We start from the raw sequence: 72,089 nt of genomic DNA, 5'->3' as shown, positions 1-72,089 counted from the left end.
TTAATTGATAAATAAATGCATTGATTTAGTGTAATTAGATGATCTTATTTTAATTAATTCACTTAAAGAAGTTAAATCCCCAAAAAAATTTTCATTTGTTTAAGGAAATATGAGTGTGGCCAAATAAGAATATGTTACATAAAATTTTATAAAATTATTTTTATTATAATATAATTATATTTAACTTATAGAAATAAATAGGAAGGCGATGTTTTCTTATGTTTGTGCTTGAATTTTTAGCTCATTACTTGGAAGAAATAAAATCAAACGTGTTTCAACACCCCCTTCTATGAAAACTATTGCATCAGGACTCCTGATACAGTTTTGTATTAGGAGTCCAATAAATGCTTGTCACGTGTACGACAGACCCACACATGTTGCAGATTCAATTTTTTTTTCTTACATGTGTGGGTCGATCTATACACGTGGCAGACCCTTATTGGACTCATGATGCAAAACAACATCAAGAGTCATGATGTAATATTTTCTCTCAACGAAAAAATATTATATATTGCACAACAAATAAATTATTTTTTTTTATCTACAATATAGAGATTAATATTCAAACTAAATAGGGGAACTTACATACAAGCCACCCAATTCTTATGTATTTACATATCAACATTGAAATTTTACTTTTTTACATTAACACTCTAAAATTGTCATATCACTTAAAAAAATATCATCATTTTAACTTTTTAATAATTTTCAATAACTAAAATGGTATGTATGTAAAACATTTGAAATCTAAGGGTTAATTATGTAAATACATAAGAATATAACACTATGCATGTAAATCTTTCAGAATAAATAACCCAAAACATCTGCACGTTTATTGATGAAGATTGCGGGCGGCCATCCATCAGTCGCTTTATGAAGCGCGGGCCAGATTGCACCACTCGTACCAAACAGGATCGCCGCCGGCATGTTTTTCTGCCATCGAAAGCACCTACACGCCACGTGCCCCCAAATCCACGTGGCAAGTCCACTTCATCGAAACCGATGCCCACGTCTTCCTGCCGCAAACCAACCATTTAACGTCGATGCAATGCTCCGCTCTGCTCCGTTACTGGTTCCGCTGTCCCACAACACAATTTAACTAATCGTGAACCCAATATCTAGGCTCGTAGTAAAATCATAAAGCTTTGATTTTGATTTCGGTTTTATCGAAAGTTTTAATTTTTATGGGTTTGATAGCTTTAATAGTTTCTATGCTTAGTTTCTGATTGCTTTTTATTTTTATTTTTATTTTTTTTGGGTTAATTACATGTAATAACACCAGAAACATTCCAATTTACAAAGCAAGCACCTTTTTTTCATCCATTTTTCAAATTCTTAATCACATATGAAAATTCATCACAAAATCTCAACCCTTATTTTTTTATTTTTATCAAATTATAATTGATTGGATCAACTAAATGAGAAAAAAAATATTACATTAGGACTCTGCACGTAGAGCTACGTGCGGGTCCAATGAAATTACTTCGTGGAGGTGATAAGCCCGGTAACACGAGGGAATATTCCCCTCGTGTTATTCAGGTGTTATTGTGTGTTATTCAAATATTTTTGATGTGTTATTGTGTTATTGTTATTATAACACCGGGGTTATTATAACACCGGGAATATTCCCAGAATACAATAACACTTGAATAACATACAATAACACCTGAATAACACACAATAACACCTGAATATCATAAGGGGAATATTCGCTCGTGTTACCGGGCCGATCACCTCCATGACGTAATTTCATTGAACTCCGCACGTAGCTTTACGTGCGGAGTCCTGATGTAATATTTTTTCGGTTGTTTAAAAAATCACATAGATGTTAAATTTGTAAATAACAATGTTTAGGATGTTATGTATGTAATTATCTAAAAAAAGGATTATTTACATAAATAACATCTGAAACATTACAAATTTAGCATCCTCTTTCATTTATATTTCAAATTCTCACTCAAATAGCAAAATTTACGACAAAACCCCTTTATTGTATTTAACTCTTATGAAATTCTCAATGATCTGATCATTGCACAAATACATCAGTTCAATAGTTTAATATTTCGAGTGGTATGTATGTAATAATCTTTTTTTTTTATTTATTATTACCATTCAGCCATTTCATGTGGGGGCTCGCTTTCTTCTTTCAGCTGTGCAAGAGCACAATGCAGAAAGGCTTGGAACCTGATGATTTGACTAGTTTCCTCTTTCAAACATTATTACTCAATTACTTCATTTTTGTTGTTTTGCTGCAAATTTTGTTTTTTTTCCCCCTAATAATCTGTTGTGATTCTCACATCATCATGAATTAGTTTTTTAATCAGCCATTTATATTTACCCTCCGAGGTTTAGCCTTTAGGTATACACAGTATTATCTTATTTCATTTGTGTTCAGACACACTAAAATAGTAGTAATAAAACAAATTAATTAGATAGACTGTAGCTGCTTAAAGCAAGACCCAAATTTTGAGGGAACATCATTCCTTAAAAGAGCTGACAACTCCATTAAAATAAGAGTTTAAACCTCAACTTACAACAAAGTCTGTCAAATTCAAATATTTAATTTTGCCAAGAAAAAGAAAATTGAAAAATTGATTCATGTGAAGCATGAGCCAATGGCATATATAATGGACTCAGTCTTAAACTTTAAACAAACACTATCTAGCTCTCTTCTTTCTTCCTAACACCTACTTCTCCTATACTCTCTTCATCAAACATCTTCCTTTTCAGCTAGAAAATCTTTACAGAAAGCAGAGATCAAGGTTTATAAGCAAATGAGGCCTGCCATGTCAGTAGTCAGCCTCCTTTTACTTTTCCTCTTAGTCAACACAACTAAAGGTTACCATTCCATCACAAAAAGCTGCAACACTTTCTTTAATTGTAAATCTTCATAGAAGTAATGAAGCAGAGCTGATAATTTCTATTGTTTTTTTCCTTCTTCTTTCAGGCATTCGCTTGATGCAGCACTCTTCAGAATCCATCCAGAGGGTTAGAACTCATGAAATTTTATATGGGAAAGCTTTTGTTTGATTTTATGATTCATAAGGTTTATTTGTTTGGTTGGTTATGTGCATCAGGAGGCTGATGTCAGAGGAAGTTTAGAAGAAGAGGCAGAAGTTTGCAGAGAGGGAGAAGCTTGCCCAGGTACTTTAAATGAGATGAGGAGGTCTTTTAGTGAACTGAAGGCACTGCAGCACAGGCTGCCTGGGTTTCATGAAGATTATGTTGGGCCTAAGAAACACAATGCTAAGCACCATTGAAAGTTTCAAAAATCTATTTTTCTTTAGTTAGAATTTTTTTTAAAAAAATTACTTCAAGAACAAACTACTGTTTCTAGATGTTGAGCTTTACAGTTTGTTGAAGCAATTTTGCTTTTTGTACTCAAAGTGGAAAATTTAGTCATATGAGCCCTGCTAATTAAGGACTAATAAGAATCTCTGTCTCTTTGTGTGGGTGTGTGTGTGTGGGTGTCATAGCTTTATTTATTTCACAATAGATTGATATATTTTGGGGTGTATAAAAGTTAAGTTTGGAGAAGCAGTCGTTTTCAATTAATGGAGAAAATATTATTTCTAGAATGTTGGTCCAGATGGCATCGTGAATTGCATCTCACCATTGTGCACAGTAATATGATGTAATTCATGCTCTCATCTGAACATTCAGATGACACAAGTAATATTTCATCCAGATCATGAGCAGTTAGATTGCAGGGACATGACTACTAAAACACTAAACTGACAGGACTTAGCTTCTGGCACTAGTTTATACAACTTTTAATGTTAATATAATAACAATACTTTATGACAGAATTATACAAATTTATACACTAAAAAATCACGAGCTATATATGAATTCTCAATCTTCTAGTCAAAGGTAATATTTAACATTTTGCATTGTAAATCTCTAAACGAGCTCTGCTTTTTGCTATTAATGCAGGGTGGAATAATAGAAAAGTGCTGATGATAAAGGGAAGAGAGGCCATGGCCTCAACACAAGAGGTTTGTGTAAATAATTGATTTGCTAACTAATTACTCAAGTAATAAGCTGAAATTAAGAAAGTACTTAATGGCAATCCACAGATCACAAGCATGAAGGTAATCAAGGACAGCGCTGCTCAGACTTCGCCGGAATCCTACCCCGACATATACGACATCGCCGGAATGGATTATTCTCCGGCTAAGAAAAAATCTCCAATCCACAACTAAAGGAAGTATGAATAAAACAAAGATTTTTACTGATGAGTAGTGCAGATTAATATATAGAGTAGTAGGACTTTGGGCAGCAGCAGGATACTGAAAATGCTGCAGTTTTTTAGGGCTCATAACCCCATTTTGTGAAGAAACTGTAACTTTAGAGCTTAAAATATGTTATATCATTTATTATTTTTATATGATTTGTTTGGGGGTTGATGATTGAGTACTTGATGGCATGTTTTGCATGCACCTTGTAAGGTAGGACCCTTATGTTATGTTGGTTCTGAGACTGTTTTCTCGAGCCTGTAGTAGTGCTGCGTCAATTAAGTACCGTAGTTGGCATTAAAAGTTGCACAGGGAAGGAGAGAGGTTCTCTTGTGACTGTTTTTTTAACAAATTGATGTAGTTAGCAGTATGGTGCTGGAAAAATCCTGTTTAACAATCTGGTATGACTAAAAATTATAAATGCTACGAAACTACAGTTTGTCTTTTTGAAAAAAAAAAAAAAATGAATAACTATAGCAGCTTCTTAAAAAGTAGTAGTTTCTTCTACAATAACTTTAAATTTGCTTCTTCAAATAGCTGCAGTTACCCCAAACAAACACTTAATCAAAAGAATAGTGGGTGAGTTCTCTCGATGAGTCTTGATGATGAAAATATATAATCGGTTGAGTTGGATGAGATAAGGAGCTCTTGAGTGTGGTATTGATTAGTGGGGAATTTGTGAGTCTCTTTAAGTGAGTTTAATAGTTAAGTACTAAAAGCCAGGTTAGAAGTAAATCTTAGGAAATTTAGGTTCTTAGTGACTGAGAAGGCTATGAAATATTGCTTAATTAGTTGTGACTGGTTATTATTATGATTAAATTAATTTTACTTGAATGAATATGGATTTGCACAACGAGGACAAAAAACAGAAATAAGCCAAAATTATTCAAGGGACAAAGACATCAAAACTGAAAAACAAAACAAAAACAATTTGCGTGGGGACAATAGGTTGCTCAGCAGCCACGCACCACTTTCATTTTGTTAAAACTGGCTCTAACTCGGATCTTTGTAAGGGGTCCATGACAAAATTTTATGTCAGGGAAAAACGAAAAAAAAAAAGCTTAGTGTCATTTTTTATTACCAAATAATATTGTGTAAAAGTTATGTAAATGTCGCATGTTACTAAATAACATTATAATCCATCATTTGTATATATTCAATGAGAAAAAAATGCATCAAAATCATTCAATTCTTGTACAAATATTCTATATTGATTATCAAATATCATTCTCTTTTGATCATTTAAAAAAAATATATCATTGGGAGTGTACATCAGAAATGCGTGAACAGGAATCTCGAGGAGATCAACAAAGAAATACAACTTGGAAGGTTCACAAAGACCCAATGACCTACCTGCGGAAGACTAAAAGCCCCAATGGTAGAAGACCAAAGGGCTTATTAGCGGAAGATCAAGGGATCTAGTTGACTAAACTAAAATGGGGCTATAGGGTGATTGAATGCAAATTTTTTGAACTATGGGCCGAAGCAAGTCGAGTTAGGCAGAAGTATTGACATGCCTCTCCCCGCAACCTAATTCAAGAGAAAAATTCAACATTACCAACCACCTCATATAAGCCCTACAGAATTCTTCAAGGAGGGCCAAGGATTGTTAATGACATGATCCAAGAGCATCCCGATAGACCCTCTCGTCGAGATATGAGCTACATATAGACTTATGGTGATTCATCCTATACCTGATAGCCTAGTCTCACCCGTCGGCTGGAGATCCTCATCTAGGGATCAGAATTCAACAGTCGGGGTGGGATAGTCGGTTGGCGAAATCGAGCCAACTGAACCAAGTCCTACAAACCAGAAGTCAGTTAAAGGTCGACCGACAATATCAACTCAACATAACCAACCAAGGATTCCTTATTGCATCGAAGCCTGCCTAGCTCAACCCACTAAGCTAGAAGGTAGAAAAAGTGTAGGATTATACTTGTAAAATATCAAATACTTTCATTAAAGCAGTGACAAGTATATGGGTCTGTTTGGGGCAGCTGCAGCTTATTGAATAATCTGCTGATAAGCTAAGTGCGGCAGCTATTACAAATTTTTATTTTTTTTGAAAAAGCTAGAATACAGCCAGAAAGCTGTCACCGCACCTAAACAGGTGTGGTGTAAAATCGTTGTTTTTAGCGTTTTGAAAATGCATAAGCTACCAAAACGCAGTTTACCCAAACACCCAAACAAGTCAGATGCACAAGTCAGATGCGTTTTCAAAATGTCACCACACCAAATAAACTGCCCCAAACGGACCCTATAATTACACATATTATACCACCTTCTAAATAAAGGAATTATCTTTTGAGAAATGGCTAATCAATATTTCGTATTATTGTTCAATTCATGTGCATTCACCTCTCTCTCTCTCTCTCTCTCTCTCTCTCTCTCTCTCTCTCTCTCTCTCTCTCTCTCTCTCTCTCTCTCTCTCTCTCTCTCTCTCTCTCTCTCTCTCTCTCTCTCTCTCTCTCTCTCTTCTGTCTTATGCTCTAATCTATAGATGTAATTCACGGACAATTTTGAATTCAACTGGGAGAATTCCTCTAGCTTGTAATTTATATTTCTTATCGATGTGTCTCAAGACGTACAACAAAACTAAAATAATTTGCAAGGACAATAGAAGCCACCTCATAATACGAACAAACGTCTAATATTTCTGTAGCGTAGTTCCGAATGTCTTACTTTGGCATATTCATAGTTTTTTTTTCCACGCAATCATAATTTTGATAATTGTCTCAAAAATAAAAAAAATGGGTTCACATACCTAACAACTAAATTTTATTTATTACATGTCTATCACCCAAATAGTTCATATCAAATAAAAAAATTATTTCATTTTAACTCTTATAAAAAATAAAATACACATTTTTATGCATGGGTGGATTGGTTTGCATGTGATGTTTAAGCGTCCTATATGAAAAAAATAAAAACAGAGGGATGGAGTGACATGCTAGTAAAAAAAAAAAATCATATTTTGATAAAATCATTGAAATAGTTATCTTTATAAAATATTAAAAAGCAGTAGACATATATTCCGAGTCAACAATAAATGCTTTGTCGGGGGATCCCATGCATGTGGCATGTGGGTGTGGCCGAACGGTGGGCTTGGACCGTGCCCGCGTCGCCATCGGCCAGTGCTGCTTTCAATGTATACGGGGAAGCAAAGGATATGGACCGAAATCCTTTTGTCTATGGTGGAATTTGGGAGATGGAGATAGTTTACCGATGTGCCCGGTGTGCCGCGGGACATAGACACTTGGTGCATCAGCCTGTCTAATTCCACCCAAATGATTTGTCGGCCAAATGGCTGGAACATTGCAGTCTCAACGAGCTCAAAATCACTGTGTTTTCATTCTCTTAATGGTTGAAGGGTGTTTTCATACATGCAACATAATTTTTATATATTTATATTTCTTTAAGACTAAATATTCATATTTATATGCATAAAACTCAAGTCTTTATCATGGTATACAAAATGTTGCGATCACAATTTTTTTTTTAAGTGCAATATCGTTTTTAAGTGCATAGATCTATGGCACCAAGTGTAAATATTAAAATTTGGGTGTTGGATGGGTGCATACATGAGAATTGAGAGGCATGTAGGCAAATTTCCTTTTTTTTTGTTTGTTGTATTTATTTTTTGGAAGATTTACATGCGCAGCACAATTTCTATGTATTTACATATCTTGCACCTAGTTTTTTTTTTTTTCATATTTATTGCTATGAAAAGTATAAAATATAATGCTTGTATGATGGAAAGATTGATGTTAGATAACCTGATTAAAGGAGATCTAATTAGATGATATTTTTTGATACTAGATAACCTAAATAGAGGATATCTAAGTATATGATTTTTTTTTAATATTTGAAATATTCTTAATTTATATGTCATAATCTGCTCTTATTTATATAAGGGATTAGAGCTGATTTTTGTGTGTAGGGTTGTAACCATATTTTAGTCATTTTTCTCTTTCTTCTCACATGTTGATAGTCGAATAACCTCTTCATGTGGACATAGGAGGATTTGCGTCGAACCACATAAATCACACTATGTTTGATTGTTTGTTTATCGTGTGATCTTGTTTTATTTATTGTTTAGCACAAACAACTTTGTATCAGGGTCTGGTGTGATTCCAGCAACAAGTAACTGGGATTTCGATGAAGTTGCGGACATAAGGGATACAAATCTGGTGGATTCGTGGATTATAGTATGTTTTCATGTACTTCAACATCTACTATGATGGCGAAAAAGATGTTGATTCAGCAGCTGGTCATGCATTCTGTCAAGATCGATGTGATGAGATTTGATTACAATGAAAACTTTGGTCTGTGGTGATGTGAGGTGATAGATGTATTGTGCTTTTTGAATATGAAGGAAATTCACGATAGTGATGAACGCCTTGAAGAGACATCAGAAAGAGATTGATTAAAGATAAATCAGTGTGCTTATGACTTGATAAAAAATTACTTATCTTATGAGATCAAATATATAATGATGTTCGAGGTTTCTACAAAAAAATTCTGGAGAATGTTGGACAAATAACTCACGAAGAGCGTAGAGAATAATCTCCATATTAAACAATGACTCTACTTGTTTTAGATGAGACGTGGGGTTATTATTGATGAACCCTTGAATGATTTTACAAAGTTTTTTGTAAATCTGTTAAATCTTGATGAGAAGATTGGAGATGAAGACAGGACACCTCCTTTATTGAATTTGGTTCTAAATGAATGCGAAAACTCATGATATCACTTATTCATGGGAATGAGATCTTGAATTATGGAGAGGTGAGTATGACATTATTAACCTTGAGTTTCATTAAAGGTATAAGAAGTCTACAAAAATGGAGTTGGCTGATGTACTTACATTCTAACATGATAGATCTGAGAAGAAGAAAAATTGACAAAGAAGAGTAGCTGCAACTTTACTTCTTATTAGTGGGACAAGCTAGGGAAAAATCATTTTGCTTTCTGTTTAGAGACTGGTTGCTGGAAAAAAAAAAGAATTACATGAAGTTTAAGGAGAAGCAAAAGAAAGTTTCCTCTGAGGAGAAAGTTAATATTATTGTGAAGTGTGACGAAGTAAATTTAGATGTATCATTATACATAGTTTTTCATAGTTTATATATAGATGATTTGTGTGAATTAGACACAGATGCCACTTGTCTTATTTTTTTCTCATCGAAAGTGGTTATATACTTATAAGAAGCTTGATAGTGATGCAATGACTATAAGTAACGGTCAAGCTTGTCATACTATTAGTGTAAAATATATCTTTATCAGGATGCATCATGGCACTGTAAGGGAGCTACTTGATGTTAGACATGATTCGAATACCGTGAAGAATTTGTTGTCATTTGGAGCCTTAGAAGCCAAGAGCTACAAGTTAGTTATTAAAGCAAGTGTTCTGAGAGTATATTGTTGATTACCAATTTTTATGAAGGGACTTTGTCATCACTATATTTACTATATTTAGGGTAGTATAATGATTGAAATTGATACTATTTTTGATGATTCTTCTGATGCCACTACATTGTGGCATATGCGGTTAGCTTATGCTGGAGAGGCATCAATTCAAACTTTGGTGAACCAATGATTAATCAAAAGAGTGAGCACTTGCAAGCTTGATTTAGGTGAATATTGTGTGTTTTGCAAGAGAACACATATTTTTTTGGTACTGTCACTCATAGTACAAATGATACTTTATAGTATTTCACTTTGATGTTTGGGGCCCGATAAAAAAGCATCATTCAACAAGTATAGATACTTTATCTTTTATCAATGATTACTCCATATATATTTGGGTGTACACCATAAAGTGCACAATCGAGGTGTTGGAGATTTTCATAACTTCAAAGAAGTGAATTGAAACTCTGATTGGTAAAAAAAACCTAGTGTATCAAACCAAACAAATGAGGTAAATACGTATTAGAAGCTGCAAGAGTGCTAAAGAGCTAGGATAGAGCACCACTTTATTGTTCGAGAGATACTATAACAAAATGAGATGGTAAAGAGGATGAATTGGTCTTGGGTGGAGAAACTTTGGTGTATCTTGTCTAGTGCAAGATTATATAGAGTCAATTGGGCTGAGTTCATAGACTATGATTGTCACTTGTTGAACAATTTACCTTCTGCAACTATTGGAAAGTAGATCCTAATGAAGATGTGGTTGAGACATTCTACTAGAGGTTATAAGTACATGAGGGTGTTCGGGCGTTCAACCTACTATCAAGTGCAGAATGATAAACTGGAACGCGGAGCAAAGAATGTGGTATCCATTGGCTTCTATCATGGAGTCAAGGGCTTCAAACTTTATGAATCAGGCAGAAGAAAATTGTCATTAGAAGGGATGCTATATTTGATGAGCCAAACATGTTGAAACATTAGAACTCAGATAATGTGGACAGTTTTATTGGAACCACATATATGTAATAGAAATTGGAGTTTGATGCAACTACATTTGTTTCATAGAATTCAGCCACTTGTACTCGGGTACTTGATTAAGTTGTAACTCAAGAGATACCTATTGATAAGGCTTAGAAGGTGATTGAAAAAGATGTTGAGGATGAGCTATCTGTCTAGAAATCTTTTGTTATGAGCAAGACAATGCGCTAGAATAACCCACAACTAATTTGGATGAGGGATCACATTGTATTTGCACTTTCAGCTACAAAAGGCTAAAATTTCTTATCAATATAAGAAAGCAATGAAAAGCCCAAATAGTGATCTTTAGGGTGGGGCAATGGATGAAAAGATGAACTCTCTTAATACAACTCGTTTTTTTTTTCGATGCAACAGGCGGTCTTCGGGATGAGTCGGGAAAAAAAAAAAAAAAAAAAAAAAAACAGCTTTTTCACATTTTCTTAATTCATGAAACTAGGTCCTACCACTTTACAAATGACGCCATATTATTGGAGTCTAAATACAAACTACATCCAGACTCCAGACACATATTTTTCTCCATTTAATGACATTTACGCTTTCATTTGAACAAAAAAATTATTATTGTGTTTATTTGAAGGAATTAAAATCACACAATTCCAATATATTTACGTGTCTAACAGCTAATTAAACCTTTTTTTTTTTTTTATATTTATACCATGCTTCAAAAAAATGTATTTCATTTTTTTAAAAGTTAATAATAGGAGTAATTTTATATGATATGAAGAAATTGGGTGTTATAAATGTAAAAATCAAAATTTATACGTATTTGAATTTTGTGGCATGTATGTAAATGCCATTTTTCTTTCATATCTTTTGTTTTTAGAGATGATTTAATATATTCGTTGTTTTCTTGTTTTTTGTCTGGAAATAATAGAGAGTTTTTGTGTTTCCTGAGTTGGTTCTACTGACTTGATCAACACATTGTCATTTTGCATGATACATATGCACATAGCAAGTTGTCTACATCAATATAATTTCTCTAGGCTTTTTATAAATTCAATTTTATTGAATATCTTTATCATAGTCATATAATCCAACAAAGAGTTTACGTGAAGAAGGCTTTTGAATTTTCATGCATGTTAATAGGGAAATTTACACACAAACCACACAATAGTTTTGTATTTACATGTGTTGAATCCGAAATTGTTCAGAAAAAACGTCCAAGAAATAAAGCGTCTAACAGGAAAGAGAAATAGAGAGAGAGTACAACAATCATAATCAACCGGTGTAGGAATGTCTGGTCTTCATTTGATAAATGATCCCTTATTTTATATACATGGGGGTGTAGTTGTGAGATTACATTTATGTCATTTGTTTATTAGAATAATGAGGGTTATTTTAGTACTTAACATATATGAGATTAATATTCTCGTCAGTGGGTCATTCTGAGTTGGGGGAGTCTACCAGTCGGTCCAGACTTTAGGCAAGGTTAGGCCGAGCAGGTCGCCGAGCGATTAGGTTTCAGAGGAAAGGCATCCCAGGGTATGACCGGCGATCAGCTCGAGGTCCATCAGGTCAAGTTTTTCTTGACTTGATCTGAGCGGATAAGAGCCAAACAGTCGATTTTACTGCCTGTCACTGTAGTCTATGACGTCTCTCCATCGAACAATCAGTTCTTCTCAAGATTCATGTTGACATATTTTCGGCATGCAATGTGGAACACCAAAGTTTGATATCTACATTTTTTTAACACGCTCATCAAAACGTATTTACTTTTAAAAAATAAGTAATGAAATTATTTTTAATGTGATATTAACTATTCAAGTAGGAGTTAGATATGTAAATACATTAGAATTGTGTGGTATGCATGTGTGGTTAGTTCATATGTGATTTGGTTTGAAAACTCCATAAGACTTTTATTTCAAGGTTATTATAATTAATCACTTTCAATCTCTTATTTCATCAACGAATCATATTCTTACGTCCAAATAACTTATTATCATCATCACAAGACTATGTTTATATATAACTAAAGCTTAGCTAAGTTTATACAACTCGACATTATATAATTGACAACTATTTAAGATATATTTAGTGCAAATAAATAACTGAAATTGGGAGTATGTTATCAACAATGAGTGCAAAAAATGTGTGCCGGAAAATTCATGCGATAGGGTGATAAATTAGTATTAGAGTGCTAATGGGTTGGTGTATGGTATCAACAATGAGTTTTAAATCATGATAATTAAATACTTTTTCAGTGCAAATAAATAACTGAAATTCAAATAAACCTTAAGTTAGAATAAAAAGTTGAACTATTATTTTATCAACTAACCAAAACATATGCTTCGTTATATTCAATTTTTCGATTTGAACCAATTAATGCACACTCCTACAAAAGTTTTGTCATAATGGAAGAAATATTAATGATAAATTTATAAAAAGAGAAGATTATATTTCTTTTGAAACCTTTAAGGATATCCCTACAAGCGCACATGTGTTTATTAAGGTTGAAAGCAGTGTTTAATTCAAAGTGTTCTTTTGAGGAGAAATATTTACGTACAGAGAATGCACGCAGCTCTCCATGCGTAATCCCCTCACAATAACTAATCAATAACCTTTGCGAAGGTTTTTGGGGGGTTATTGCGGAGTGATTTTGGCGTTATTTGGAGTCAATACCCTCCGCAGTTACACTTACACATTATGCAGTTACACTTTACATTTTCTCTGGTGTTAAGGTATTGACTCCAAATAACACCGAAATAACTTTGCAATAACCCCCCTAACATTCGCAGAGGTTATTGAGAAGTTCTTGGGAGGGGATTAAGTACAAAGAGCTGCGTGTGTTCTCTGTACGTAAACATTTCCCCCCTTGAGAGATTATACTAATTGAAACATATCATTATACTGCATTTTATTCTATAAAGGTGAACAAGTATGCTTAGCAAAGTTGTTGGTTTCTTTGAACTTGATAGCGATAATTAGCTTCGAATAAATTTTTAAAATACTAATTTCTCTTATAAATTAAATTAAATTTACTTCTCCAATCCTATCATTATATTCCATCATATTTTTAATTTTCTAAACAAAATAATAGAAAACAAAAGAAAAAAACAGGAATGGGTCCCTTAAAGAAATTATTGGAGAATATAACTCATTTAAGGCACCATAAATAAATATGAACATTATTGATTAGATTAATGCTAAAAAGAATAACAAGCGATTCCAATTTTCTTAAAAAAATCATTAAAGAACAAAACTTAAGAATCTATTCAATTCTTGTATAATAAGAGTGTTTATAAACCATTTGGATTTACTTAGCTTACAATGATGATGCTCTACATGAAATAGAAAGGTATGTGAAAATAGTTTTATTCTAAAAGGAAAATAAAACACTATTATAATTAAAATTCTCAATACTTTTTAAGTGTCTTTAAATGAGAAATATCTTCTCAAGCTAGAAGATAGTGCCATCGTACTTATATTTAAGGTATATGTAAGTGATAATATCAACCAATTCAATTGGGAGATAGTTTACAAGCAAAGATCTATTCTAAACACCATTTTTAACAACATAGCATAGCTTAAGGTTAGAGTTAAAAACCATATGCACTTCTTCAAGCCTAAAATGTTCAACTCAACTATCATATTAAAATGGCATATTCTCTTTTCCCAATCTCCAAAAAATATAATTATCTACCTCATCTTTTTAACATAGCCTACTCCAAACCAAGGAGTCAAAATTTTTTTTCTGACCAAAACTTAAATATTTTAAAAAATAATGTTAAATAAGAAGAGTATTGTCAAAGAATTACTTAGCATGGCTAATATTCCACACAAATTAAGAGATATCTATTTAATTAGGTAAAAAAATTACCTAGCAAAACCAATTTTAGAAAAATGATATTTTATCGAATTCTAAAAGATTAAGATAATCATATCACTGCACTCTTTAGTAGTTCAAAGCAATTGATTAAGTAAAATATTGATATACACAAAGTACTTTATAATCAATGAAATTTTGATTTGATTTGTGAAATATTCTTTACTTTGAAATAAATTATAAATCTTGGAAATATTATAAAGATATTTTTTTAATTATAAGCTAATACAACCAAAATTATTATGGAAATTAGTATATTATTAAAGTTTATAATCAAATTAAGTATCAAATATAATATAAATAATATACCTTAAGGAAACTAAGAAAATGAACTTTGATAAATGTCATTTGGAGAATTTAATTTGGAGACCATAAAATCTCAAACTAGCTTGTTACAACAAAAAAATATTTTACATATTACACCAAGTTGATGAACACTTAGAGTAGTTAAATAAAGTCATACATAGTCTATATTAGTTGAATTAGCCAGTCTAATATTGCTCATGTTGGCTTAGGCTGACTAGATTTGACATAATTGGGTAAAAATGTTATCTACCTTGAATTTACACTAGACCTTGAATTTACACTAGACCTTGAATTTACCCTAGTGTTGTTTGTAGTGGATTTTGAAGCCCACACAAATGACAAGGAAATTAGATTCACAACTTCTAATGATTTGAAAGAATGCTTAACCTACTTTAGCATTACTTTGATGCAATCAATACATTTATAAGATTTCATTGTGTTGCTCAAGTAATAATGATAATACTATCACCACCTCTATAAGTTAGTGTTTGTCTAAAGCCACTTTACTTGTGCCTCAATATGTTAAATATGGTGATAATCTCTTATCACATTGTTTTGCTCATATTATTATATAATTCTTTCTAAAAAATTCTAGATTTTTTAAGTTATTGCATCTCTATTGCTTAACTATTTTAGCAATTATTCACATCATAATGTCCCTCTATAAAAAAAGAAGATCAATGTAAATATAGTAGGATATTATTATCAATATATAAAAATTTTGTTTATAAGTCAACAACTCTTCTTAAAAATATTTAATTAGACCTAAATATCAACACTTCAATTTGCCAACACTAATGCAATTATAAAATCGAAGCACATGATATAAAAATATATAGATTATTGATTGAATATATTATCAAAGTGGTTGTCTATAAGTTTGGTTATGTCAACTCGATCAACCAGGGGATATAATCATATAATCACAGCTTGAATGTGGAATGATATGATCTCCATTGTTAATTGTTGATAATGAAACTAAAATCTAAAACTACAATGCCTCAAATAAATTGTGTATATACGATTCATTTTCTATTCATTTGTAACTTTTCTTGATGATGAAATAACTCTAATAAATTATTCAACTTAAATAGAACTCATTGTTGACGTCATCTCACTAGCCACAGTATAGACATAGACTTAACATTTATAATGCTTATCACACCTTAACAATAGTGACGTCAGACTTGCCTTCTATACATGATGATGATGGTTGCACTGGTTGTTAATACTTGAAGATCATATGACCCCATATCTTATGCATAATCACCTTACTCACAATAATAGAGAAGCTAAATTTTTATTAATATCAATGATCACATTGCTTGCTAGCATGTGAAAATTATATGATGTTTATCTCTTATTTATGATTGGCTTCTCAATTACAAAAGCGATGCCAAAATCGATGCAACAACAATGATTACATTTCCCACTAACAATTAAAGACTTGATGACACTCGCCTCATATCTATAAAAGCATTACATGTCAAAAAAATGACATCAAATTTAACTCAAATGATGATACATACCAAGTTACCCACTAAAACCAAAAATTTGGACAATATCCATCTCACTCTATAGCCATTTTACCCTTAAAATAATGCACCAAACTCATAACATAAAGCAATGAAGACCAATAGTAAGTGAAGACTACACAAATTTTTTCTCTATGATCATTTCATTTAAAATAGCAGCAGGACAGACCTATCACATAAGATGCTCATCCTGGCATCACTTATTAGCACCTTAAGGTCAAATTCCAAAGTTCTGCCTGTAATCTAAACATTCAAGGCTACATAAACAAGATGCATTATTTTTTATTGGGTCTCATAATTGGTGCATTAGAGAATTAAGAGGATTTTAAAGTCATAAATTTATTTTAGGGTGATGATAATATCACTTTCTTAAATTTAAAAACTTATTGCAGCACTTACATGTCCTTAACATTTTAAATTTGTACCATCCAAATTCTTCATATCACATAAAAATATATAACTATTTTAATTTTAAAAAAATGAAATGCGTGTTTTTATTTTTCGATAAGATGTCATATATGTAAAAATTGAAGTTTAGGAATTAGATATGTAAAAACATGAGAATTGCGATATGTATGTAAATCTTTTTTATAGAATTTAAGAATTTAAGGATATGCAGGTTAGGCCGTCATTTGACTCCTTTTGTGAAATGTTCCCAACTCCGTAGAAAAATTTTCTGTCCAGACTCCGGGCGTAGCTCTACGTGCAGACTCCCAGTGATATACCGCTATGTGTATTATATCGGGCCCACCTAAAAAAATATTAAAGTTGAACAGCGGACTACGCAATAACCCTGAAATAACATGCGCGGTTCCACTTCAATAAGATAACACTACATAAGTTATTTCAGGGTTATTGAATATAAACTTATATATTTTACTTCAATAACTCCGAAATAACCCTAAAATATCATCTGCGGTGTTATTTCGGGATTATTGAAGTAGAACAACAGATGTTATTTCATGATTATTTCTGGGTTATTTCAGAGTTATTGAAGTGAAATATATGTGTTTAAATTTAATAACCCTGAAATAACCCCCGCGATTCCACTTCAATAACCTCTAAATAACTTCGCGATGTAGCACACATGTCATCATATCATTAGAGTCCGCACATAGAGCTACATCCGGAGTCGGAATAGAAAATTTTTCAATCAAATTAGGGTTGAACAGTTGAAGACGAGTCAGATTCGAATAAAATTTTTCAACTCATATAACATTGAGATCGAATGAAGATCGTTTTCTTGAGATCTAATGGAACTCAACTCACTCGCCCGAATTTTGAAGCACTCTAATCTTATTAATTACCACGAATCTACTATTACCTAGTAAATCTCCGTTCCCCTTTACCATTCTATTTTCGCCGTCCGTATTCCCGTCTAAATTTTCCCGGACCATAAAATCGAGTCGGCGGACGCCGTAACAACAGAGCCATCGCGATGTCTTCGGCGGCAGCGGCGCCGGAGATGTTTGCGACGGAAGCAGCAACTCCGATGAGACAGGGCTATGCTGTCGAGCTCTACTTCGATCCGGCCCTCGAGAACCAAGTCCTAAAGGCTTGGAACGTACTAGCCCGACGACAGATCAGCACTCAGCTCATTGAGATTGCCGCTCGCCCACACATCACCCTCCTCTCCTCCCCCTCAATCGACCCCGCTCGATTCCTCACTGCCGTTCGATCCCTCGCCGCCCGCCTCGAACCACTCCCTGTCTCCCTCTCTTCCGTCGCTTCCTTTCCCGGCGGCGGCAGCGGTGGAGGGGTTCTCTTTTTTGGGCCAACGCCGACCTCGGCTCTGCTCGGGCTCCACACGCAGCTTTGTGAGATTCTGCGGAAGGAAGGGGTAGAGGCGGCGGAGGAGTTTCGGCCGGATTCGTGGGTGCCACACTGTCCTGTGGCAATTGACGTGCCGAGGAACCGGATGGGAGAGGCTTTCTGCATACTTAGGGATCTGAAGCTACCGGTCTCTGGATACGCGATGGATATCGGGTTAGTGGAGTTCTCGCCAGTGCGGGAGATATTTTCGGTGCCTCTTGGGGGCGATGCAGAGCCTTGAGGTATGTGGGAAGACGGGAAGTTGGCTAGTTTGATTTATTTGAGTTTGGATTTTTCTGGATCTGAATTTGGCATGCTGGATTCGGGTAGCATTGCGGTTCTAATTTTTTCTTGGACCATGAGATTGCTTTGCATGAAGAACTTCCAATGGTAATGAAAGTTGAAACCTAAAAGCGAAACTAGGCTGTGAAATCATCTGAACTGATGTTTGATAGCATTGTTTGTATCTTGTATTCCATCACTGTGCCATTTGTTTATGCTTGAAGCTTATGCTGTGTTGTTTCATAACTCTTGTTCTGGAGGCTGTTTATAATTTATCTATGTCCAAGAGATAGAACTTATTATCTTTATTAGATTACCTTGCTGTTTCAATTAATGACTTATAAACCATTCTATTTAACCTATATCATGATGCTAAACCAATTAGTTGATTTTTCCTTCTGAATGTGGAGTGTTGTGGAATACAAATACTTGTGCTGAATTGTCAAGATGGAACATAGGAGTCGTGAAATGAACAGAACTATTGAAATTGAATTTTTAAATCTTCTTTTTTTATTTAGGGATATTGTATGACCTGATATTTAGAAAGGAGAATGAAATTCCATTAAAGCAAAATTAAATAGAGAGGTACAACATGTTGTGGTAGTTGTAGAGGAGGATGGTAAAATTTGTAGTTTCTTATGTGAACAATACTGTGCTTTAGAGCTTTAAAATGAATATCCGCTCTTTTCATCATCTTTTTTTTCTTTATTTTGTTAACATTTTAATACGGGCAAATAAGATTGTATGTTTATTAAAGTATATTATTATAAATTAGGATTGAATGCATAAGCAATTGAATCCCTTCATATCTTCCTGTCTTCTTCTCACTACATGTAACTTGAAACTTTTGCTTTTTAGAAAAATTTTGAATACAGAGCTTCATATCCTCATGATGGCCTGAAACATACACTTTATAACAGAACATGCTGAAAAATAGCAGATAATGTTGATAGTGATAAAATACTAGCATTATATACATTCTATTTTTAGTGCGTAAGCTTGTACATTAGGAATTAGAGAATCATCCACTGATCAACTATTCAAGATTTTTTTAGCTTCACAAAAAGTTGTGACTTCTCAGTTGGAACATGACTATGCGATGTAGAAGTTCTTGATATTGTTACACATGGAACATGCATCAGTTGGCTTCTAAATTATTAAATTTCTTAAATGGAGATGGAAGAATTGATGATCACATCATCCTCATTTGGAAAAAATGGCTCTTAGTTAACCACATTTCTTATCTACATTCTTAAACTTAGTTGTCATCATTATGTATTTGATCATTCTAATGTACTTGATTTAGCATTACAAATACTAAAATGACTCATTCCACAACTTAAGTTAGATTGTTCTTTCTTTAGTCAGTAGACATATTGCCTATCTAATATTTGGTTCATATTTGTCTTTTTGGTTAGTCTGCAATATTTTTCTTTAGGCAGATATGCAACCTTTAAAGTTCAATTTAATTGTTGTCTTCCTGGAAGACTTATAGTTTTTTATTTATTTTAGTGGTTAGATTGAGTGTGATTTTATATAATACCCGTGCTTCATTGGATGACCTTTATTTTAACTAAAATTATTCAATACAAAAATTTCTATTACCATTATAAGGCCATCAGTGCACGGAGTAACGCTTTGTTTGGTTAAGCTTATGCATTTACAAAAGTTTGTTTAAAAACAACTTTGTAAAAAACACTATTTTAAAGTTGTTGTTGCTAAAGTTGACATTACTGCTTCAATAAAATATTTTTTCTATGCTTTTTTAAACTAAAAAGAGCTTTTTTAAACTAAAAAGCACTTTTTTACCGTTTGGCTATGCTATTAGCTTTAGCTTTTTTTATATAAAAAACTAAATGGGGGTTTCTTGGTTGCTTTCCTAGTTGGACCAGACTGGTTCAGTTGGAGTCGGCTATGGTGGAAATTAGGGTTGGTCAGCCTAGAAAAGTGGGCTACTTCCCAAATCGGAAGGGGTCCCACCTCTCCTAGCCATCTACTAGTATTTATGTGTGTTTTCTGGTTTTAGGGTTCAATTTTCATTGAATTTTTTGTAGGGACAGCCATCAGCGTCTCAAGTTCTCCCTTCTATGATTGTATCCGAGTACAGATGATGCTTCAGTTAAATTTTGTTCATAGGTGGTGACTATCTCCACACATTTCCTCATTTCTTCCACCCACCTGCTCTTTGTCAGCCTTATTGCCACCCACCTCCTCTTTGTCAACCTTATTGCCACCTACCTGCTTGCTGCCAACGTTCTTGCGTCCCTACCCTACTTGCTACCAACATTTCTGCGTCCCTCCCTTGCTTGCTGACACCCAACCTGAGAATCATTGCAACTGTTACTGCCCTCACCTTTTTCTCCAAACCTGTTGCCGCACCTCCCCCACAACTCTACCTATTGTCTAGCCGCACACCTACATCCATCTTGTTGCCACAAGCTCTCTCCCCTCGCCTAAAACTCTCTGATTGCACCACCTCAACCCATAGCCCACCACCTTTGCCATCACCCTAGAGTGTCTTTTATGTTTGTGTTGTTTTTCTATTCTCAAGAGTCCCTGTTTGTAACCTTATTAAATTTCACCAAGAATATTTTTATTTCTATTATGGTTTGGGTTAACTCTGGTATCAGTTAGTATCAGAACTACTTTAACCCTAGTCTTATCTTAGGTTTCCTAGCATCCGCCTTACCCTTCCATCAAAAATTTTCTTTCATATCCGCAATCACGCATTCCAATCCCCAAACCTTAATCATGCCACCAAGAAGATACATGAGATCTATCAACTTCAACAAAGGCTTGCATTGACGATGGAACCTAGGAGGAAATTACTCTCGAACTTAAGCTGGAGAGCCGAATGGGAGAAAGGGATGAGGATCTGAATCCATTTCATAGGGAAGACGTCATTGATGAGGAATCAGGTTCCTAATCTTCAAAATTTAGTATCAGAGAAGGCCGAGAGAGGAGACAACATATGGAGGACACTGGGATTTTGACATTAAAGTGGATTTACCAGCATTCGATGGAGGTATCGATCCAAACAACTTTATCGACTAATTGCATTCTGTTGAGCAAATCTACTAGTATAAGAAAGTGCCAGAGGATGAACGATTAAAACTAGCAGTAATCTAGTTGAAGAAGAGCGCCTCGTTATAGTGGGAAAACATGTAGAGATAGAGAAAGATAGAGGACATTGACAAGATTACTATTTAGGAAAAAATGATGAAGGAGATACAGAGAAAATACTTACCTTCTCATTACCGCCAGGATATGTTTTTGAGATTCTAGCACCTACAACAGAGAGATCTATCAGTGGACGAGTTCACAACGTAGTTTGACTGATTGCAGATGAAGTGTGAGTTGGTCGTGTCAGAGGAACATACCATAGCACGTTATTTGGGGGGCCTGCAACTATCAGCAACATTGTGCATCTGCAGCCTTATTGATCGCTGGGAGATGTCCAAACCTTAGCCTTGAAGGTGGAGATATAACAGAAACAAAGCAAACAAATACCGTCATTCAGGTAGTCACCCATAGTTGGAGACATCATCAAGAGCACGCCTCAAGGAGTTAAGAAAATTGGTTTAGATAAGGATAGAACCACCCCGAGTGAGAAGAAGCTTGAGAAGAGTGACACACCTATTATAGTTCCTCCCTGAAAATGCTTTAGATGCCATGAATTTGAGCACATCACCTCCAGCTGCCTACGAGTCAGGTCGTGTCTTTTATAAAGTAGGGTGTCGTGGAGGAGATTAGAAACGAGGCGGCAACTGAAGAATAAGGTGAGGTGTATTATCTTTCGCTTGGATGAGGGTGAATTGCTTGTGGTTCGACGGGTCCTATAAATTGAGGATATGAGGGATCTGTAGTGGTTTCACCGCAATATATACTACACCAGTTGCACTATGAATGGGAATGTATGTAGTCTCATCATCCATGGAGGGAGCAACAATAACGTGGCGTTTACAAAGATGGAGAAATTAGGCCTCGTGACTTAAAGGCATTCCCGATCATATTCTCTGACATGGTTGAAGGAGAATAGTGTCAACATTGACTGGATGTGCCTAGTGGAGTTTTCGATTGGAAGTCATCTGCGGGATTTGGTATGGTGTGACGTGGTGCCCAATAATGTTTGCCACCTTTTTTTGGAAGATCGTGACAATTTTACCGTAGGACTCGACACGATATGTTCACCTAGGATGGTAAGCACATCATCCTTCTACTTCGATGGAGTCTGAGATCATAAGTGATTTTTCCAGCAGAGAACCGTCGATGGTATTCATTTTGGTGATGATAGAGGATGACAGGACGAAGATATCAATATTAAACATGGAGCAACCCGTTCAAAGAGTGTCTCAAGAAATCACGCTCGATACCTCACAGCCATGGCCACCACCTTTCATGGAGATTCAAGTTACCCACACGTCATATTATGTTGAGCCAAACATAAATTACTTTGGGAGGATTCAACAGAATACATGTGACACAAAGTTTTAGGGAAGCTCAGTAGTTTACTGCCAGCAGACTGGATTTATATGGATGTATGCACACAAGTGGAGAAAACTCCTGTGTTTTGGGAGACGGTGTGATCCAAAATGGGATCTAGGTGCTACTAGGGCCACAGTCGAAGCTTCTTTAGCCCCAGGAGATTATAGCAACGCCATCACCGTCAACTTGGAACTAGAACCTTCAACGAATGAGATCGAAACTACCTCACCCTCGGGAGACTGACGTGGGAGTTTCCAGGTTGCTTTTTTGGCTGAATAGGACCAGTTCAGCTGTGGTAAAATTAGGGCTGACCGACTTTAGGAAAGAGGGCTGCCGCACAAATAGGAAGAAGGGTTCCATCTCTCCTAGCTATCTACTAGTATTTATGTGTTTTTTAGTTTTACGGTTCAGTTTTTTGTTGATTTTTCTGCATGGACAGCCATCAGCATCTCAAGTTCTCATTTATAGAGTTGTATCCGATGACAAGTGGTGCTCCGACTGTATCTTGCTTCGAGGTGGTGACTATCCCCATATATTTCCTCACTTCTTCCACCCACCTACTCGTTGCCATCATTCGAGAACCACTTGCTCGCTGCCAACATTCCTGGGTCCTTCCCCTGCTTGCTGACGCCCAACCCCCTGACCTACAACTCCTCAATTCCACCACCTCAACCCGCAGCCCACCACCTTCACCATCGCCCTAGAGTGTATTTTATTTTTTTGTTGTTATTTTTTTATTGTCAAATGTCCTTGTTTTTAACCCCATTGAGTTTCAACAATAATATTTACATCTCTATTATGATTTGGGTTAACTTCGGTATCACTAAAATATTTTTAGTCAGACAGTCCATTAAATTAAAAAATATTTTTTTTATTAAAACGAAAAGCGCTGTGACCATTGTTTCAGACAATGCCTAAGCTAAATTTTATAGTTTTCAGGCATAGCTTTGTATTTAGCAACATGGGGGGTTGATGGAACTTGGAATTGAGCTTTAAATTCTTTCGGCTTTTTTTCAACCTAGTGAATTAGCTACAAATCTGAATGAGTTTTTACATTCCCTATTCACAAATTCTCATCAGCTTAGTAAATTTACAGCTAACTTATTTTAAAAGCTTTTGTTAGCATTTTTTGCATTCGAACTTTGGCTTAGTAGTTGCATATTTTTTTGTTTAATGGTGTTTCTCATATGCGTGTAACTTGTTTGAAACCGATATGGGACATTATAGGATCTAGGATTTTCTAATACAACAACAACAACAACAAAGCCTTAATCCCACTACGTGGGGTCGGCTACATGAATCCTTTTTCTCCATTGCGTCCTATTTAGTGTCATATATGTTGATCTAAAATGAGATACACAAAATCACACTCGCAATGAAATTTGCATTTCACAAACTTTTAAATTAGACAATTAACTGTCCCATTTGATGGAAAAAGACAAAGAAATGCAAAATTTACACAGGTAACAATATTATAATCATCTGAAAGAATCACACACCAAAATAAGATCATAAAAAAGTTGCATTTTTATCAAGAATTTGACCACAGCTAGAAAATTCTGTTTGTTTAACTAAATCCACTTATGCCAGGAAAATGATAACTAAAATTATAGAATATAAAGGAATATGCAATGTTGAACAACGAGATAACTTCCGTCCCAAAGGTTTGTAGTCACCAACAGTCCGAGCTTGAAAGGCTTGTACCCAACTAGTACAGATAGGAACAAAAAAACTCTAGGAAGCATTATTGAAGCCTAATGATAACTAAAATTATAGAATATAAAGGAATACGCAATGGTATCAACAAAAAATTAATTTGGGCCTCAAACCGGAACAAGGAGATGACTTCCCTTGCAAAGATTTGTAGTCACCAACAGTCCAAGCTTGAAAGGCTTGTACCCAACTAGTACAGTTAGGAACAAAATAACTCTAGGAAGCATTATTGAAACTTTTTTTACATGCCTCAGAAACTTCTATTTATAATCATAGATTCCCCAATTTATAATATCCAAATATAGGTTTGGCAGCTATATCCAATGAAAAATCCATTTGGAGTTGAATCCGTTGGCTGATTCTCATGCAAAACCACAATGAAGTCACACGGACAAATTTGCAATTCTTTTGAGTTAAGAGGCTGCAAGTGATAGCGATAGAGCAACAATTAATGCAAGCTAGAGAGAACCAGTACTCCTGAAGCAATGCAATATCAGCAACGAATAAAGGTTATTGGGAAGTCTGAAAAAAGCTAAGTCCAATATTCCAAGTAAAGCCCATTAATTACCAAGGATATTGCCAAAGACGAAATAAACCAGTTAAAGAACCAATGAATAAACTAAACAGAGAGCAAAACAAAGAATCTTAGTTGAACTATACCAACAAATGGAATCAAAACAAATCCAAGGTGGAGAAAAGTTTCAAAACATTTGAGAACTATGGACGTTTATTAAGTGAAGAACATTAATTTACTAAATAAAACAACTACTAAAATAAAATAACATAAATTAAAGTAGATTTAGCGCTCAAACTATCAGTCTACTCATCTCAGTGCACACAATCTATGTTTGACCAGTATAAACTTTGCGTTTTTCACTAAATTTGCTTCAAATGAGAAAAAAATGAGCTCAAAAGAATTGATCATTTGATATTTATAAGCAAACTAAGGCTAAATTATTGTGCTTTTCATGCATTAATCAATGAATTATTTAATGTAGATTGGTTAAATCAATTCATAAAATACTTTTGATAAGGATTAATTGAGCATTTGATATTTGCAAAGCCAATTTGTGGCATAATTATTGTGCTTCCTATAAAACAATCTAATGAGTCATTACGTCTACATCTGTCAAATTAATGCATAAAATATCTTTGATAACGACCATCACTAATGGACGTAATCACATCATCTAATATTGCTTATGCAGTCAGATGCGTTGGATCTTAATCCCCAAGGAAGCAATGAACTTTGAGAGGAAGTCAAGGCATTAGTAGCGGGTGCATAAAATAAAATGAAATCAGATAAATTGAGTGTTAAACTAATATCAGAATTTTTGAAATTTTAGCGTACAGTTTTCATGCTAATGTGTTGCCTTTTTATATGGTCTTGTTTTTCTAGTAATTAATTTTTTGGTTGATTTTGCAAAGTAACATCTTAGATTCTATATAAACTTTTACCTTATCACCCAATTTGAATTATATTTATCTCCAATTCTGATCTTTAATAAACTTATAATTGTAATCATTAAAATTTTTGTATGAGTACTTTTATGCAACCATGTAAATGACCAATATGTTAAGGTAAATAATCACAAATGCTAAAATAGTAGTTTTTATTTCTAAATAAATTATTAGTGAATGAACTAATACCAATTCTTTGAGAAAGAGATAAATAAAATTAAAAAAAAAATTCACACAAAATATGATTGCTTTATGAACAAAAAATGCTTTTAAAAGTAAATTAATCCAAAGGTTTTAAATTTTAATTGTGATGATTTATGAAGATTTAGATATGACCGGATTGATGAGTTTTAAATTCAAAGTTTTCTTTGAAGTAATCATCATAAAAAAATCTTTAAAAATGTTGGCGCAATGTAACTCTCTTCTGTATTATGACTTTTCAAATCGAGAAACCAAGAACTAAATGTAAAATTGATTTCAATCTCATCATGATTATAGGAATATTGTTGGCAGATGATGTCCAAGAATAGTTTGCCCTATTGATTAATGAATTGCAACAACCATGTTTGTACAGTTTCACATTTAGGAATAGATTATGCTTCTTATCAGAATTTTAGATTTTGATATGGTCATATGTTCAATTTCAATTTCATATGTGTTCGCTGACTTTTTAAACCCTAAGTTTAGGTTCATTAACATATTATAATGTATTTGCAATTCAGATTTAATAAAAGTAGATGTAGGTAGAGTCATGTTATAATTATAAATCTTCTTCAGTATTTAATTTATCATTAAAAAATATTCATGAATTGGTTCTCTTATAAGATAAACTTTGTTCATGCTTTTTTTATTCTTTATTTTTTGCTTGGTGGTGTATAAAAAGCCTTCCATTTACAAACAACTGTTATTCAGCTTGCTAAGATGCTAGTGTTTGACTGGATCATTAATTGAGCTGAGTTTGGACATATTTAAGCTCACTTTTTTTAACAAGTTAAACACAAATGGAACCTTATTTGATTGTATTCCAGTAATATTAAGCTTCTATTATTACTTTTGCTTTTGTAAATTCAACTATCTGCGGTTCAAATTTATTATAATATTTGAATAAAAATTTCAAATTATAAATTCACTTTAAAAAGTTGAATAAATTATATCTTTCAGCAAATATTGGAATATATGTTGAGCCTCATGATTATCATATTATAGTTTTCTAAAGCCATATCGTACTCAACTTTATTTAATTTACATTATATTATTTTTTATTGAACTAATGCTAGACTGTTAAGCTATGTTTCTAAATCTAATGAGGGCATCTTAAGTTATAGAGCTTCTCTATGCAGATCTTGTATGAAAGAAACAAAATTTCATACATAAGGTCAATTTTGTAATTCATAAGCATCTAAGTTAGTTGAAACCCCAATAAAAAAAATTTTGAAAAATCCACATAAGCAATAATTTAATTATTCCTAGAATTTTATACTCAGTGGCTATAAAAAGCTATAGAAAGAATTGTATTCACTAGCACCTGAGCACATAGTAGAAACAAATTAAATCCGGAAACTAAATCCGGAAACATTATATTATTTTTTTTTTTTTTTTTTTTTTTTTTGCATTCTTTGGGAACCCCTTTTTTAAATTAGAGATTCCCTAACTTAAAGATTAGAAGATAAGTTTAACAACTATATATAGTCAACAAATTTATAGACTCAAAGTCATGGTTGGAACTCTTGTGCAAAAGTGCAAGAAAGTCTCACAAGTACTTAATCAACTGCAGAACTTAATCGCAAGTCACAACCTGAGGTGCACTAAGCTTAACTAATTAAAGGCTCAAAATTTTAATAATAGAGGTTGAATCAGCCAAGGAATGTGTGATTGAACATAATAGAGAGCAAAACTGAGAACTAGTTGTCAAATCTAACTAAACCATTACAAGAAAATGAACAGAAAGACGAAGAAAGTTTAAAACATTAGAAAACATGGCATTTTGTACAATTATCATATGCATGTTTATCACGGGAAAATATTAAACTTTTGAAGAAAAAAAGCTAATAAAATAAATAACATAAATGAAATTAAAGTCTTTACTTTGACTCTCAATCCACTTATCTGAACATATGTCTTGATTTTTTTATAAATATAAGCCAAGATGTTTGTATTAAAACAAGCTTGAACTAAAATTTTACTTTTATGCATCTTTGTTAGTGCCAATCGAATCTAATATTTTATTAATTTTTCTCTTATGGTTAAATTCTTTTTTCTCCCATTATAATATCTCAAAAATATTATTTAATTTTTCTGATTTATTTTTTATTTAAGTTCTTACTGTCACTCTTAATGCTTCTAGCACGATCAAAATATCAAAATATCATTTATTTGCTTAGCTATTATTTTGCATAATTTTGCCTAATTGGTTAGCGCAATAAAATCATGATAAACTAAAGTTTTGGCTTAAATTTATTATCCTCTTTACATTATTTTTTGTTTAGCTTCATTAAATTGTTTGATGTCTCAATTGTACTTTTATCTTATCACTTTTTAAGTAAATATTTCTTTCTATCAGTTATGTTGTGTAGCTTTCACTCAATCACCGTATCTCATTATATACAATCTACTTTGAAAGTCTTATAGAATTTCTGTGCCAATATTTTTAATAAATTTATTCATTTAATCCACTCATTGTTTGGCTAATTTTTAAGTTCAAATTTGTCTATCTTAAGAACATATCATAAATGATTGATAATATAACTTCCACCATCTTATTTTTTAGGTAATTAGACTACAACAACCAAAGCAACAACAACAACAATAACAACAAGCCTTTACTTTATCCCACTAACTAAATGGGGTAGGCTACATGAATCCTTTTTCTCCATTGCATCCTATTGAGTGTCATTTTTCATTTAATTCTAATAGACTAAGATCATTTTTTCTACAATAAGCCGAAGTCTTTTTAGGTCTACCCCTACCTTTCTTAATATAAGCCGAGTCTAAAATATTTTTAGGTAATTATATGCTTGATATATTTCTAAACATTTATGATACATGTTTATAGCTATTATTGTATATTGCATGATCAATATTTTTGAAAATTATTTTATAAACTTTCTTTTCTAATTTCTTAACAAAGAAAATTTTCACTTAAAAGTTTAGTTAAAGAGGAGCAAGTTTTCTTCTTGGTTTCTTAATCGTCTCCTATTGTCACGTTTAGTTTTTTCTTATGGTGGTTAATCTATTTATTTATCATTATTAACTTATGTAATCACACTCGTTTTTTTTATCCACCTTATCAATTTAGTCATGAACTCTCTATCCATGACCATCCTTCACTCCTTTTGCCGGCATGCCCAAAAAACAATAGTTAATACCCTTCCCGTTGATTTAAGTTTTTCAGTTTTCATTTTGGTTCTTGCAAATATGTGTTAGTTTGCTGTAATCTAAATGCCATTTAGATCCCCACTGTTAATCATCTCCTATTGTTATTTCTTAGTTTTTTCTTATGGTGGTTAATCTATTTATTTATCATTATTAACTCATGTAATCACGCTCATTATTTTTATCCACCTTAGCAATTTAATTATGAACTCTCTATCCATGACTATCCTTCACTCCTTTTGCCGGCATGCCCAAAAAACAATAGTTAATACCCTTCCTGTTGATTTAAATATTTCAGTTTTCATTTTGGTTCTTGCAAATGTGTTATTTTTTCTCCGATTCTTTCTGCCACTAATTAACTAGACTTCTCTTGTAGTACTTAGCTTCTGCCTAATTTTAGGGCAAAGGTTTTATACCTTGGTGCATTATCTGTTGTGTTGTTCTAGTAATCCCTTGCTTAATTTACACAACAATCCAATTTAGTAGTAGCTCACCTCTTATAGATGATACCCCTCCAACCCTTGTCTGCTTCACTGCAATTGAGATAGTTTTGGAGTGTCACTTTCGGTGAATAGCCTAGTACTAGTAAACATTGACTACCATTCATTTTATGAATTTTTATATAAGCTATTCAATTGGAATAGGCTACCATATTGGCAACCCCCCCCCAAATCTTTTTTTTTGTTGGGGAGAGAACGCTGGTTTTCAAATCAAATCCAATGGAGAATTAAAACGCAAATGAATTGATTTTTATTATATCTGATTTGCGAAGGGCTTAGCCTGATTTTAAATTGATAATTATTGGATTTACTCTAGTTGGGTTGGTTATGGTACTACTATTAAGGCTTGTGGCTAGCAGATAAAAATAGGTCAGAGGCCCCAGATACACATTTGTATCAAGAACTCTTGGCGCAAACTTTTCCTTAAAATAGATCCCAATTTGCTTTAAATATATCATGTTTGAGGTTTTCATAGTGATAAGGTCATTTTTGCCCTTTTTGTTTGGATGCCATAATATTTAAATGTTTTTTGGACAAAGACTCTTTATAAAGTATTATTTGAATAAAAGATTTATCTTATGAGCTTGCATGAATACTTCATTCTAGGTTCTCGTCTTGGCAGTGATTGCCAAATGAAATGAAGTGTGATTTATATCATATTATTTCTCAATGTTTTGTTTTCATTCTTTTGATTCTGATTTCGTAATTTCAGGCTATCTAAGGAGTTTGGAACGTCACATGATTCTGAGATTTATTGTCCGAGGGCTTCTTTCGCAAGACAATTATGTTGGATGGCTGAATTCTGTCTTAGTTTATTTCTTGTATCAAGATATTTATTTGGATCGGAAATCTTTCCTAGTTTATTATTGATTGGGGCTCCATAATTTTTGCAATACTGCAGATTTTAGAGTGAATAGTTTTAAATTGCTCGTTTCTTATTAACGATGTTTCTTTCAGTAGAGATCTATGTATAGGATCATGTCATGATTTTGTCAGAAATTTTTAATTTTTTTCATTTTATATGAAAACTTTGGCAGACAATCATAGTGTCTTAAGATTTGGTGCACATCTTTTGTTGTACCATGATTTTTTGCTCTTCAATTTTTAAAAGAACAATGCCTATAACGTGAGGTGTTTCACCTGTTATGAGTAGCTCTCAAAAATGTCTGTAATTGTATTAGTGCATTCAAAATAATTGCATTGAATGATAAGTAGAGAAATGATAAACTAAGTACCCTAATGATACAAAAATGCATTAAATAGGGATATAGTTTTCATGAAAAAGGCATAAAAACCTACATATGTCGTAAATTGAAACCTTCTCTGTCCAATTGTCACGATTATATAAAAAAAATTATGGCCAATATCATACAAGTAAGACAATCAATTATTCACTCGAGTTCTCATTCCTCGTGCTTTCATCCTCAAGTTATCTTCTCCGACTAATGCATCCAAATTGGATTTTTGTTGCTGGCTGAGGTGTTGCAAATTCAGTTTTGAACAAATATACTATATCCTGGTCATTAGTCTCATCACCAGAATTATAGATACCATGAAGGAATGCAGATTTAACTTATTCTGTTTGTACTTGCATGGCATGAGCTTGAAGCCAACTTGTTCCATTAGAACAGGAAGCCAAATTGATTGCACTTTTACTTTAATTGCATATATGTAAGATTTTCTTATTACATAATCATAATAGTGTTCTAATTTGCCATTTACAGATCTTATACCGCCGCCAAAATAACCGGAAGAAATATGACTAAGAAAATACTTCAGATAAGGGCATTGTTTTTGTAGTGCGCTTGAATATATCCAAGGAATTGCTGTTTTATGAGTGGTGAGAGAGATGAGGCATGTGGTTGCAATCATTTGGGATAATTAATCAAATTACTTGTGACTATTTTGATGAGGATCATTATTGTCTTAAGCCTTCATCCCAATAGCAAAGATTTTATTGTTAGGGGTGATGAAATGTTTAATTTGCTGTGTCTTTGACATTTTTAATGTGCTAATTTTTTATTTATTTTACAATCTTTCTCATTTCATGCTAATTAATGAGTTGCATGAACAAGGCACTTTAAAGAAGATGATACTGCACTTTGTTATGGCCTTTGAACCAGAAGTTTGGTTACATTACCATCAGATTGAATTTGCAGCATTAATAATTTATTTGTTAAATGGGTGATTTTTTTCTTGGTTTTTCCAAAAATGTTTATGATCTTGCTGCAATTTTTGTTTTGCTTCGATGAATTTGGACACTTTTAACTCGGCCTTTCATCATATTTCTGGATTTTATTTGTTTTGTTAAATGGATATTTGGTTGGTTGAAAAAAAGGTGTGCACTATATTTATTTTGCATCCATTTTAATGTTTTGTTTGCTTGGCATGAAGTAAATACAAAGTAGTGAATTCTTCGGAGCTATTTCCAATTCAAATATTTTTTAAGTTTGTTTCCATATCTCAATTTTTACAGACTATAATATTTTGCTGCATTTTATAAGTAATTTATAGTTTTCAATTCAATATTTTTTAATTTTGTTGGTAAAGGAGGAAAGCTGGTATAAAGATTTTCAAATTTTTATTTTTTTTTAATGCAGAAATTAGTGCTGACTTTGCCTACTACATATTGAGTTTTAGAGATAACCTTTACTATTTTCCTTTTAAATTAAAGTAATAAATAAAGGGTGAGAAACCAATGGAACGATTTCCAAAGAGCTATAACGGCTATGATGTGTAAGCCAAGTGTAATGTTCATTGATAACTTTTTATGGCTAGAATTTCTATGCAGTTCATAATAATGTTGTGTTAGAGATTGAAAATCATTAAAACATCAATTCGAGAGATCTCGAGTAAGCCTATCTACAGACACACAAATAAAAAAAAATACATAAAATACAAAGAGCATCAAAATTTAGCGTGAAAATACTCAAGAACTGGAAAAAACTATAGAGCTACATCAAGCAAAAAAAAAATCACTATGAAAAGTGGAGAAATAGAACAAATTATACCATACTCAAGCCTCTCTAAAATCTTGGAACTCAAGAACACTCTTTTCTGTATCACAAGAAAACACGCGATGTTCAACTTCAACGTGCAGTTGCCCTTCTACTTGCCTACTTTACAAAAACAAAAAATGAAGACTTAAATCTCGAATTACAGAAATTTAGTTGCAGGCACCTAAGGGCCACTCCAAGGAATTGAGTTTTTGGGCGCTCTGTTTTAGAAATTGGAAATGAGCCTGGCTGGGCGCATCAATGTCTGCTCTGGTGTCGGGGCATCTGCTCTAGCGATGAGGTGCCTGCACTTGCATATTGGAGCCCCATTGCAGCACCCATGCACTACTATCCTTGCTTGAGTAAAACATTGATCACCAATCATGCTTCATATATAACAATCTTCTACTTAGAGATTGATTACAATCAATTTCTTTCCTCCAATCTATACCCTTCATATTAATGACCTATAGCTCAACCCTCGGTCTCAACCATTTGCACTCCAACAAAAGTCAAACATAACATTAGTTTCTCAGTTGTAACTATGTTAGTCAACATATCTATATAATAATGAGTTGTGTGTATTTTCTCCAACTATAACTGACCACCTGTAGGAGTAAACGAATGAAATGATACTTTAGTTGAACGTGTTTTGTCATAACATGAAAAATGGTGTTTTTTATTAGATGAATATCAATCATATTAATACTATGAAACTTTCCAACCTCTTGCTCCTTGCCTAGTTTTTCATGAAGTCTTGTAGCTAATATTTTTCTTTGTAGCCTGAGTGATAGCAATGTGCTCAACTTCTGTAGTATAAAGTGCACCTTTCGCAATCTGGAACTCAATTCACCGCTTTGTTCCCCAATTCAATGATTCAAATCTGGAAACATGATTCACTGATTAATTCATGCACTTCTAAAATAAAGTGTCTTGTTGATTTATTTCTCTCAAGTATTTGAGAAGTCACTTTACTATCTCCCAATGATATTTTCCTAAATTACTCATTATACCCGTTGACCACTCCCACTGCATGTGCAGTATTTGGACTTGTATATATCATCGTAGACATCAAACTTTCAACTGCTGAAACATATGGGATTCTTTTAATTTGTGTTTGCTTTGCTTCAAACTTGGACGATTGTTCCTTAGATGGCTTGAAGTGACTATCTATGAGGGTGCAAATTGGTTTTATCTCACTTGTGAATTTATGTAGGACCTTCTCAACATATTCTACTTGAGATAACTTTAGTGTTCCTGCACTTTGATTCCTGTTGTTTGTCATCTCAAAGATTTTTTTTTTGTTGGACCTAAATCTTTCATTTCAAACTTCTTTCATAATTTTTTATTGAAATCCTCAATCTTCTCGATATATGCTTCTGCAATCAGCATGCCATAAACATACAAAATAAGTAGAATATAATAATTACCAAACTATTTAATAAAATAATAGTGATCTGCTTGGCACTTAATGTACACATTATCGGACATAAATCTATCAAATCTCATGTACCACTATCTTGGGGTCTGCTTCAAATCATAAAGGCTCTTCTTCAGTCTGCAGATCTTGTCTTCTTTTCTTGGAACTTTATATCCCTGCGACTACACCAAATACAATTGCTCTTCTAAGTCATCATAGAGGAAAATTGTTTTCACATCTATCTATTACAAATGTAGATATTTCTCTACCATCAAGCTTAGCACAACTCTAATAGTTGGCATCTTCATTGCAGGAAAAAATATGTCAGTGTAGTTCACTCCTTCCTTTTGTTAAAAACCCTTTATAATAACTCTCTCCTTATAGTGTCTACTACCATCTGACTCTTTTTTTAGCCTGTAAATCTACTTATTGTGCAGTGCCTTTTTTCCATATAGTTATTATATCAAATCTCATGCCTAATTGGATCTTAGTGATTGTTTCTTGTCATCCATGTCAAACTCCCACTCCTTTGAGTCTTCAACTGGAGTGGTGTCTTCAGAGCACTCTTGTTCACTAAATAGTACAAAAAAGGATAATACCTATATATCAGTTGTGTGATTTCATTAGAACCCCCGACTTTAGTAGCAGGTGTTTGACGAACTTCTTCTGCTTCATTAAACATTTTCTTTTTCGTCTTCTTGATCACTAGTATCTTCTATCTTTACATATTTTGAATGCTCTTCATTTTATTAAAAGTAACATCCCCGTTCCTAATTAATTTCTAATTCTGATAGTCCCGGAATTTGTACCCAAATTCATCTAAGGCATATCCACTCCAGGTTTTTTCATGTAAGCCTTCACTAAAGGTACCAACAAACCACGATTTATAAAATAAACTATAATATTTATTGCTTCTACCCGGAATTATTTTGGCAAACCTACAAGCAAGTTCATACTTTTGGCACGCTCAGTGATGGTTCTATTCATGCTCTCAACACACTCTTTTATTGTGGTGTTCTTAGAATTGTGAACTCATGCATGATTCCCCTTCAAGCACTATAACTTCTAAACATCTCATCATGATATTCACTACCATTAACTGATGTGAGATATTTCAACCTCAAGTCTGTCTCATTCTCAACCATGACTTTCCACTTCTTAAACACTTCAAATATATCAAATTTATGTTTTAAGAAGTATACATTCCTGATGTAATCATTAATAAAAGTGACAAAGTATTGAAAACTTCCAATAAACTGAACTGGAGTAGGACGACATACATTTGTATGCACTAACTCCAACTTTTTGGATTCCATCTTCGACCCACTTTCAGAGAAAATAACTTTCTTTTGTTTACCATAAATATAATCTTCACAATAATCAAACTCTAGACTATAAACCATGAAGTTTGTTCTTAGAAATGAGGGACTTCATACATTACTCATTCATATAGCCAAGTTTTGCAGTGTTGTAGACCCGCATAACCCTTTGTTCTAGCAACACCAATGGATTCATACATCTCATTGATCAAGTAAAGGGTTCTTCAATATTTCCTTGATACATCATTATTGCTCCTCTGGTCACATTCATGAATCACCTGTGAAAGTATTTACATACACCAACCTTGCAAGCTAGTTCACATAAATCAACTTTTTCTTCAAACAAGAAAAATGTCTAATTTTATTGAGCTTCCAGATTGATCAATTTGACAATCTGATATCAACACTACCCTTTTCAACAAATATTCTAAGCCTTGTTATCGTTCAAATACACATTCATTCGATCACTTTGAGTGTAGTTTTTGAACACTTATTTATTGGGGCGTGCATCATCCAAGAGTTAGTATTATCTAAGGACAAAATAAAGAAGTCGCATTAGATTTCATATGTAGAGACATTTGTAGAGAGCTTCATATATGAACCTCCACCACCAACCTTTAAGCTTTACAATTCTTCTTGAAGTGTCATTTTTTCCCCACGATTTCAACATCCACATCTTCCTTTTTCTCTTCTTGACCTGGACTTTCCTCTCCTGATCTTGAATCTTTTGATGCCTATGTTTTTATCCAGATCCATTCATCTGTTCTCAACTTTCAAAGCAGATTTCGAAGTTTCACTGCTCTCCTTCTTACGGACTTATTCATTCAGCACTAACCCCACAATGTTATCAAAGTTTAGCTTCTTGTTACCTGAAGAGTTTCTCATTGCAATGACTAGTCAATCCTAACTGTTTCGTAGTAAGATAAGAGTAACATTGCCCTAACCTCATCATCGAACTTAATGCCAACTAAACACAACTGATTAGTCACGGTGTTGAAGTTATTCAAATGCTCAACTATTGAACTGTCATCCACCATCTTTATTTTGAACAATCTCTTCATCATAAAAACTTTATTTGGAGCTGAAGGCTTCTCATATATCTTTTTTATTGTTGTCATGAGATCAACTATAGTTTTCTCATTCACAATATTGAAAGCAATAAATGAGGAAAGTAAAAGAAGGATCAAATCTTGTGTTGTTCGATCAAGAATTGCCATAAGAAGGATTTATTGTATCCTTCTTATGGCAAATGCAATACATTTTGATACAATAAATCTTTAATTTGCCTTTTCCAGAAAGCAAAGTTCAAATAGTTGAACTTATCTACCTTGTATCTGGCTTCGTCATTTATTACTCACTCGAACCTATGATCTCCAGAAAACTCTGTTCTGATACCACTTGTGTTAAAAATTAAAAAAATACTGAAACACCGCTTCGAGATATACAAAAAAAAAATATGAACATAAGTGCACAAACAGGGAAAAATAGAATATAAAATGAACACCAAGATTTAATGTTGAAAAATCTTAAAACGGTAAAAATTAATGGAGCCACACCACACTAAGAGATCCATTATGAAAAGAAGAAAAATAGTACAAATTATATCACACTCAAGCCTCTCTACAATTCTGAAACTCACAGACACTTCTTTCTCTTTTTCTCACAAGAGAATTAACAAAATCAAATTTTAGCACACTTTTGCTCTTCTGCTCGCTCACTTCCCCACAAGAAAAAATGAAGAATTAAATCTTGTAATACATGAATTTGGTTACAGGCGCCTAAGTGCCACCCTCAGGGGTTGAGTTTCCAATCATTTCGTTTCGGAAACTGGAAGCGAGCCTAATTGGGAGCAGCAGTACCGGCTTTGGTCCTTGGGCCACTGCACTGCTGTAAGGGTGCCCCATTACAACGCCTATTTCTGCTCCATGACACGAGGGCTTCTGGTTCGCCTCCTGATACATGAGATGCTAATCTTTTTACTTTCGTAAAACATTGGTCACCAACAATCAGACTCCATATGTAATATATAATGTTCATTACCTTGTTGTTTTTAGGTGACTTGATTTACTAGAAAACATTATGTGATTTGAGTTTTTTTTTTCTCTTGCAAAAGATTATGGTTTATAATTAGCTTTATATTTCAATGTTCTAAAATGTCAAATTATTATTTTTCAACCTGGCTGGATTTGAGTTCCTTACCAAACTGCATATTTCTAGCCTCTAAGGATATTTATTTATTTCTATAAGATGTTCTAACGACTGATATTGTCTTTTTAACTAATGGTAATTTTTTTTCTCAAATGCTTTCGAGAAGTTATTCGATGGAACTATTAAACCAACTTATATTTCAAATATGAGTGATTAAGGTGGTTGTTGGTTTGCCTGCATTTTCATTGATTAACAGACATCTAATTTTTGTTTATTAAATTATTATTGGTTTTTAGTAATAATAGTTGGAATTTTAGAGGTCAGGCTATTTTAAGATTTGGATGAATCAAGTAATATTTGCGGCTTTGTATTAAGTAAAAGGAAATGCTAACCATTTTGTCTTCTAGTTTCTAAGATGAACTGATAGGGCTTTATCTATATTGTAGATTTTGGGCATGTAATGTAATGACTGAAGAGGATGTTGTAAATAGAATTGGCTTTAAGAGTAAGGATAGTAATGTTATGCAAGAAAATTTTAACTAATGTTCATTAGTAAACTTCATTGCTAAACTATTTATTGGGTTGTTTATTATGCTCATTGCTTCGGTGTTGTGTGGGCACTATTGATTGTATGAATAAAAACATTTAGTCAACTTGAGTTATGCATCATTGTTGATTAATTAAATAACTTAACTTCAACTATTAAAATAACTAGTCTTTCAAAGATTTTTGATGTGCTCTTTTCATTGCCATTGTTGATTGCTTAAGTTTTCCTTTTGTCAAATGAGCAAGTTTAAATTTGCTATGTACATTTTTTTTTTAATTGCAACTTAAAATCACTAATTTTTTAACTGATTTGATGGGATCAACTTTTTTTTCCCTCGTTCACTTATTTTTATGTGAACTCAATTTGGTGCTAACTGAAGTAACAATCAATGGCTAAAAGATCAAATGATAATAATGAATTATCATTCAGTTGGGATGATTTCTAGAAAGACATAATGACAAGTAAAAAATGAGAGGTGAAAGCTAGTCCAGTTAGCATTGCTAGTACAAAGGTGTTCATTATTTTGTGAGAGAGAAAGAGGAACAAAAGAGAGGGAGAGGGAGAGGGAGAGGGAGAGGCAGAGCGAGTGTGAGAGTTCTCCATCCTTATATTCTCTCGTTCTCCCGCTCTCACATCCATATTTGGATGCTTTCTCTCTCTATCCCCTCGCTCAAACCATTCTCTCTTTCTCATTATCTCACCACCGCTCTCCCTCATTCACTCTCTCTCTATATTTTTCCGTTGTCTCTCTCCCTCTCATTCTTTATCGGCTCCATCAGTCTCTCTCTCTCTCTCTCTCTTCTCTCCTCTTCTCTCTTTCATACCCCTCTCTCTCTCTCTGTCTCTCTACTCAAATTTGATTTAGGTTTTAAGGTTTAAGAGTTGAACAACAATTATAAAGATTTAATCCTGAAAAATATTTAACATGAAAGGTATCTTTACAGGTTTTATCATGGATTTGATTTTGATTGTGTTAATATGGTATATATATAATGCATTTATTTATTACTAGAGATTTACTAGTAGACAAAATGGATGTGCCCATTAAAGAACGGGTTGTTTTGTGCTTGTGTACGCTTGTGCAAAGTATCTATAATAGATTCATTCAATCTAACTTTTAAAAAATCAAACAAAACTTTTATTTGGTACTTAAATGTTATGTTGTATACTACATGTGAGTTATAATATGAGATGTAAACCATCGTGCACTTCAAAATTCGAAAAAAAAAATACAATCAAATGATATATTTATGTTTTTTTTTCAATGTATGAACATGAAATACAATCTAAATTCATTTTTATCGCTAATATCATCTATCAAATTTAGGATTGTTTCATAACCATTGATAGAACACATAAATTCATGGCCGCTAAAAAGCTGAGGGTGAAAGTCCTACTCAGCCTAAACTGTGCTCATAGTGGTAATATTTATTTGAGATTCTTTATCTGTAATGTGAACGATATGACAGTTCAAGTGTTCCAAAAAATACAAATTAATGATATATTTAATAATTTTATTAGTATTTGTGCTACTTATGGAAACGATTAGTTGAAACGTACCTTACAAATAAGCAGGAGTGGACCCACGTAAGGTCCAGGGGGTTCAAATACATATTATTTACTTGTATGGTAGGACAATTTGAACTTTTGCCCTTCCTGATATATCACTTTATTCTTTGTTGCCTAATCCACTCCCATGTTGGGTTTAGGGGGGACAGTTTGTCTCCTCTCTAAAAGAGGTTGGTTCTGTCCCTGTAAATAAGTGTTACTTAATTGGTGGTGGGTACTAACTATACTTACTGGATGGGATCTTAATGGGTGATCAAGAATGCCTGTGGCCTAGATCAATGACTATCATTGCACTCAGATGGGATGTTGGTCTACCATCTGCCCAAGTGGTAGCGGACGTCATAGTTGTTGGCGGGCATTAAACTAGGAAGAATTGTATATCTTCATATTTTGCCAAAAATACATTAGTTTAGCATTAACAAATTTTAAAATATTATTTAATCTTGATATTCATCATTGTAAAACTAAATCTTGATGATTATAAGGGCAACTTGCTTGCTACGTAGTCTTGTGTTTAATGTAGGAACGCTATAAGTTAGAAGAAAAGACATGCGGTGGATTAATTATGGGAAGAAAGAACAGCATTTTCTAGAGAGGTGGGAAGTAGTCATATGGAAGCAATAGAGGATCATTAAGATTTTGCTCAATTGCTATTCTTGTTGATCGAACATTTACTTCTCCGATACCTCTTCGAAATGAGAAAATATTACACTCAACATCTAAGCGTGTAGATAACATCATAAATCCGATGATAAATTCTATTAAAAGAGGCTACCAACACACCCTAAGTTTGAATATAAGCTTAATTTAGTTAATAAAATGGTGAAGATAGTTAATGTTGACAAATTAAATCATAAAATTAAAAAAAAAAAAACATGAAGAGTTACTATAAAATAGATAAATGTACTATTAACATATAGTCATTAACAAATGTAAAATGTATAATCTTATGAAATATCAAAGTAAGAGATCTCAACATAGTTGAAGTGTAATTAAATCATACAAGATATGTATCCATTAGAAGAGGTTTACAAGTGGCCAATGCTAGAGAAGCTGGAAGTCGATATCCATCAAAGGCAAAGCTTGAGGTGCATCGAGAAGGATGGAGATGGAGATTTTAAGCCGATCAATGAATAGAGGCGATGAAGGACGAGTGAGATGCACCTGGAGCATGAACCAGAGATGGTGTGACACTATTAGTTGGAGGCAGAGCTAGCTGTAGATCAACAATATTAAGACTGAAAAGCTAAGAGTTGATCTATGGCTAGAAGATATGAGAGGCCAAGAGTAAGAGATGGTTGGTGCAATCCCAACATTTTGCGAGGCTGCTATATCTCACAGGCATCTGTTTAATGGAAATTGAAATTGAGAACCAGAGCAAAAAGAAATTGGAATATCAATGAAACTGTCTGACAATAGAAAATATGCATACAACGGTCATGGAACCTGATGGCATTAACTTAAGATACATATTTTTCTTGAATCGGTTTAACTTGAGCCAGATCAGACCAGACCAAACCAACCAAGCCAACCCGACCTGATCAGCTCCAGGGCTTGGCTCACCGCAAGAAGCATGTCAACAGACTTTCATCTCTAAACTTTGACACTTATATTTATACCACATATTTCTTTCATATTACATCAAAAATATCACTATTTTAACTTCTAAGAAGTGAAATACACCTTTTTCATGCATAACTAAGACGGCATACATACATATGTGTGTGTAAAAATTGAAGTTTAGACGTTAGATATGCAAACACATAGGAAATTAGTATGTAAATCCTCCGGAAAAAAAAAAAAAAAAAAAAAGATTCATAAAAGATGCATCAGACTGAAGCCATACTGCAAAAGTTTATAATTACTCGGTCAAATATGAATACCGTAAATGTTATGATGATTCCCAATTCTCTCAAACACAGAGAAGGGTCAGTAGGAAATAGGAATTAAAATCTGCTAATATATCGTTACTCAAACATTAAAGTCAATACAAATAATAAAACTTCAAATACTTGACCAGCTTCCGCAATATCTACATTCCAAGTTTCCAACTCGCTTCACATCCTTTTGCTTAACTGATCTAAAGATTCTGACCAGCAAGACAGAGATCCATAATGACTCTTTGAACTTGTTATGTTTGCTTATTACCACTTTTATCTTTCTATATCTATTTTAAACTAAAAGGCTTAATCTGTGTCAGCATCTTCGGCCTCGCCATGGCAACCACAGTCAGAAGATGCCAGCACCCTGCTGCTCGATGAGGCGGCGCTCCTGGCTTTTGACTGCTCTGCCATTAATTGTTCCAGAGCTTGTAGCTGAGCTCGAAGAAGCTATCATGAATGACACAAGTGCAGTTTTAATATTTATCAGCTAGAAAGGAAGAACTGTTAGATTGAATATAAGGAGAAAAGTGTTAAAATGGCCCCTTAATTTTTAGCAGGAATCAAGAGTTCATAAAATTGTCAATATAATCTCTTTTAATATTTGTTGGAATAGTCCGTGGTGAGGATTATTTTAGCCCCCATTAAAAAATTTTGGGACAAATTTAATAATTTTATAAACTTTGACTTAAATGATGCCCATGTAAGGACCATTTTGACAATTTACTCAAAAGATAAGGTTTACAAGTAGATTAGATAAAAAGACCATAGTACTTCTAATTGCTGATGTGATAAAAAACAATATCAAATTGCGCAACAAGTTGTAGGGAATCTAATTCCAAATAATTACTAGCATGGCACAATGATGTACAAGATTAAAAATCTAGTCTTCATTCGACTAAAAAGGAATCAAACGCAACAGTTTATGCAATAATATTGTAATATTATTTTTCTATACATGCGACTTTAGTCAATCAGGATGATACCATCAAATGAGAAATATAATCAAAAATCAAAAAAAAAATTTATATAAATAATCTTTATGTAATATTATAGATATGAAAAAATCTACGCACAAATGTATAACAAAAGTTTTTTGTTAAAAATTTTTACATATTTTATGGGGTTATTTGCAGTATCCTTAGCAGATCTTGTCGGGCATTGTATTCCATAGAGTAAAAGAACACAAACAGATGAACAAATTAAAACAATATATCAGATCTTGTACCTCAATTTGGCTCTGAATCAGTTTCTCAACTTTTAAGGGAGAACCCTGTAGATTTGGATTGCCGAGAGCAGCCTCCCTCAAGTCAGTGCTGGAAACTGGAACTTGAAAGGGCGTAAGATTGTGTTGAGAAGAAATGGGTTGATTCTTCAGAAATTGTCCAGAAATATTTGTTCCATTTTGATCCTTGATTCCCCCATTTGAGGCCTGTATGTTGGGAATCTGGGGAATTACAGTATAACCTGGCGGGCTAAAAAGGAAACACATAATAATATGAGACTAAAGGACGCTTTCAACACTAATAATCTAGGCAGGTGACAAATGCATTAGATCTAAAAATTTTACATAAATCCACACATGCTAATTGTTACGAATCTCTTTGCCTCTGCCTATTAAACAGTTTCCTCAGTTCACTAACTAACATAGGTAAAATCTGGTCTATTCATTCGCTACATCTTTGTGCTTTGGCATCCTGAATAACTCTGTGAATTCAAGGATATATTTGCAGCTCCATTTGCATCAAATAATCAGGAGAATAGCAGAGGAATACCAATTGATTTGATTTGAGTCAATTTCAACATGATACACTTTCTTAGGTTCATTAAACACCATTGGGCAAATCTGGCCTATTCATTCGCTACATCTCTCCGTTCTTTGGCAGAGTAACTCTATGTTAATTCAAGGATGTATTCATAACTTCATTTTAATCTACAAAAAAAAAAAAGATATAGAAGTGGGATAAATATAACAATTGGGTAAAGCAGCATACTACTATCCACCCTTGGAGCACTTATGCAACAGATACTTGATAAACAGATTTAAAAAAAAGAAAAATTAACAAAAGGCCTCCTGCACCAATAGATTGAACCGCTATAACCTTAGCGCCTTACAAAGTCAATACCCATAAAGATGAGCAAAGGAAGACCAAAAAGAAGAGTCATTTTGTTAACTACACAATTACAATGTTTATATAAAAATATTGAGTATGATGCACCTCTTCCTAGATAAGAATAAACCAAACGAAGCAACGTTCAATAAATAAAATAAGGCGTGAAACACATATAATAGAATGTGAACAGATTTAAAACATACAACCATATTACTTCAAACATGGCTACAAATAAAAATCAATTTACCTAAAAAAAATAAAAGTATTTAGGGAATGCAAGTAAATCTAAAAACAAATATGCCATAGAGTACAAGCCTAATTAGAAAGGCCAGGTTGATAGCTTAAATTAAAAATTATTACAAGCACACAATCAATAAAAATCAAATTTTAATAACTACACAACAAATAAAAATTAAATTATTCAATAACGAGAATAAACCATATAATCAGGAATCAAGATACTTCTATAATCTCCATTTGAATTACATGACCCAGACACACTTGTTTAAAATAATAAGCCTCAATCAGAAAATTATGTACAAATCCTAAAGGACAAATGATACAATAACCCCCAACAATTAACATAAAGATAAATAAGGGCAAATGGCATGAACAATAAAAACGGTATTCATAAAGCAAATAAGGGACATTTACATACATACCACCAAATTCCTATGTATTTACATATCTAACACTTAAACTTTACACTTTACATTTATACCGCCCAAATTTGTCGTATCACATCAAATATACTGATAAAGTAAAATACACATTTTATACATAGTTAAGACAGCAACAAGCCTTCATCTACTAAGTGGGGTCAGCTATAAGAAATTTTTTTCACCATTGTGTCCTACTGAGTGTCATATTTTCATTTAATTCTAAAAGATTAAGATCATGTCTTATACAACATGCCCAAGTTTTTTTAGATCTACCTCTGTCATTTTTAACATTTGTCGAAGCTAAAACATATGTTCTCCTAACCAGATCATCACATGGTCGACGTTTAATATGACCAAACCATCAAAGATATATTCATTTCGCATTTTGTTTCTAAGTGTCAAGCCACTCATCCACTTAAGCATTCTGATCTCAGCAACACTTAACTTTGTTTTATGCTTCTCTTTTAAAGGCCAACATTTTGCGCCATAGAGCGTTGGATGTCTCACCACCAACTTATAAAATTTTTCCTTCAGTTTAAGCGGTAGTTTTCTATCACACAATAGACTTGAAGCATTCCTCCACTTCAACCAACCAACTTGAATTCTACTAATAACACCCCCATCTATATCACCATCAATCAGAATAATAGACCCAAAAAATCTAAAAAGTTCACACTTTTAATGATTTGATCACCCATAGTTATAACTCTGCCACTAAAGCTACCACTACTAAAATTCTAAGAATTCGGTTTTAGTTCTAGTTAAAAGACGGCCTTTAGACTCTAATGCAGACCTCTGTAATTCAATTTTTTTCTGAACTCTTTCTCTTATTAAGGCAACATGTATGCAAAAATTGAAGTTTAGGTGTTAGATGTGTAAATACATAGGAATTGAGTGATATATGTGTAAATTTTCCAAGAAAAAAATCAGCACAACAATCATATATCAGTTGTCTGACCACCATCAACTCCCATAGGTTGCAAGAACTACAGCGAACAGCTAGAGGAAAAACTATAAGTCCTCTATTTGTTATAGAACAAGTGAAATCTATCCCAGGGAAAATCCACCACGTAAAAGAAGAGATTGTAGAAGATCTCTCCTAATGAATTTAAGAGCAATGGGAATGAAACATCATCCCAAGGTGAGAGACAAAGGAGGACAACGAATGTAGCAATATCAATATCATATTCTCGACATAGATCCACATGAACACTATCAATCATTAATAGAAGAATTTCTCACAAAACCTGGGTGTTTTGATGAACACTAGTATAATCAACTGAAGTGACAAAAAAGCTGATTTTCTTCCTCTTCACTAGGCTTTATAGTTGGGTTAAATAAGTTGAATTAAACTGAAGTGACAAAAAAGCTGATTTTCTTCCTCTTCACTAGGCTTTATAGTTGGGTTAAATAAGTTGAATTACATATGTTGGTCTAGTTGAGTATTGTCAATTAGATTGGTCTGGTTAGGTTGGGTCATGGTGTTCAGATTAAGTTTGATCAATTAGGTTTGAGAAAGATTTATTGTATCAACTTAGTTTGTAGGAAAATGAGTAGATTCTGTTAGCTATAACTGGTGCATGGATAATTAAATTATTTTACTTAAAAGGTCTTGGTTGTTAATACGAAGAAGAATTTAGGGAATGGGAATACTGTTGACGTCACCCGCAACCATTTAAGGGAAATAAAATCAAGTTGGTAAGTTATGACAAGTAAAAAAGTTGGTTCCGGTATATAATTTAAATTAGGGTGGGCTGTTAAAAGTTAGAAAGGATTTGATTTTTGTTTCGTATAGTATTCAACTTTGAAGGTGAAAGTTGCTTCTTTTTTTTTTTTTTTGAGAAGATTAGGCAGAAAATTAGATTTAAAATTTTGGAAGGTGAAGGGATGCAGAAAATGATTTAGAAAGGGGAAGGCTTTGAATGTGAAAAGATTGAATGTAGAGACAAATACAGAAATAGTTGAACAAAGATTAAAAAAAAAACGAGGAAAGGGAAGTAGAGCTAAATAGTAATGGATTTAGGGGATAATGACGTTGGTGGGATAGTGATGGGGATTTTGAATGGAAAAGCCATAGAACATATCATTAAAAACTTAATCGGCACCCCGCTTCTGTTTTGAAGCAGAAAAGATTTCCTTTGAACAAGCTGCATTGCAAACTGATCAGGAACATGAAGTGTAATGGTGAACTAAAAGAACTAGACGAGAAAAGGAGACCAAGTGATGCACTGAATCCTCAAGCAAGCCACATAATCCAAAAAAGTATAAAGCACAAAGTAAAGTGAATCATGCAATATTCATCAAAATGTTAAATGTTTCTTACAGACGAAATCAGGATACTTCATTAATCAACATCTAAATTACATGACCTTAATAGTAATAATTATACCTCATTCAAAAATAATAATAAATTACCTTCAACAAAGAAGAAAAATTCAACCTAATCTAACAAATACTGACATAATATCTACTAATAATTAAGTCACAAATAAAGGACAATGCCATGAAAAATGATAAGTAGCACAAATAAAATATAAATACATACTAAACTCAAATGCAGAGTTTCTCTTGCATTAGTGTGTTGCCTATGTTTTTGAAGCCATGGAAGCGGTGGATGTGTAGAAAAGTTTTCTTTTTTTTTTGTGGCAAGTTTCTAGCACAAAAATAAAATAATAATAATAATAATAATAAACTTAGATGCCAGTTTTAGAAAAAGTAATACCAAACCAAGCCTGCCGCGTCCAAAAAAACAGAAGTCAATAAGGTAAAAAAAAAAGACTAGAAAGAATTTGCATTAAGTCAAATATTCTTAGAACACTAGAAAATCAATATCAGAAAACAAGGATAGTAATGCAAAAAAGGCATTCATAAACCTAAACCCTAAAACTATGTATGTATGTATGTTGTATATGTGTGTATGTATGTATTGTATATATAAATACATATACATACAATACAATAAATATATACATACTACAATACAATAAATATATACTGTGTGTATGTATGTATTGTATATATAAATACATATACATACAATACAATAAATATATACATACATACAATACATACATAAACATATACTCAGTATAATTTTAAAAAAAATTACAAATAATTACTAACATAATGTGCAAATAATGAAAGCATGAAATGCACAAAAAAATATTGCTGAATGCCAGTCTAATAACAGGAGAAACTAATAGAGATCCTTCAAGAACCATTTAACCAGCTTAATATAAAATAGAATGCAATGAACAATAATTTAACTAACCAAGTGTAATGGTTTGTTGGAAAATGGACAAAAGATTTCTCATATGCTTTAGCAGCCATGGCCGCAGCTTGAAGTAGAGACTGATTTTGGTTTACTGCACCAGCATCAGAAGCCTGTGTGGTTCCTGCCGCTGCTGGCCCTACTAACATAAAAGTCAAAACTCAGTTTCAGTGCAGCAACCGTTCAACCAGGAAGCAAAAAAGAACAATATAATTAAAGCAAACATTAATCTATATTAGCAAACTAACTTCTATCCTTAGATCATAAAGAAGAACAAGTCCATCAATATCTGATGTAGAATATAAACTTACCGCTATAGTCAGAAATCACCCATGCTACATTATGCATAGAATAGGTTCAGATGGATTCAATCAACAATAATATCAAGCCTATTTGATCACACGGTTAATGACCAGAAATGAAATTCTGAATTAAAAAGAGCATCAATAACATTTTCCTTTTATGCTAAAAAAGTTGTAGATTATAAATGTGTCTAGAAGTTTCTCGAACAAAGGCAAAATGATGAGTTGCTAGTCATCAAAAACTTGGTGATTGGCAGTAGGATAATATGAACCTTTTGTATTAGAGGTAAAGTCATACAGGTGGACATCCTACAAAAATAACCAAGCAAATTCGCTGTACTTCTAAAACTAATTTATCAGGAGGTTCTGCATCCTGTTTGCATCTGCAATATTTTGCTTCCAATCACAGCAGAATTAAATATCACAGCCATGAAACAGTTCAAGGGAATTGAATGGCCAATGTAACATTTTTTAGAGGCCAATAAAAACTGAATACTCCATGAAAATAAAATCGAGTTGGATATTCCAAGTTGCATATTTAATTTAAAATGTTTCAAAAAGATTAACTGAATGTCAGATGGTGGTTATACTACATAAAATAAAAATAACCTTAATGAAAAAAAAAAATGCTAGGAATAAGTTTCAAGTTTGAAAAAAATGAAAGATGGCATGCTTTCTACTCGTACAGCAAATAAAGTAAATGGAATTATGACAGTGTACAAGTAGAAAGATGCCAATTCCAATAGTCAATTCCAATGTTCCCATATAATAATATTCCATTAATGATTAATTATTTCAACTTATTTCAGACATACCACATCACCAATGCATTAAAAGAAGTAATTTACTTTTTAAAAGCTAAAATTTTAATAATTTTGATGTGATATGAAGGATTTAGGTGGTATAAATGTAAAAAAACAAATTTATGTGTGAGATGTATTGTGGTATGAAGTATGTAAATGCCCCTTATCTATAATGTTTTGATCAAAATTTTGGTCTTAGATATGCAAATACATTGGAATTGACTATTGAGTGGTGTGTATGATTGTGTATAAATCTTCATATAAGGAATTAGTTATATATATGAGACTTTTTGTTTGATAAAACTTGTATAACCTCCAAAAAAGTTTCCGTCTAGTATCACATATGCATTAACGACCACGAGGCCATTAGAATAAGTTTTGAGGATAGTGAATGTAGAGAAGAAGCCAGTTATGAGTTTTATTTACAACGCGATGAATGGGGCCAAGTAGTTAATATCACATAACCTAGGAGTAGAAGAGGAGACTTATATAGAGATTTGAGAGATAATTGATGAAAAATGGGAGTTTCAACTTGACATTTTCATGCAGATAGATATTTCCTCAACCATCATGGATACTTCCTCAACACACAATTTCAATATGATGAAAAAGAATCCACAAAACCTGAGATCAAGTTAGGGCTATCATTGTAAGAATAGATTCATTGATGACCCAAATGAGAGAACAATTGCTCTATGTAGCTTGTTCCATTTAAGAAAGATTTCTTTTGGCTACATTAAGCTAAAGATACTATTACAAATCGATCTCCACGTAAAATTTCTAATATTTAATATGTTCATTGCAACAAGTATTGAGTCTCTAAGCACTATTCTTTTATTTTTTAATTAAAGTATTTCTTTCAAATATAGATGAATGGTGGATTCAATTTGGTGATGGTACTCTAGAACTCCAACGTTTTGCTATTAAAATATTAAGACTTACATGTTCATCATCTGGATATGATCGTAATTAGACTACATATAATCAAGTTCATACAAAAAGGATAAACCATCTAGCAACCTTAAGGATGAATTCTTTAATTTACATCATGTACAACAAGAAATTGAAAGATACAAGTTAACAAAAAAAAAAAAGTTTAAAAGGTGACGAAGATCCTCTTTATATGAAGCTATGTCATCACGATGATGGGTAGTTTGTGAATAAGGATAATGTGGTCATACCAGTTGAGTTATAGCAAGAAGATCTACATGTTGATTTCTTTGATGGTGACAGGAACAAAGGTAGAGAATCCAACACAAAGCAGTCAGAGAAAACAAATATTTTTAAAAATTCAAATATCTGATATTTTCTTCAATGTTAATTTTCAGCTTTTTTATTATTTATAATGGAATATATAAGAAAAAGATGACCGAGGTTGAAGAAGAAAAAGAATGGGAGAACTTAGGCTCAATTGACGAAGAAATATGGGAGAAAACTAAACGTTATGCTGAGGATTCCAATAAAACCCCCTTAAGTGATGAGAGTGTTGAGGACTTTTGATTATATTTTACTTATTTAAAACTATAGATACTACTATGTTGAACAATAGGAGAGAAAAATCTTTTATAATAAACTTATCTTATGTTTTACTTACATATTTTGTGCAATTTATCATTTTTTATCATGTTATGATTAATATATTTTAATTTCATATATTTATAAATTATGATGCTATATAAATATATAAATATATATATACCCCTTTTATTTGAATATACAATTTTCAAATTGTGAGACTCTCAAACCGCTCCAACGCTTATGCCTTACTTCACAAATGGAAAATGCCTCAATACCCAATTGCACAATTTTCAGCATTGTTGTTGATTTATATTTAATGTGGCTAATCACCAAAACAATAAAAACATTGTTGGGACAAGCACAAATCACAACACATACAAAATACTTAATTGCATTTTAATGAAGAGCCTTAGGCAAGTAAAGATCTTCATTTACACATACCGATAAACAAAGCTTAGGGCACACCATTTATTGAATGGAGAACAAGTGAATTTTACAATAAACCTTTTGATAAAGTTTCTTAACATAATCCATTTTTAATCAATCTAATGATTCATGTCATCCAAAAATAAAAAATAATCAACAATAGTCAATTACTTCAAACAAAAAATGAAGCGTCGTGATAATTTTTTACATTCACAATACAAAGATATCTAAATTGATAAACACAAAAAGCATGTTGGGCATTAGTTCAATTGATTTGATATTCCACTTCAATTAAAGAAGTGCTTGAAGCAAGCTAATGAGTCAACGTATCCCAAAAAATAAAAAATAAAAATAGCATATCATCAATAGTCAATTATTTTGCTATTGCCGGTCCCAAGCTCGGATGTGAAAAGTGGAAGGTTGCGTTAGGTAGTAGACAGCCAGCATAAAACTTATCGGAAAAAAAAATCATGACATGAATCCTTTTAATCATTGAATAAGTGTTAAGGCGTCCCCTGGAAGCGTATAACCTTAATAAAAGGAAAAGTGTGAAAGGGCCGCTGCACCGGCGCCCGGGTGTAGTGTTAAATAAGGGTTTCCACATTATGGGTGAATGCGGGTAAAGAAGTTAGTCCATAAAACTAATGAAACTAATATTAGGATAAAATCTTGGAATATAGGTACTCTCAATGGTAAATTAATGGAATTAGTTGATATTATGATTCATAGGAAAATTAATATCTCATGTATTCAGGAAACTAAGTGGGTTGGAGAAAAGACCAAGGAGATTGATAATTTAGGTTTTAAACTTTGGTATCCTGGTAAAAGTCGCACTAGAAATGGTGTAGGTGTAATTATGGACAAGAGTTTGAAAGATAATGTTGTAAAAATTATCAGAGTTGGAGATAGAATTATAGCCCTTAAGATTATCATTGATACTAAGATTTTTATTTTTATAAGTGTTTATGCTCCACAAGTAAGTTTAGATATAAAGTCTAAAATAAATTTTGGAATGACTTAGAAGACTTAATACAGATGATACATCTTAAAGAAAGAATTTTATTAAAGGAGATTTAAATGGACATGTCGGTAGAGTGATAGATGACTTCAGAAATACTCATGGTGGCTACGGTTTTGGAGTGACTAATGAAGAAGGTATAACTATTTTAAATTTTGCTTTAGCGTATTATTTTGTTATTACTAATATTTTATTCAAGAAAAGAGATGAGCATCTTATTACTTATAAGAGTGGATCTAATAAAACACAAATTGATTATTTTCTTATGAGAAGAAGAGATCGTCGCGATTGTAAAGATTGTAAGGTCATTCCAAGTGAGAATTTAAGTACTTAATATCGTTTATTAGTTCTAGATTTTAAGATTAAGAGTTGCAAAATAAAGAATACTAGGACTCATCATCGTAGAATTAGATGGAGAAACTTAAAAAACAAATAAAATTATTTTTATGAATAAAATTCAAGATTTCAAAATTTGGGATATTCATGAAGAAGCAAATGTTATGTGGGATAAAGTAACAAACGTTATTAAACAAGTAGCAAAAAATTTGCTTGGAGAATCAAAAGAAAAAGTTTTTATAAATAAAAATAGTTTGTGGTGGAATAATAATATGCAAGAAAAAATAAAATACAAGAAGTTATGTTATAAAAATTGGTTTAAATGTAAAAGTTTTGATAACTGTGAAAAATATCAAACGGCCCGCAAAGAGTCTAAAAGAACAATTTGTGACGCTAAAAATTTTGTTTTTAATGATATTTATAATAGATTAGATACTAAGGAGAGTGAAAAATATATGTATAAACTAGCCATACAAAGAGAAACGAAAAGTAAAGATTTAACTCAAGTAAAGTGTATTAAAGATGAAAATAAAAAAGTACATTTCTTAGAAAAAGATATTCAACATAGGTGGGTGAGTTACTTTGATAAACTTTTTAATGAAGTTTCTGAAAATACGATCGACCTTAGTGATTTTAATATCATATATAATAATAAAACGTTTCATTTTTACTATCGCATTAGTAAAAAAGAAGTTGACGAGGCTTTAAAGAAAACAAAGGATGGAAAGTCTGTAGGACCTGATGATATCCTAATTGAACGTGTGGAAAAATTTGGGAGTGCCTTGGCTTACTAAACTCTTTAATATTATTTTAAAAACTAAAAAGATGTCTGAGGATTGGAGGAAGAGTATTTTAGTCCCCATTTTTAAGAATAAAGGGGATGCACAAGAGTGTGCAAATTATAGAGTAATTAAGTTGATGTGTCATACTTTAAAGTTATGGGAGAGAGTAATTGAACATAGGTTAAGACGCATCACAAAGATTTCTCATAATCAATTTATGATTTATGTCAGGCAAGTCTACTATGGAAGCTATACATTTATTGAGAGGTTTGATGGAGAAGTTCAGAGATATTAAGGAGAATCTACATTTGATTTTTATTGATTTAGAAAAAACTTACGATAAGGTTCCAAGAGATATCCTTTGGCAAGTTCTTGGGAAGAAAGGTGTTGATATGACTTATATTCAAGTTATTAAAGATATGTATGCTAGAGTTGTTACTTGTGTTTAAATTGAAGGAGGATTGACCAAATATTTTCCTATTTCTGTTGGATTACATCAGGGATCGGCTTTAAGCCCATATCTTTTTGCTTTAGTTATGGATGGTCTTACTGGACATCTATAGGAGGATGTACCTTGATGTATGCTTTTTGCTGATGATATCCTTCTCGTACATAAAATGAGAGAAAAAGCCCAAGAAAAACTTGAATTATGGAGGTCTACATTGGAGTCTAAAGGCCTTCATTCAAGTAGAACTAAAATTGAATACATGGAATATAATTTTAGTAGCAATAGCTCTAGTGCCAGAAAGTGGACTTTGTGTGATCAAATTATTAAAAGGTGCGAACGATTTAGATATCTTGGGTTTGTTGTTCAAAGCGATGGTGATATAGATGGGGATGTTAATAGTAAGATTCAAGTTGGTTGGTTGATGTGGAGGAATGCTTCGGGCCTTTTGTGTGATAGAGAAGTTCCTCTTAGACTGAAAGGAAAATTTTATAAGATGGTGGTGAGACTTGCAATGCTTTATGGCATTGAGTGTTGGCCTTTAAAAGAGAAGCATAATGCTGAGTTAAGCGTTGTTGAGATGAGAATGATTAGGTGGTTGAGTGGCTTTACACTTATGAGACAAAATGAGAAATGATTATATCCATGATAGGGTGGGTGTAGCTCCAGTGATGGACAAATTAGAGAGAGTCGTCTTATATGGTTTGGTCACATTAAACGTCGACCATCTGATGATCCGATTAGGAGAGTAGATGTTTTAGATTCGACTTGTGTTAATAAAGGTAGAGGTAGACCTAGGAAGACTTGGGCTTATTGTATTAAAAATGATCTTAATTTACTAGAACTAAATGAAAATATGACACTAAATATGACGCAATGGAGAAAAAGGATTCATGTAGCCGACCCCACGTAGTAGGATTAAGGCTTTGTTGTTGTTGTTGTTGTCCTTATCAATAGTCAATTACTTTTAAAAGAATATGAGGCATCATGAAGATCTTTTACATTCACGATTTAGAGGTTTTTAAACAAAACAATAATAAATCATGACGACAAAGAGCATGTTGAACATCAGTTCAATTAGTTTGATTCTCTGCTTCAATTAAGAAAGTGTTCGGAACAATCTAATGATTCATGCCAGCCAAAAAATGAATAAAAATAGCATGTCCATTAATCAATTAATTCAAAAAATATGAGGCGTCATGAAAATTTTTTACATTCATGATTCACAGATATTTGAATCGACAAATTATGGGAAAATTTAAGCACCTTCGTTGCTATCAATAAAGCATAGTCCAAATATCAAATCATTCTATTAAGATGCATGACTACACATCCATCTCTTTCTATATAATAAAGATAAACGATAGCAGTACTTCAAAATGTAGCCGCCTATCCTATACAAATAAGTAAGAGCTCTACAAGTATTTGAATTCAAAATAAAAAATCTACATATACAACTGTGCATAAATCAACTTACTTCTCAACACAGTGAGATCCTATTGTTACCCAATACAAATCAATAGCATCCCAAACATGGTTATATAGTATTATTCATGAAACCAGAGTGCCCCTTTCTCCATTTAACCTATTAAGACATTTTTCTTTGATTCCAAAAACAGCCAACAGCTATGACTGCTTAAGAAACTGAATATAAGTTGAGCAAATCAATTGCTTATTAAAATAATACATTAAAAGTTAAAACTATAACAACAACAAAAAGCCTTTATCCCACTAAGTGGGGTTGGCTACATGAATCCTTTTTCTCCATTGCGTCATATTGAGCGTCATATTTTCATTTAATTCTAATAAATTAAGATCATTTTTTTTAAGAATATGCCCAAATCTTTTAAAGTCAACCTCTGACTTTTTAAACATAAGTCGAATCTAAAACATCTACTGTCCTAACTGGATCATCAGATGGTCGGCGTTTAATGTAACCAAACCATCTAAGACGAGTCTCTCTAATCTTATCCCTATCATGGATATATTCATTTCGAATTCTTTCTCAAGTGTCAAGTCACTCGTCCACTTAAGCATTCTCATCTCGACAACACTTAACTTTATTTTATGCTTCTCTTTGAAAGACCAACATTTTGTGTCATAGAGTAATACAGGTTTCACCACCATCTTATAAAATTTTCCTTTCAGTCTAAGTTTCAGTTTTCCTTTCAGTCTAAGCTGTACTTTTCTATCACACAATAAGCCCGATGCATTCCTCCACTTCAACCAACCAACTTGAATTCTACTAATAACATCCCTATCAATATTATCATCACTTTGAAGAATAGACCCGAGATATCTAAAATGTTCACACCTTTTAAGGATTTGATCACCCATAATTACAACTCTGCCACTAGAGCTACTACCACTAAAATTACATTTCATGTATTCAGTTTTAGTTCTGCTCAAATGAAGGCCTCTAGACTCCAATGTAGACCTCCATAATTAAAGTTTTTCGTGAGCTCTTTCTCTAATCTTATCCACAAGAAGGAATCATCAGTGAAAAGCATACACCAAGGTACATTAAAAATTAAAACTATCATGATAAAATGGCAACACAATTGAGGCAATGCCTAATCCATGTGTCAGCCAAAAGAAGCTCCATGAAAAAATTTCCATAGTGAAAGAGTGGAAGAAACTTTCAGATTACAATATTACCACTGTAGCAAAATAAAAAAGTAAAAAAACAGTGGTTTAAAATTCCAAGGTGTTGAAGATCATGGTAGAAAATGAACATAGAGATGCTGAAAAGTCATTTGAAACAGCAGGTGCATAACAAACGGCAAAAGTACAGTAAATATACCAGGCTGATTATCAGAAGGCACTGCCTGTTGTTGCCCAATAGCTGTGGAACCACTTTCAGGAGGCGCAACTAAAGATCTACAGGTGGGGCAAGTATGCTGTCTCTCTAACCAAGATCTAAGACAATGCACATGAAAAAGATGCCCGCAGCGCAACTTTTTGGCCGTAATCATCTCTTCACGGCATATGATACATGTTGCGTCACTTCTATATTTGCGGTATAGTGGAACAAATTATCATTCCAATCAAAGAAAAACTAAAGACCGAAAGCAATCAAATTGACACCAAACTTACGCATTAAGTTCCTCGGGCGATGCATCAGGAAATCGTTCATTCATATTTGAAGTGATTTTGCGATATCGAATATAATCTGCAACACGCATTCTGAAGCTTCGAAATGTCTCGTAAAGCTCACGGATCAGGTGCAAAGGCACACCATAGCTCCTGATATAGGAAAACATATGACAAAGGCAACACTTAAACTTCAAATCTAGCCTGACACAGCAACAAGCAATACAAGCAAAATATTACAATAATCAAGAATGCTACTGAGATTTCCATCATATGGTGGCACTTTGACACATAACGGCTAAAAAAAGAGGAAGATTATATGTATAGCCTTTCCTCATAGAATTTCTCCTAGGGAGAAAGACCTAGGATACAACTTCCTAGGGTTTCAATAAGTCTGCAACTCAGGACTACTCATTTATTGTTTGATTCATTTTCTATTCATTCCAATCTAACGCAAATAAAAACCAATCAAAATATTTATGTAAACACAATTAACCCTAAAAATCTACAGTGTCAACGAAATAAACTAATGATCATATAATGCAAGAAGAAATAAAATGCAATGACATCCAAAACTTACAAACTCAAATAAATCTAACCATTTGTGCTAAAAATCCCTCAAACCATTTAATAACCTTTAAATTCCAAAAAAAAAAAAATCTAAAAATTAAAGCATTATACATCCTGTTCTCCATACAAAGGGACCAGAATGAAGAGTAAAAATTTGAAAAAAAAAAAATATATGGCAACAGCAAAGAAAAAAGGAAGTCACCATGAACATATAAACCCAATGAGACAGAATTCCATATATGGAAGAAATGCAAAAGACAAACCTACCACAAAGTTGAAGGCAACTTTTTTAGTTTGACCATTAGGACCAAAATATAGGTAACCTACAACAAAAATTTTATGTACATAATGCTAGAGATTCAAACAATACTCATTTTTAGAACAAATGCATCATACTACACCTCAGCAACCACAAGCAGTAAATTTAATTTTAAACTTTGTTTAATTGTCATCACATCATGTTACGAAGTACTTACGCAAAGATCACAAGAAAGAATACAATATAGATTGACAAGTGAAGAAGATCACGAACAAGCTCCAAGTAAAATGTATAGACTGCCTTCCTTTCCCACTGTCCTTCCATAAGCATGTCGCTAACATAGAAAACGTACTTTACAAAAGTTGAAACTGTTGTAGTAGCTAGTATAGTGTATCTAGAAAACAAAAGAAACACAAATCAAACTAAGATAATAGAACCAAGTAATGGTAAAAGCATCAAAAGTAACTGATGGAGAGAAATAAATGATCAAGACGAGACAAGTAATTCACTGCTCAGAGCATTAGATCAACATTGCTGAAGCACTCATTCACTCTAAGAAATGAAGCAATCTGTAACAGATAACCCAAACAAAATCTACATACTTTGAAGTTATTTCAAAAATCTACAAGAAAATGGGTTAAGCGTATTTCAAGCATAAGGGATAGGATTACGTGGAACATCCTGTAATTCAATATGTTAAGAAACAATTAACTATCATGCATGGCAATGCCAGTGTAACAGCTAGTTGCACTTTTACATAACAAAAGATAGCAAAAAATAGAGTAGAGAGATGTTATAAATCCAGGACTTGGCTCTAACAAAAAGGTTTGCCCCTTCCTAATCTTCTAATATGTCTCAACTTATGTGCACACTCAATGCCGCCACCACAAACAAAAAGAAACTCAATGAATGCCACAGATTAAAAGATAATGAATCGGGCTACTAAGAACACCATCATTTGTGCACTGCTGTTTTGTGGCATGCTAAGTTCAGAAGGCCTTCAAAAGCAATAAAATAGCATATTTATCATGTGGAACTCAAGAATTTCATTCTTATAGAACCCAACCACACACAATATTTAATTCAAATAAAAAACATGATACCATTTAATTAAGTGTCTATCCCTGGAAGCATGCAAATAATTTATCTATCATAAAATGTGATAACCAAGGTTTCCTTTCTTTTATCTCTTAAAAGTAAAACAACACAGAAAAGCACAAACATTTATATTTTTCATTTCTCAACTGCCAACAATCATAAAAGTCAAGCCAGAAAATTCAATATCCATAACAACCATATAAAATTGCACATCGCTCTCTCATATAATTTTAAAATATTTTCAAACAGCAATAATCACCACCTCTACAACCATCATCATCTTCTCCAACCTCATCCCTAATATTCAAAGTCGGCCTTACAAATCATCCGCTTCTAATTCCAGCATAAGTGCTTCATGAGGTGTTAATTCTATTTTACACAAATGCTTCTGTGCAATGTCTAACCATGTTACTTCAGTTCCATCCTTTTACCTCTAATCTTTGCATCTTTATTTTCTGACAACAATCGAACTGAAAATGTTTCCTAAAGAAATAGCAAAAGTACATTAGGCTACCATTTTAAAGTAGAAACATACTCAACTTTTATGCCAAATAAATAGCCCAATATTTCTTCTTAAACTGTGTTACATCCCATGAAACTTTCTAAATAACTCAAACTGTGTGCCAATGTCATAGCATCACACATAAATATCTACATAAGGCAATTAGTCTCATAAATTGATTCAGCTTCTTCCTCAGGTTAATGAACTCTTTTGGACCTTTTCTGGAAAGCAGAACATCAACAATTATAGAACTTCAACACGCACTTTTTTACCCCAAATCAACTATAAAGATGAGCAAATTGTAGTTAGTTATCAAGATTATGAAATTATGGAACTAAATATGAATTAAAAAGGAATTTAAAATCTAAGAGATATATGTAATAACCATTCAAAAATTGCTCTTGAATAAAGGAAATCAATAGTAGACCAAAAATCAAGCACTATTTGGCTTTCGAATTTGCAAGTAAGCCTTGAAAGTTTCTTTTAAAGGGAATTGCAACATTGCTCTTAACTTAAAAAAAAATGAAAATTAGTTAAAAGAACGATTGTTCCCTTCTATTGCTAAATAAAAGGTGCATTATTGACTTACTCAAAAGCAAAGAAGAGGAAAACTGATGCTTCCCAGGTCTGTATCAATGACTTTATAGAACTGTACAAGAAGAGACAATCAACAAGAAGGAGAAATCCCATGAAAGCAACAATCCGAATGTGAGACAATTTAGGTACAGCCGGAGTTGTCTCAATGTACTCAACCCTCTTTTGAGCCAACCAATGCAATGCTTTGATCAACAGAAGAGCAGTAACCATAGCAAGAAACATGACTGAAAAATCTTGTCTAAATATTGTAATAGCAAAAAGAATTTCCATGACCTCCCTCCAAGATTGCTCATTCAATCTTTCGACTTCTGCCTCTCTAAGAGAACCGAGAAATAAAGACTTGACTAATTGCCATGTTATGCACATCATGACCAGACCCATGTTTAAAAGAAGAACAAAACATATCTTGGATGTAGATAAGTGAACCATCGCAGGGTAAAACTGGCCTCTACTGCTGAATGCATGGTAAACAGCAGCTACTGTTGCCAAGAAACTAAATGCCGCATAAGTTTGGAGCTTCATAACTTCCACACAAACTGACACAAGAAAAGTTCACATCATTCATACATACAAAACATTTAAATACATCACTGAAAGCTAAAAATAAAGGAGAAACCAAACAAAATTTCATAAAACCATTGTGATGTTTTTCTTAAGAACAATTTTAAAAAAAGTGTCACGAGCTCAAAACATCATCATTACCTTATCCAATCTATTTGTGGTTAGCTTTATGAATAATCGTTTTCCAGTTGTTGTTATTGTTGTTGAGTGTTGCCAAAGGTATAAAACCTATAATCCGCAAATCATTTTAAACAACTTCTGTCAATGTTATCTTAGGACCACTCACTTTACATTTTTAATCCTCCAAAACTATTTTAAGCTACTGGGAACATTTTCTTATCCTGCGTTGTGCATTCCCAATCACTGAGATCTACATTCAACCATCTTATATTGAATAGATATCACTCAAACAATTACTCTAACATAGTAATTCCTTAAGCGACGAATAGATCAACAAAAAAATAAATCTGAGCATGTGAAATTAAAATAAATCACCCAAAGTCACCGAAGAACAAAGTAACAAGAAAAGCTAATAAAGTTTAAAGAAAGGTGAGAGAAGGTGAGAATCAGAGAGCTTACCAACCACCAAAAAATGGAGAGCGAAGAAATGGAAGAAGGTTAACTGATTCAACGTCGGGATGTGGCCAATCTGGCGAGCAAGACAGTTCAATGACAACTGGAGCCTGGATTAACAAGATGAAGAGGAGTACCGCAGACCCGTCTCAAGTCTGCAACTGCAAATGGAATCAAGAAAAAAACCTAAGGAACTGTTTGAAAGCAGGATTTAATCCAAATCCTAACAAAGAGTAAAAATGACAACTTAAATCCAACAGAATTTGAAATCACTTTTCTCCTCCGTCTTTCCTTGAATCCTAGATTTAGTAGATCCTGTTGGTGGGAGATGAGAGTTACCTGATTTCAGGACATTGCCGCGTGAAAGGGGAAGAAAGATGTAAGTTTTGAAGTCTTCGTACACCACGACCCCTGCTGCCTTGCCACTTTCCAGCTACCTCCAGTCGCGACTGTATCGCGCCGGATTCGAGCAGAAGGTGGGGGAGGGGAATGGTCGGCGAGGGTTTCGGTAAGGAGAGGAAGAGATGGAAGGAGAATGCAAAAGGGAATTTAATATAATTTTTGTTTGTTAATTTTAAGTGAAAATTATATACCCTAAAAAGTAAAAAGTAAAAAGTAATTACAATCGTAGGGCTGCAATCAAATCAAACGTTCAACAAACTAGTCGTTACTAGAATCGACAACTAGTTCTTTTGTGTTCACTTGTTTATCTAATTCAACAAATTTGGGCATATTTATAATTATTTTATAATTAAATGGACAAATACGAACGAGTTTATGTAGATTTAATTAAGTTTAATTAATTCATAAAAAATTCACTGTTATTAATTTAATTGATTAAGTTGGTTCAACTATTTAGAGTGAACTGGGGAAGAGCCCAGATTTATTAATTTCAGAAAAAAAGGTAAGAAAATTCACAAAGGTCCGCATGGGCTTAGGTAGTGTTCATACATACATACAAACATATATATATAACGCGATGTCTCTGCTAGGGTTTACTCCCGTCGTGTCTTCATGGCGACCTGAGTAGCCCTCGTTATCTCTTCGTCGGATCGAAATCACAACCTGCTCCTTCGTCATACTTCGTTGTTTCCTTCGTCACGCTTCGTCTGCCTCAAATTCGTCTGCGTCGAATTCGTCTGCACGACTTTGTCTTCTTCGACTTCGTCTCCCTCGGCTTCGCGACTCCGTCTGTTGTGTCGTTTCTGCGTCCTTCGTCGTGCCTTGATGAAATCGCAGCCTTCGTCGTCTGCGGCTCTTCTTCGTCAAGGTCAATACGCTGCATCAACATGCTCGATTGCTCGCTTCGTTCGTAGGCGGCAGTTTTGTTCGCCTATTTCTAGCGTCCAGCGGCTCCCTGGCTGCTTTGGAGATGGCATCCACAATCCGCTCCTATGTCACAACACTTGCCGGCGACATTCATATTCCTAGTCGTGCTTTTCTTTCAGGTTCAGAGTTTGGTTTTCATATTGGCAATTCCTGCAATGTTCATCAATCTTTTCACGGCACTCTTAAAAGTGGTGGCGATCACACCTTCATAAAAAAAATTAGGAAAAAAATGGGAAGTCTGCTCTTATTCTCACACCAGTACTCTCGCGCCCTCCTGGCGCTTTGCTATAGTGGGGAAATTTTTGTATGGTCACCCAAAACTAGAGATCATTCGGAAAGATTTTGAGGATATGAAACTATTGGGCAGTTGGAATATTGGTTTACTTGACGGTCGGCACATACTGATTCAGTTGTCTCAATGATGTCCAGTTGACTTTACCTTTGCTTGCAGTCTACATAAGCGTCTCCTCGTTTCTGTTAAAGGTAATAGTCCCAACTTCCTGATTTAGTGCCACATATGCTTTGTATGTATGTGTGTGTGTGTGTGTGTGTGTGTGTGTGTGTCTATACATATATATGTATATATATATGTGTGTGTGTGTGTGTGTGTGTGTGTGTGTGTGTGAATATATTATTCAAGTCAAAACGAGTTGAACAAGAACGAACAAAATATTTTTTGTGTTTGACTCGTTCATATGTCGGGCACAAAAAAAAATTATTTGTGTTCAACTCGTTTAGTTAGCGAACGAATCAAACACGAGCTATTTAACAAGCCGAACATAAATTGTTCGCGAACAACAAGCTGTTTTGACAACACTATCAGCCATCATTATTGTTGTGTTTGTGCACTATCATTTCTTAGATTAAAGGGTTGGATCCTAACGTCATTATATTCAACTAATTGACTCCATCAGATGATGGATGGCGTTGATTTCATCTTCTCCATCTGAAAGGAAATGAGTGTCATGAGTGAAAATATGATTGATATAACTACTCCAAAAGTGGGATTTTGATCTTCTTTGATCCAAAAGGATAAGTAATGTTTCTATGATCCTAGATGAGGGTGGCCCTAAAAATTAAATTTTCTTTACAAAGCTCTGAGGTCAATTGGGTTAGTGAAGCTATTAAAAATGAAGTTCAAGAATATAATTAGGGTTGGTGAAGACCTCATTTGATCTATCTTAGAATTTGTAGATTAAATTCATCACAATTCAATGCAATGCAATTCTTGAATAAAATAAATAATTGAGTGAACCTATAACTTGAAAATTTCATTTTAAATCAAATGAAATTATAAAAGAAATCATAGGTTCCTTCCACTAAACTTTATGGACAACGAGAGTGCGTGAAAATTGAATTCATAATATCTTGAATAATATAATCATTGCATGGTGTAACATTAGTTGATCATAAAGGTTGTTGTTACTGACAGTAATAGTAACTGATCACACAGGTCATAGTTGGTAGCTGCAAGAGCGTCATTTGGTTATAAAGGTCGTAGTGAGAAAATGTAGTAGTAATTGACCATTTAGGCTATAGTTGATAGTTACAAGTGTGTCTATTAGCCATAAAGTCCATAGTGGGAAGTTGCAGTGATAACTAGCCACATAGGTTGTTGTAACTGTAATAACGTTGGTCAGACATAGAGGCTGTAATGAGAAATTGCAGTACTAACTAGTCGCGTAGGTCATAGCTAGTGATTGTAATAGTGTCAGTTGTTCACAGAGGTCGTATTGAAAGCTATAATAACATATTGCGGCCATATATTTCATAATTAGTGACTGCAATAGCATCAGTTGGTCACAAAGGATGCAGTTAGAAGTTGTAATAATGTCACTCGACCATAAAAACTATATCAATGACTGTAATAATAATTAAGTACACATGTCGTAGTTGGTAGTTGTAGTAGTAAGTTGGTTGTAGAGGCTGTAATTGGAAGCTGCAGTAACAGTTAACAAAATAAGTTATAGTTTGTCATATAAGTCATAGTTGATGGTTGTATTATTGTCAGTTGGTCATAGAGACTGTAGTTGGAAACTGTAGTACCAGTTAGTCATATAAGTCATAGTTGGTCACATAGGCCGTAGTTGATAGTTACAGTAGTATTTTTTAGTCACAAAGGTTGTAGTTGAAAATAGCAGTAACAATTATTCATATAGGTCATAGTTGGAAACATAGTCGTAGTTGGAAGTTGCAGTAGCATTAGTTGGTCATAGATGTCGTAGTTAGAAGCTGAAGTAACAGTTAACTACATAGGTCATAGTTAATCACAGATTGTAGTTGGTAGTTGCAATAACTTCAATTTGCCACAGAGGTCGTAGGTGACTACCAGATCATCAATTGACCACAAATATAGTAGTTGTTGACTGCAATATCATTACCTGGCTATGTAGACTAAAATTGGTGACTACAATATCATTAATTGGCGACAAAGTTCGTAATTGGAGATTGCAATAACATTTGTTGGCCACAAAGATCGTAGTTAGTGACTGTGATATTATCAGCTGGCCATAAATATCATAGTTGGTGACTGCAGTAGCATCAATTGGTCATAAAGGCCATAAATGGAGGTTGTAATATTATCAGTTGGCTACAAAGACCATAGTTGGAGATTGTAATAACATCAATTGACCACATGCATTATAATTGGAAGCTTCAGTAGTAATTGGCCAAAGAAGCCATAGTTGGTGCTACACTGATTAGTGGTTGTAACCCTTCTATCAAATTTACTATTTTACATAAGAGACAACATTTGTAGGTATATAACGTATAAAAAACTTCATGATAATGAAAGCAGTTGTTGTCGAGAGTTATTGTCGGATTTTTAATACGATGTTATTCGTTTACACCATATTTGAGATACATTATTACACCATATTCGAGATATACCATTACATCATTATACCATATTTGATATATGTTGATAGCTAGTAGAGGTAGCCAACGTCTACGAGGGGCTATTGGGTGGTGGTCGATGCTGGTGGACGACTATGAATGTTACATGGTATCGTCGAGGCTTTAATATGATATTATTCATTGCACGATATTTAGGATACATCATTACACCGTATTTTGGATATGTTAACAAGCAAAGTTCACAGACAGTGGCGAGTAGGGGTGGTTGGTTGTGATCGACCTTGGTCGGTGGCTACAGAAACCAAAAGTTATCACCAAGACTTAAATACGATGTTTTTTGTCACATTATATTTGAGATTTTTTGTTACACCATATGCAAGATACATTGTTAAAAATCAAAGTTCATTGACGATGGTGAGCAGGGGGGTTGTCAATGGTTTAAGACAGCCGACAGACAGTGTTCGACGGTGGTCAGTGGCTACGGAGGCCAGGAGTTATCACATGGACTTCAGTATAGAAGAAAATTGGAACAATATGCTCACCTTCCAAGTGAAGAGATGTAGTATATTTATAACATTCAAGAGAAGGGCATTTTGGTCATTTGATGAATAACTCAAATAACTACATGATCAGACAACCCACATTGACCTCTATTGATCAAAGTGGAGTTTTAATAATTTGGGGGTCTTAATGACCTCAAAATTAAGAAAATTTAGGCTTGTTTGATTATTTTCGTCGAGATGCTTGATTTAACTAAAAGTATGTCAAATATGGAGTTCATCTGAAATTCAATCAACGATCCAAATCCTCCAAATGTGTTTTAAGGTCTTGATGTGGACTTGATTTGACTCAGATAGAACCAATTTTTGTATCAATGGGTTTGTCTTGTTGAGATGATCAGTTTGACAATAAACTTGCTAAAATCAAGGTCTCGAATGATATTGAATTTTAACTGGAAACATTTGCTATTCAAAAGTTGTCTCTAAATTCATGTCAGTTGATAAGATTTCTCGATGATGCAACAAAAATATTTTTTAAAATTTTTAATTCAAATAAGTTCAATAATTTAGAAATAATAATATTTGACAACTAAGGGTCTGTTTGGGGCAGCTCCAGCTTGTCCAACTTATGCTGATAAGCAGCTTATCCTGATAAGCTGTGTATCTACAGCTGATCATGATAAGTTGTTTGTTTGTTTGACTTGTGCGTTTCGGAAACAACTGATTTGCAGTTGTTTATAGATAAATGACCATTATGCCCCTGAACTGAATAAGTTATTTGATTTCTGCGGTTTGAGAAAAGCTGATTTGCAGCTGTTTATGAAAAAAATGACCATTTCGGTAATGAAAGCCTTTGAATTTTTTTTTGTTGAGCTATTTGCAACAGTAATATAATGGGAACACATTTAATATATCAAAATCCAAAAAAACACTACAAAACAGTTCAATAAAAAAATGATATGCTCCTCACTTAAGGGAGACTATCCACAAACCTATTAAAAACAAAAAATATAGACTTACTCTATCGATACACAAACAAATAAATAAACATTTGAATTATAGACTTCAATATAAATATACAGAGGGAACGAAACCCTTTCGCAAGCATTCAAATTGTACAAAAAGCTTTCATGTCCATCATTGCAAGAAAAAACCTTACTTTATATAATAATATTTGTTTATTTCCTTTTTATATTAATTTTTTATATTGTATTTTAAAAAATGAATATAAGATTTGGTTGGTATAAATGTAAAAAGTAAAATTTCTGCGTCAAATTGAGCGGAACAAAAACAGGCCGCCCATTTACCCAGTCATTTCAAACAGATAAACCTTGGGCTCACTCAGAACCTATGCAATAAATTTTAACTTATGCAATTATATTTCACTATATAACTTCTTACTAATTCTCACAAATTTTTATGATGTAGACTAATGTTTTATAATCAAATTAATTATAACAGAATTGGATTTCCAGACTTAAAATTCATCCAAAAACTAGCAATTTAACATGACAAACAATTCAAACAAACTCATAGTAACACAACACATAGTTCTTGAAGCTTTTATTCAAACTTCAAACAAACAGACATCAGCAAACTAGAGAAGAGTAAAGAAGATTTCATGAGCATAACACTTGGAATATGAGCATCTTGTTGCTCCAAATCTTCTTTTGCATAGTACTTGATGGAACACCTTCTGAAAAAGTGTTTCTGTTTATCTAGTCTCGTTAGGAAAAAAATACCTTCTTGGACCCCTGGAAAGAATTCTTTCAATTGAGAATTTCAGGAGGCAATACTGGTAACAACTTTGAGGTTGAATGTACCAGCCCGATGAGGGAAGAAAATGCAGACAGATAAAACAACCGCTAAGATTAGTGCTAATAAATATCAAAATAGAGTTCATGATTATTGTCAAAACATTTCAAAAGCTTTTGCTCTCAATTTTAATTTCTGCTTTGCTTTCTAACTAGTAATAGTTTCCAAAACAAATTATAAGAAAACATGGAAAATGTTGTTCAATTTTCATCCAAAGAGACATTTTTTTATTGCTTCTTATCTCCCCACAAAAAAAAGGATAAAAATGTGAAATTTACATACATACCACACAGTTTCCATGTATTTATATATCTAACATCCAACTTTCATATTTACATTTATTGCAATTTGGTGTGATCAGCTTATGAATGAAAATGTGTATGTCACCTTTAAAAAGTAGCTGATGGTGGTATGTTTGATGTGACATTAAAGACTCAAGTGCCATGCATGTAAATTTTAAAGTTTGGCAGTAGATATGTAAATACATCAGAATTGCGGGGAATGTATCTAAATGCCCCTAAAAAAAATTTGGCATTAATGAAGCCTTGTTAAAGTTGGTCCTAAATTGTTTAGGTTCATCATGAAGATGGCTCGAGTGGACCTAATTTAAATTTATATTCTAATTTTGCAGCAACAAAAAATGTTGCCTCTCTGTGTGCCTCAATCCAGCTGCAGACTGCTAGATTCAGAATATTCTTGCATATAATTTTTATGAAATTATATGTTTCTCTGAACCTTCCCCTTTGAGAAAGACGTTCAACCATACAGACAATTCTACATATGGTGCCTGAGACGTAGGACTAGAAACTTGACATTCATTTCTATTAAGGTCTTGCTTCCTTACATTGATATGCCTAATGAGTTTAGTAAATGAAAACTTTAGGAGTTTTTCAGAAAGCCAAATCTCTTGCTTCAAGGAATTGTATGCATAATGAAGTTAGTTGCTCGTAATTAATGAAAAAAGGAACGAAGTATAGAAAAATTGAACATACAATTTTACATAGAAGAAGCAGGGAAGGGATTTAGCACACAAAACTTTAAGGCATTGATCTCCACCACCATGAAGCGATACACAAATTTGATGAGAGGAGAGAAGGGATTTACCTAGAAGGGGATGAATGCGACAGGAGCTGGCGGCCTCCTAGGATTAATACAAAAGAAGCAGGGAGAGGAGCTGAATGCCGAAGAAGCCGCGAGAGAAGGGAAGGAAGCAGGGAGAGGAGCTGAATGCCGAAGAAGCCGCGAGAGAAGGGAAGGAAGCAGGGAGCGGCGGATCGCGAGCTAGGGCAGAGAGGGCGGTTGCTGAATGCCGAAGAAGAGAACGAAAGGAAGCAGGGTGCGGCGGATCGTGATTGCTTGGCAGCTGGAGTAATTCGCGATTAAACGCAGCAAGGAAAAATTCCAAACTGTGTTTTTCAGAATGCTGCTAAAACGTGCAAAACAAACATGATAGCATCACAGCGGTGTTTTCAAAAAATTTCAAATAGACCCTTAAGTAATCTCATATTTTATAATGTTTAGGGTGACTTCCTAATTTCCATGTAAATTTTTATTAGATTTTGATGTCATTTAATTTCTTAAAACTTATTGAAAGAAAATTAATTAATAAATGATAAATAATTTTAAATGATTTAAAAATTCACCAAAACTTTATGAAGTATTTCTGAGATTATCTTTGACCAAGGGCATGCAGTTTGAAAGCCAGCAAGTCGTACTCTGGCAATAATTCTAGCCAAACTGTACATTGCTGCACCTTTCCTATTTTTAGTAGTCAATATGTCTATATTAGGTAGCTTTGTGATATAGGAGTTAGTGTTGCAATGTCATATATTCAATAGATTGCCAAACAATTTCTTGCACAACAGCATTTCGTTTTCCTTTAGCTGATTGCTGAGATCGACAATGGCCAAGCCTTCCAGAGTTCCCTTCCTTCTCTTGCTCCTCATTGTTCTTGCTTCAGGTAATACATATAATGCAATCCTCAAGATTTAGAGAAAGCATTATGTTCGATCCATACGTCCGTCATCTGGACATAATATTTTCTTCAAGATTTAACAAAAGTATTTATTCTTCACGTTTTGTTTTGTTCCTTGTACGTGAGAGATTCTCAAAATCACAATTTCTTTTCTCAGATACAAAAAAATATAAATTTATTACATTAACTGAATTTTAATTTATGAGGGGCAACTACATACATGCCTCGTCCAATTCCTATATTATTACAAACAAACACCTAAATTTTGCATTTTTAATTTTTTATCATCTAAATCTTTTATATCACATAAAAATATCACATTTATTTTTTGAACATGGAGTACATCTTTTTCATGCATAAATAAAATGGTTGTATATGCCAAAACTAGTTGCACGAATCTCAAAGTAATCAAATGACCAAGGACGACGGTCAGGCAATCGAAGCAACAAGCTGAATTAGTATGGTCTGAACCAGTCGTTTGACGAGCGACTGTTCTATTGGGTTAGCGGAATCACGCTGTTGAGGAATTCAATCGACAGACCGCGCTTACAGTCTTTGTTGCTCAAACCTCTTTCATGGGCGCCCGATCACAACTAGTCAATTGATCGGCTTTGCTTGGCATGAGCAATCTGAACTATTCGTTGTCAAAAGGCCTATGAATCCTACCCTTCTGTCGCTAACGGGTAGGAGTTGAAACCCTTCTGGCAACATCATTCAAACGAACATATTGCATTCCCTCAGGATGTGAAGGAGACACAAAATTTCCATGAGGGACACTACGCCCATTCGCAAGGTGGGATAACCTCGATAGTCCACCTCGTTGGGTGCCACGTTTGACACCCAACTTGGAGAAAATCCTCTCCTTCTACAATCAACTCAAGGAAAAAAGAAAAACTAGCATATGACATGAATGAGGCCCAACACTTCTGTTAGCTAAAGGTTACCTTCACCTTCAATTCCTTGCAAACCCGACTGGACTCTCAATGCTCTCCATTAACTAGCAATTTTTCTTTGAGTGTAAACGCAATCAGCGAATGTCCCGTTCTCTCTTTTTTATAGGCAGATGAGGTCAGCTGTCCCAAGACTAGTCTCACGAGAAAACCCTGCCAAGGACTCACTGAGAAAAGAGAAAAATAATGCAAATCATAATTATCACAGTCTTTAATATTGGTCTGTTGAAGGTCACGTGATAGGGAGGTGATGTTGGTCCCATCGCGGCGATCGATTTTCGTCCCCCAATGTTCGTAAGAACTTGATCCGATCAGGCACGCCAAAGGAATTGGTTGGTGGCCGATTTTGAAACTCGGCACACACAAGTATGTCGAATGAAAAGGAATGAATTGCAGAAAAGATTGACTAAAATGGGTCGGTTGATTACTTTCACACCACTTTGGCGTCGCAATTTCAAACCAATGAGGTAGGAAGGATCGAGCTCTCAGAGATATTTCTCTGCTCACTAGCGACGACATTCGCGAAAGAGAATAGTACAAACCATTATGGAGACAAGTCCCCGAGGGTAGCCTTTACAGGTGACTATTCTGGCCGACGACATTCAAGTTTTTTCCACAATCGGTCGACTATTCTGGCCGATCAACATAAAAAAAAAAATTGAAAATATGTTATTATAGATCAAGGGCTCGAACTTTTAAAAATTAACAGTCGGCCAATGTGAGATATACGCTGCTCAAAGTTCAGGATTTAGCCTTGGGGTGATCAAAAACATTCACCAACGATAAAATCCATTGTATTTCCTTAGGGTTCCCAGAGGTGCGAGTCCCTATAGAGGTGATGATCCGATCGAATGGGTTGATTGTCGATCGACTAAGGAGACATGCTCACAAGATGAGCACACAATTAAATCAAGTCGTAAGCAAAACGAGTTGCAGTAACCAAAAAATGAACGACATTTTTTTTTTCATATACCAAAGAAAGTTACGAAAGTGTTTTCTTTCGACTTCTTCAAAAAAAAGAGAAATTACAAATTATCATTGAGCCAGGCCCTAGCAGGTGGCCGATCAATCTTCGCTACAAGAAGCTTCCACCTCTTTGGAGGACCCTTCAAACTTTTCTGGAATCAGAGTAAAGAACTCATCTGGGCCAGAGAACTTAGGATCAACTAGACCATAGTGAATGAACCATAGGATGGCATAGTCTGTTCCATGTATAAGTTACCTTGTCATGCCGACCTTGTGTTCTTTCCGCGAAATGGACGAGGCAACCTGTTCTTCAGGTCCATGACCTCTTTCTTTGAGGCCTTTATGGCATCAAGGTATTCTTGATTAGCCTTAGAGGCGTTATCAAATTTGAGTTGTTGGAGATCCCGATTGTCATGAGCCCTCCCCAACTCCGCCTTTAGAGAGATAATTTTCATCTAGGCCTCCTCCAGAGATTCTTTTGAACTTTTTGGATCCAACCCCTGTAAATGAGCGATTTGAGCTTCCATCAAATGAAAATGATCCATGTTCCAGACAAGCTCCACACAGCCAAAGCCCTCCAAAGCTCTATCGAACAACTTCATTAGTAGCGAGGTCATGCCTTTTTTTCTCATTTGAATGCGGAAACCACTCTCTTAACATATCCAGAAGACTGAACTACTTGTCAAAACTGACCCATAATTGCCATGTTCCCCAGGCTACCGGCTGCCACTCAAAGGCTTCCCCACTCCTTTCTAGCTGAGGGGGAGGAGAAACTGCCCTTTGGTTGGCCCTTTCTTTACCGGCGGATGGTTTTCCACTCATGAGAAGGGGATGGTGTGTAATCGTCAGACAGAGTCGTCCATTCTGATGATGATGCATATGAAATTGGAGAGGCAAGTTAGCTTGCCCTTTCCCTCT

General features: G+C 33.7%; 3 protein-coding genes across 8 annotated transcripts; 2 read left to right on the top strand and 1 right to left on the bottom strand.

Moving 5' to 3' along the window:
- The first annotated feature begins 2,666 nt into the window (after positions 1 to 2,666).
- On the top strand, positions 2,667 to 4,572 carry LOC110023499. The gene is made up of 5 exons (XM_020722954.1): positions 2,667 to 2,838; positions 2,948 to 2,988; positions 3,078 to 3,144; positions 3,937 to 3,998; positions 4,080 to 4,572. The coding sequence occupies exons 1-5, from the start codon at positions 2,775 to 2,777 to the stop codon at positions 4,203 to 4,205; spliced, it is 360 nt and encodes a 119-aa protein (XP_020578613.1). The 5' UTR covers positions 2,667 to 2,774; the 3' UTR covers positions 4,206 to 4,572.
- A 13,108-nt stretch (positions 4,573 to 17,680) lies between these two features.
- Positions 17,681 to 32,006, top strand: LOC110023514. Of its 5 annotated transcripts, XM_020722979.1 has the most exons (3): positions 17,681 to 18,400; positions 22,590 to 22,592; positions 31,696 to 32,006. In XM_020722979.1, exon 1 carries the CDS (start codon positions 17,785 to 17,787, stop codon positions 18,397 to 18,399), a length of 615 nt encoding a protein of 204 aa, XP_020578638.1. In that variant the 5' UTR covers positions 17,681 to 17,784; the 3' UTR covers position 18,400; positions 22,590 to 22,592; positions 31,696 to 32,006. The 5 variants fall into 5 exon arrangements, with proteins under 5 accessions (XP_020578638.1, XP_020578639.1, XP_020578636.1 ...); XM_020722980.1 differs by lacking the exons at positions 22,590 to 22,592; positions 31,696 to 32,006 and adding an exon at positions 28,867 to 28,884; XM_020722977.1 differs by lacking the exon at positions 22,590 to 22,592 and having other exon boundaries at positions 17,682 to 18,400.
- A 9,807-nt stretch (positions 32,007 to 41,813) lies between these two features.
- Positions 41,814 to 61,328, bottom strand: LOC110023354 (ERAD-associated E3 ubiquitin-protein ligase HRD1). 2 transcript variants are annotated; one of them, XM_020722731.1, is made up of 9 exons: positions 61,120 to 61,328; positions 60,787 to 60,941; positions 59,639 to 60,182; positions 57,667 to 57,843; positions 56,624 to 56,773; positions 56,331 to 56,536; positions 47,898 to 48,039; positions 43,079 to 43,325; positions 41,814 to 42,300 (listed from the first exon to the last, which is right to left on the bottom strand). In XM_020722731.1, the coding sequence occupies exons 3-9, from the start codon at positions 60,166 to 60,168 to the stop codon at positions 42,157 to 42,159; spliced, it is 1,596 nt and encodes a 531-aa protein (XP_020578390.1). In that variant the 5' UTR covers positions 60,169 to 60,182; positions 60,787 to 60,941; positions 61,120 to 61,328; the 3' UTR covers positions 41,814 to 42,156. The 2 variants fall into 2 exon arrangements, with proteins under 2 accessions (XP_020578390.1, XP_020578391.1); XM_020722732.1 differs by having other exon boundaries at positions 47,898 to 48,036.
- Between the last annotated feature and the right edge of the window lie 10,761 nt (positions 61,329 to 72,089).

Source organism: Phalaenopsis equestris, unplaced genomic scaffold (assembly GCF_001263595.1).
Source record: "Phalaenopsis equestris unplaced genomic scaffold, ASM126359v1 Scaffold000224, whole genome shotgun sequence".
NCBI classification, from domain to species: Eukaryota; Viridiplantae; Streptophyta; class Magnoliopsida; order Asparagales; family Orchidaceae; genus Phalaenopsis; species Phalaenopsis equestris.
Note: the sequence above shows the minus strand (reverse complement) of the source record. Positions and strands in the feature narration are given on the sequence as shown.

Bases quoted from the DNA above. Each gene is read 5' to 3' on its own strand.
- LOC110023354 (XM_020722731.1), bottom strand. From the start codon at position 60,168: ATGAAGCTCCAAACTTATGCGGCATTTAGTTTCTTGGCAACAGTAGCT. The intron at 57,844-59,638 runs GTAAGTCAATAA...TTTGTTTTCTAG, and splicing joins TTCCTCTTCTTTGCTTTTGA to ATACACTATACTAGCTACTA. The intron at 43,326-47,897 runs GTTAGTTAAATT...TTTCCTTTTTAG, and splicing joins CCAACAAACCATTACACTTG to CCCGCCAGGTTATACTGTAA.
- LOC110023499 (XM_020722954.1), top strand. From the start codon at position 2,775: ATGAGGCCTGCCATGTCAGTAGTCAGCCTCCTTTTACTTTTCCTCTTA. The intron at 2,839-2,947 runs GTTACCATTCCA...TTCTTCTTTCAG, and splicing joins CTTAGTCAACACAACTAAAG to GCATTCGCTTGATGCAGCAC. The intron at 3,999-4,079 runs GTTTGTGTAAAT...GGCAATCCACAG, and splicing joins CCATGGCCTCAACACAAGAG to ATCACAAGCATGAAGGTAAT.
- LOC110023514 (XM_020722979.1), top strand. From the start codon at position 17,785: ATGTCTTCGGCGGCAGCGGCGCCGGAGATGTTTGCGACGGAAGCAGCA.